This window comes from Ranitomeya imitator, chromosome 2 (assembly GCF_032444005.1).
Source record: "Ranitomeya imitator isolate aRanImi1 chromosome 2, aRanImi1.pri, whole genome shotgun sequence".
Classification (NCBI taxonomy): Eukaryota; Metazoa; Chordata; class Amphibia; order Anura; family Dendrobatidae; genus Ranitomeya; species Ranitomeya imitator.
In genome coordinates this window covers 647,028,615-647,100,703 of record NC_091283.1, presented here as the reverse complement: position 1 = coordinate 647,100,703, position 72,089 = coordinate 647,028,615, and the positions used below count along the sequence as shown (strand labels likewise).

Below are 72,089 nucleotides of genomic sequence, written 5' to 3'. Positions count from 1 at the left end.
AGCAAGGCAAGATCATGATAGCCAGCTGGACAAGGAAACAATGAACAAATAAATAACTAGCAGGAACTTAGCTTCTGCTGGAGTAGACAGGTCACCAGAAAGATCCAAGAGCGAACTGAACCAGTACAAGAACATTGCCAGCTGGCATGGAGTAACGATCTGAGTGGAGTTAAATAGAACAGCCAGCCAAAGAATAAACTACGTCACCTGTGGAAGGAACCTCAGAAGCAGCAGCTCCACTCACAGCCACCAGAGGGAGTCCATGGACAGAACTCGCCGAAGTACCATTCATGACCACAGGAGGGAGTTCGATAACAGAATTCACAACACGTAGTGCTGATATTCAGTACCTCCCCTTTGTATCATTGAAGGAAGTTCTGAGTGAGGGACCAGAGGCATATCTAGGGTTTCTGGCACCCGGGGCAAGAATTCATTTTGGTGCTTCCCCCCGGACATATGTGATTTGCACACTTAGCTCCTCTCCCTAATACTCTCAATGTTCAGTGAAAAACTGAGAGAAGCGGGAAGAGAAGCTCATTGTCACAGGACCATAAGTATGAAAATCACATATGAGTGAAGTGTCCATGTGACGACTACTGGAACCTGCAGCGCTGAATCCTGACATCGCAGCTACTGAATTCTCACATCTAATGCACTCTACACTTTTAGGGTTCTGCCTGGCTGGTGGACAGTCATGTCAGCGCAAGCATGTTATTTGTATACATATGACCACATTCTGACTAGACGTGCCCGGCCTCGCTCAATTCCTTTTTTATAGAGTGAGGCCACACATGTCTAGTCGGCACGTGAACACATGTACATAAATCAACAGCACCAGAAAATCCTGACAGTGTGCAGTGCGCACTGTGAGAAGTCAGAAGTCTGCAGTCACAAGGAATGACTGCAGCCTCATCACAAACACTGGACATTCCCTTTAATGCTCCTAACATAAATAAAAGCATGTAAGTTAGTCAGTATCACAAATAACATTTACATCCAGGTACCTTATAGATGGCATCGTCTCTCGAGCCGTTCTCCTTTTCTTCATCTTGTCCAGACCCCATTATGAGTTTTCTCATCCACAGCCGTCGCTGCAGATTTCCATCTTCTCCGCTCTTTTGCAGAAAATCTCCACATGATGCCCTTAAAGATACAAGTGTCATTATAATGCTCCTGAATGAAAAATTGCCCCTCACTATATTGTCTGCACAAAATATGACCTCCACACTGTCCCTCTTATGGTACATGCTCTTTACCCGGACCCCCCCTTTCCTTACCGGCCCCCATCTTCACACTGTCCTCTCACACTGTGTCCCCCCTATAGGGCCTAGTATTTATACTGTACTCTCTCATCACACTCCCCCTCCTTGGTATACTGTCCCCTCCTGGCTGTGCCCTTACACTGTCCCCCCATGCTTCGCATGCACACATCCCAACACCCTCACTCCCCGTACTCTGTCCACATACGTTTTTCACATCGCTACTCATACTGTGTCTGCATACATCCCCCCCGTTTGCTCCCCAAACTGTCTGCACCCATCTCCCATACTGTTTCCTCATATATGCCCCTCATTCCCCGGTATTGTTTCCTCATACATGCCCCCCATCTCCCCCTTTGCTCTTCATTTTGTGTCCTCAAATCTCCCCCACACATTAAATCCCCCATCCCCACTCCAAATATCACCCCACACATTAAACACCCCCATCCCCATGACAAATCTCCCCTACATATTAAATCCCCCCATCCCCATGACAAATCTCCCCCCACACACATTCAATCCCCATATCCACTCCAATTCTACCCACACAAAATAAATCCCCCCATCTCCACTCACATTAAATCCCTTCCCCACAATAAATCCCCCCATCTCCACTCATATTACATATCCCCCATCCAATAATAAATCCCACCATCCCCACTCACATTAAATCTCCCCCCACAATAAATCCCCCCATCTCCACTCACATTAAATCCCTTCCCCACCATAAATCCCCCCATCTCCACTCACATTAAATCTCTTCCCCACAATAAATCCCCCCATCTCCACTCATATTAAATATCCCCCATCCAATAATAAATCCCACCATTCCCACTCACATTAAATCCCCCCTGCACCTTCGGTGTCTTCAGCTCCACTGGAGCACTTACCACCGATCTGCGTCTCAGTGCCTCTGCTCTGCCTCTGCTCTGCAGTGCGGGCGAGTGATGTCAGCAGCGTGATCACATGACGTGATCATGCTGCTAGCGTCGCCCTGACCCGGCAGTCAGAGCTTCAATTGTACTCGCATCTCAGATGCAGTACAATTGAACACTGGGAGTCGGCGCGCTGCAGCTTCTCTGTGCCGGCTGTCAGCTTGACAGTCGGCACAGAAAACAGCTGACTCCCAGTGCGGGGGGTGGCAGAATGCAGCCGCAGGGGGAGACACTGCGGACCGCCGCATTAGGCGGCCCGACTGCGCCCCCCTGCCGGATGTGCCCGGGGCACATGCCCCGACTGCCCCCCCCTAGATACGCCACTGTGAGGGACCTCACTCCATGATGTCTATATGATCTAATAGGGCAAGTGAAATGGGTTTGTCCTAGTGAGATAGGTAATTTTAGAAATATGTTGCAAAATCCTTAAAATCTGGACTATTATCAACATTCATTTGAAGAACATAATTTTTCTAAAAGCAACCAACTATGTAGGAACATGTGATGGATTGACCAAGGAACCCTTAGATAATGATAGAAACAGGGTTCAGAAGATTCTGGCACTCACCAAAAAGATCATTCATCTGCTGACTTGAGACGTGGGCGCAGGCGATGCTTGGAATACTGGAACAATATACATGTACACTAAAGAGATAATGCGTATGATGATTGTATCTCTGTATGTGCCAGGTTCCTATAAGATCTAATTGTCTATTTTTCCTCAGATTTGAAAGAATACAAAGATCTGTACAAGGACATCTTGATGGAGAATCACCTGACCCTCACATTTCCAGTTAAGAGATATTTTCACTTGATAATAAACGTGTAGTTCACTGAAAATAATATTCTTTTTAATTTACAAATATACTTCAGTTACCAAATCTTCACCACTACTTCCCTGTCACCATTGGTCCCGGTAGCCGCACTTCCAGTCCTCGACCCAGGACAGCGTTTCCTTCATGTTGTGTGAAGGGGTCTGGCTGATACAGCGTCTATCGTTGTTGCAGCCAACTTGAAGGGAATCTAACTCAGCAGGCATAGTATAATTCAGCATGGTCTAGCCTTCTTTCCCCATTGCTATAATGTTCTCACATGGAGGTGAAACAAGGAGAGCACTTAGTAACTATCGTCTCTCTTGTGGTTTCTCTTTTTTTTATACTCAAGTGACCTGACCTGACCTGAACTTTACTGTACAATAGACTGATTGTACCAAAGAGCATGGTCCCTGACTGCTGGTGAATGTGCAGTCAAGAATGTGTCTGTATAAAGTATCTTTGAATTTTTAGTATTGCATACAGCAGGTGTAAAAAGTCTACACATCTGTTAAAATGCCAGGTTTTTGTTATGTAAAATAAAATCATGCAGAGCAGAATTATTTAAGAACTTTTTTCCACCTTCAGGGTAAGTTAACACTAGGCATTTTTCCAGGTTTTTTTATGCATTTTTTAATGCACATTTTCTGCTCTGTTTTACAGTACCAGCAAAGCCTATGAGATTTCAGAAATCTCATGCACACACCTTGTTTTTTTTCTCATCAGTATTTTGTGCTTTGCATGTTTTTTTTTTGCACAATAGAGAATGTCACTTCTTTCATCTTTTTATCAGAGGTTTTTCAGCGTGGTGAAAAAACACTGAAAATCTATAGCTAAAACGCAGGTATAAGGTTTGGGTGCTTTTTTGTGCCAAAACCTGATTCTGAAGTATAGGACTTTTTTGCACTAAACTTTATCAACCTGCACAAGAGACAAATCTAGCATGCAAAAACGCAGCAAAAAAGTAGCAAAATGCAGCAAGAAAACCCAAGCAAAACCTGCTTTTTTTCTGCAGCTTTCCTATCAAGAAATCAGGTTTTGCTGCAGAAAAATGAAATGCTGAAAAAACGCCTAGTGTGAACTTATCGTTAATGTCACCCATAATTTGTATAAATCCAATGAGGAAAAAAAACTGAATTCATTTTGAAGGTGAAAATTAAAATAACAAAACTAAAATAATGTGGTTGCATAAGTGTGGTAAATGGTAGGAGCCGGCTCCACAGGATATGTAGACACGTGTGTTGTGCCGTACACCAAAAACAGAGGAGACAAAATGAAAAGCAAAAAAAAGTTGTATTGTAGGCACCAACCACAGAAAATAACCAGATAAATTAGATAATGACAACAAAAAATGAAATGCACACAAATTTTATTGATACAACACATGAACACTGGTGAATGTATTAACACCATTTAAAAACAGTGAAAAAAGTTTTCCCCTTGATATAATAAGACATGATGTAAACGGATTATAGTAAATGTGGTGTAGAGCAAAAAAGCTAATCTCCTCAACGGTGGTATGGGCTAAAAAATGAAGGACATACTTGTATGGATCAGTACACAATAATTAAACCCATACCAATCCCAAAAGAAACTTTAGTTGGGTGTATTGGATGCAATCATATCATTATTAAAGCATACCATGCAAAAATAAGAAAGTATTGATTGCAAAATTGTAATAATTGTAATAGCACCATTAAGGCATGGCAAAAGATTGTGATAATATGTAAATACGAACCACCATTCAATGAAGAGAGTAGAAGACTCTACGTGAAACACCAGCCAGGGCTGTGGGGTAGTCAGTACCGGGTCCGGTGCTTAAAGGGATGTGTCATGGTGGCGACAACCCAGTCCGTGGCCCTGGGTGCACATGTTAAATGGACGGTCTTTAAAGGGGCTAGTTGAATAATAAAAGTTTGTGATGCCACCTGGGGTATTCGGTCAGGGGTGACCGACGCTGCTTAAAAAGGTCCACTGGGGTGATGTTATGGCAGCAGGGATGGTACGGCTTCCAACATGTGAAGCTGGGTCCCCAGGGCTCCCAGTGTAATAGATGAAGATGGTGATAGGTGGTGTAGTAAGAAACGGAGGACACAGGGTTGCAGTCTCTTTACCAACTTGTTTCAAGGCGGACACAGTCCAGGGTACTGGATCACGGATGCTGGTCTTCTGGCTACCGGTATCTGCACTCAGCATGGAGGAAGCCCAGTCGCAGCTTCTATCTCTCCAGCTCTTTACTCTCCTTCACTTCTTCTCCCTCTCAGTCTCGTCTCCACGGCCACAGCTTTCCTTTCTCTCTCTTCGCTCTCCTCTCACCAACTGTCTAACTCCAACTGCCTAGCAACTGACTCCTCCTCCCGACCAGAGAGAGCAGCTCCCCTGAAGTCGGGTGTAGAGCTCCCCCTTCTGACCTAGAGTCAGAACAGTGTTGTATATGCTGAATATCTGTCAAAGGGATCCTTCCTCGCTTCCAAGCGTGACATCACTCTCCTCGTGAGGAAAGCAATGCCACCGTAACAACTGGTTACCTGGGTTGTTACACTCCCCGTTAAATCCAGTACTCCCGGACTGGGAAAACAAAAACAACAATAAATTGGTTAGATAATGTAAACATTTTTGGGAAATGCATTTCAACAGATACATAAACTTTTCTTTCCTTTATGGGAGGCTGTTTTTCTTGAACGTTGCAAAACATATTTACAAAGGTACAGTCATTTTAGTACCAGGGTGTCCTTGTGCACCAACAACAGTAATGATGCGGGGAGCCCGTTCTAAACCCCCAACATAGGTCTTGGGTGGGCTGCAAGGCGTAACATCCAGACCTGGTCTTCGGCCGCGCCAAACAGTTTTTCTTCGCTCTTAAGGAAAAGCAAGGCCCTACCCATGCTGGCGAGGTGGGTAGAACCAATAGGTTGCACCTTAAGAGGTGCCAACTATTTACAGTAAAGCTTTTGGGCAATTCACCGTCCATTTAAGATTTTCAGTAAGCATAACCAAACATTTTTAAACAGGTAACAACAATTATTGACATCTTATATTTTAGTCTCTGTAACGGGCTGGGGTCTGACCTCTGGTACTACGGGTAGATCCACGCAGTACAGGGATTGATAGTGACCTGCCAAAATTCACTATTCTTGCTACCACTGGTGTAGTGCACTCTCTCATGGCTACACTTCAAGTGATTCTACGTAGCACAGGTATACTTGATCTCCTAGAAATACTTCTACTCACTGTGGGCATGACAGATTCATCAATAGCAGGGGGTGGATTCTCTTGTTTCACTGCTGGTGTGGTATCTGCTGCTTGAGCCCATTGGTTTTCAGGTTGGTCCTGAGTCACATTTCTTTCTGGCATGACTAATGGAGGAAAGGTCAAGACAGGCTCTACGATGGCTTGGTTCACTTGGGTTCATGTATGAGGAAAGTTTCCAAAAATGGTATGGATTTTCTTTTCTTCTTCCTTAGATTGAGAGATATCTTGATCCATTTCCTGTTTTTTTCAACTGATTAGGGCATATCTTCAGACGATCTCTTGACACCGCTGTTGAAGTTTCTCCTCCATCTTCACTTATTACATAGTTACATAGTTATTAAGGTTGAAGGAAGACCATAAGTCCATCTAGTTCAACCCATAGCCTAACCTAACATGCCCTAACATGTTGATCCAGAGGAAGGCAGAAAAAACCCATGTGGCAAAGAGTAAGCTCCACCTTGGGGAAAAAAATTCCTTCCCGACTCCACATACGGCAATCAGACTAGTTCCCTGGATCAACGCCCTATCAAGGAATCTAGTGTATATACCCTGTAACATTATACTTTTCCAGAAAGGTATCCAGTCCCCTCTTAAATTTAAGTAATGAATCACTCATTACAACATCATACGGCAGAGAGTTCCATAGTCTCACTGCTCTTACAGTAAAGAATCCGCGTCTGTTATTATGCTTAAACCTTTTTTCCTCCAAACGTAGAGGATGCCCCCTTGTCCCTGTTTCAGGTCTATGATTAACCCCTTTACCCCCAAGGGTGGTTTGCACGTTAATGACCGGGCCAATTTTTACAATTCTGACCACTGTCCCTTTATGAGGTTATAACTCTGGAACGCTTCAACGGATCCCGGTGATTCTGACACTGTTTTCTCATGACATATTGTACTTCATGATAGTGGTAAAATTTCTTTGATATTACCTGCGTTTATTTGTGAAAAAAACGGAAACATGGCGAAAATTTTGAAAATTTCGCAATTTTCCAACTTTGAATTTTTATGCAATTAAATCACAGAGATATGTCACACAAAATACTTAATAAGTAACATTTCCCACTTTACATCAGCACAATTTTGGAACCAAAATTTTTTTTGTTAGGGAGTTATAAGGGTTAAAAGTTGACCAGCAATTTCTCATTTTTACAACACCATTTTATTTTAGGGACCACATCTCATTTGAAGTCATTTTGAGGGGTCTATATGATAGAAAATACCCAAGTGTGACACCATTCTAAAAGCTGCACCCCTCAAGGTTCTCAAAACCACATTCCAGAAGTTTATTAACCCTTCAGGTATTTCAAAGGAATTTTTGGAATGTTTAAATAAAAATTAACATTTAACTTTTTTTCACAAAAAATTTACTTCAGCTCCAATTTGTTTTATTTTGCCAAGAGTTACAGGAGAAAATGGACCCCAAACCTTGTTGGACAATTTGTCCTGAGTACGCCGATACCCCATAAGTGGAGGTAAACCACTGTTTGGGCGCATGACAGAGCTTGGAAGCGAAGGAGCGCCATTTGACTTTTTAATGCAAAATTTACTGGAATTGAGATGGGACGCCATGTTGCGTTTGGAGAGCCACTGATGTGCCTAAACATTGAAACCCCCCACAAGTGACACCATTTTGGAAAGTAGACCCCCTAAGGAACTTATCTAGAGGTGTGGTGAACACTTTGACCCACCAAGGGCTTCACAGAAGTTTATAATGGAGAGCCGTAAAAATAAAAAATATTATTTTTTTCACAAAAATTATATTTTTGCCCCCAATTTTTTATTTTCCCAATGGTAAGAGAAGAAATTGGAACCAAAAAGTTGTTGCACAATTTGTCCTGAGTACTCTGATACCCCATATGTGGGGGTAAACCACTGTTTGGGCGCATGGGAGACCTCGGAAGGGAAGGAGCGCCGTTTGACCTTTCAATGCAAAATTGATAGGAATTGAAATGGGACGCCATGTTGCGTTTGAAGAGCCACTGATGTGCCTAAACATTGAAATTCCCCACAAGTGACACCATTTTGGAAAGTAGACCCCCTAAGGAACTTATCTAGAGGTGTGGTGAGCACTTTGACCCACCAAGAGCTTCACAGAAGTTTATAATGCAGAGCCGTAAAAATAAAACAAATTTTTTTTCCCACAAATATTATTTTTTAGCCCCCAGTTTTGTATTTTCCCGAGGGTAACAGGAGAAATTGGACCCCAAAATTTGTTGTGCAATTTGTCCTGAGTGCGCTGATACCCCATATGTGGGGGGGAACCACCGTTTGGGCGCATGGGAAGGCTCGGAAGGGAAGGAGCGCCATTTGAAATAGACTTAGATGGAATGGTCTGCAGGCATCACATTGCGTTTGCAAAGCCCCTAATGTACCTAAACAGTAGAAACCCCCCCACAAGTGACCCCATATTGGAAACTAGACCCCCCAAGGAACTTATCTAGATGTGTTGTGAGAACTTTGAGCCCCCAAGTGTTTCACTACAGTTTATAACGCAGAGCCGTGAAAATAAAATAAAAAATTCCCCCCAAAATTATTTTTTAGCCCCCAGTTTTGTATTTTCTCGAGGGTAACAGGAGAAATTGGACCCCAAAATTTGTTGTCCAATTTGTCCTGAGTGCGCTGATGCCCCATATGTGGGGGGAACCACCGTTTGGGCGCAAGGGAGGGCTCGGAAGGGAAGGAGCGCCATTTGGAATGCAGACTTAGATGGAATGGTCTGCAGGCATCACATTGCGTTTGCAGAGCCCCTAATGTACCTAAACAGTAGAAACCCCCCACAAGTGACCCCATATTGGAAACTAGACCCCCCCACGAACTTATCTAGATGTGTTGTGAGAACTTTGAGCCCCCAAGTGTTTCACTACAGTTTATAACGCAGAGCCGTGAAAATTAAAAAATCTTTTTTTTCCCACAAAACTTATTTTTTAGCCCCCAGTTTTGTATTTTCCCAAGGGTAACAGGAGAAATTGGACCCCAAAAGTTGTTGTCCAATTTGTCCTGAGTACGCTGATACCCCATATGTTGGGGTAAACTCCTGTTTGGGCACACGGGAGAGCTCGGAAGGGAAGGAGCACTGTTTTAGTTTTTCAACACAGAATTGGCTGGAATTGAGATCGGACGCCATGTCGCGTTTGGAGAGCCCCTGATGTGTCTAAACAGTGGAAACCCCCCAATTATAACTGAAACCCTAATCCAAACACACCCCTAACCCTAATTCCAACGGTAACCCTAACCACACCTCTAACCCAGACACACCCCTAACCCTAATCCCAACCCTATTCCCAACCGCAAATGTAATCCAAACCCTAACCCTAACTTTAGCCCCAACCCTAACTGTAGCCTTAACCCTAACTGTAGCCTTAACCCTAACTGTAGCCTTTACCCTAACTGTAGCCTTAACCCTAGCCCTAACCCTAACCCTAGCCCTAACCCTAGCCCTAACCCTAACCCAAGCCCTAACCCTAGCGCTAACCCTAATCCTAACCCTAGCCCTAACCCTAACCCTAGCCCTAACCCTAATGGGAAAATGGAAATAAATACATTTTTTAAATTTTTTTTATTTTTCCCTAACTAAGGGGGTAATGAAGGGGGTTTGATTTACTTTTATAGTGGGTTTTTTAGCGGATTTTTATGATTGGCAGCCGTCACTCACTGAAAGACGCTTTTTATTGCAAAAAATATTTTTTGCGTTGCCACATTTTGAGAGCTATAATTTTTCCATATTTGAGTCCACAGAGTCATGTGAGGTCTTGTTTTTTGCGGGACGAGTTGACGTTTTTATTGGTAACACTTTCGGGCACGTGACATTTTTTGATCGCTTTTTATTCCGATTTTTGTGAGGCAGAATTAGCAAAAACCAGCTATTTATGAATTTCTTTTGGGGGAGGCGTTTATACCGTTCTGTGTTTGGTAAAATTGATAAAGCAGTTTTATTCTTCGGGTCAGTACAATTACAGCGACACCTCATTTATATCATTTTTTTATGTTTTGGCGCTTTTATACGATAAAAACTATTTTATAGAAAAAATAATTATTTTTGCATCGCTTTATTCTGAGGACTATAACTTTTTTATTTTTTTGCTGATGTTGCTGTATGGCGGCTTGTTTTTTGCGGGACAAGATGACGCTTTCAGTGGTACCATGGTTATTTATATCTGTCTTTTTGATCGCGTGTTATTCCACTTTTTGTTCGGCGGTATGATAATAAAGCGTTGTTTTTTGCCTTTTTTTTTTCTTACGGTGTTTACTGAAGGGGTTAACTAGTGGGCCAGTTTTATAGGTCTGGTCGTTACGGACGCGGCGATACTAAATATGCGTACTTTTATTGTTTTGTTTTTTTTATTTGGATAAAGAAATGTATTTATGGGAATAATAATTTTTTTTTTTTCATTATTTAGGATTTTTTTTTTTTTTTACACACTTGTAAAAAATTTTTTTTACTTTTTTACTTTGTCCCAGGGGGGGACAATACAGATCGGGGATCTGCCAGTTTGCACAGCACTCTGGCAGATCACCGATCTGTCTGAGAGCAGTGCAGCGTTACCAAGTGCCTGAGCAGGCACTTGGTTAGCCACCTCCCTCCCTGCAGGACCCGGATCCGCGGCCATCTTGGATCCGGGATTTGCTGCAGGGAGAAAGGTAGGAGACCCCCGGAGCAACGCGATCACATCGCGTTGCTGCGGGGGTCTCAGGGAAGCACGCAGAGAGCCCCCTCCCTGCGCGATGCTTCCCTGCACCGCCGGCACATCGCGATCATGTTTGATCGCGGTGTGCCGGGGGTTAATGTGCCGGGGGCAGTCCGTGACCGCTCCTGGCACATAGTGCCGGATGTCAGCTGCGATAAGCAGCTGACACCCGGCCGCGATCGGCCGCGCTCCCCCCGTGAGCGCGGCCGATCGCCTATGACGTACTATTCCGTCCTTGGGAAGTAAAGCCCACCCCACATGGACGGAATAGTACGTCTAATGGCAGAAAGGGGTTAAAAAGATCATCAGAAAGGTCTTCGTACTGTCCCCTCATATATTTATACATTAACATAAGATCACCCCTTAGTCTTCGTTTTTCCAAACTAAATAGCCCCAAGTGTAATAACCTATCTTGGTATTTCAGACCCCCCCAGTCCTCTAATAACCTTGGTCGCTCTTCTCTGCACCCGCTCCAGTTCAGCTATGTCTTTCTTATACACCGGAGACCAGAACTGTGCACAGTATTCTAAGTGTGGTCGAACTAGTGACTTATATAGAGGTAAAATTATGTTCTCCTCATGAGCATCTATGCCTCTTTTAATGCATCCCATTATTTTATTTGCCTTTGTAGCAGCTGCCTGACACTGGCCACTGAATATGAGTTTGTCATCCACCCATACACCCAGGTCTTTTTCATTGACGGTTTTGCCCAGAGTTTTAGAATTAAGCACATAATTATACATCTTATTACTTCTACCCAAGTGCATGACCTTACATTTATCCCCATTAAAGCTCATTTGCCATTTATCAGCATAAGCTTCTAGTTTAATAATAGCCCCATTTTTTCGTTCCCCCGATGAATCTCCCCTATGGGAGAGGAAACGCGTAGGGAAATTGACTTGGTTGTGGTGGGTACAACAATTTAGCCTGACTTGGGGACTGCCCTTGTCAGGGCGGGAGCAATACAGGGGCACGACTGGGTAGCATAGTTTACTGCTTGTTTCCTCTCCCCCTAAAAAACATATGAGGAGGCTCCCGCGGAAAAGCGGAAAAACGACTGATTTGGTGAGATAAAACCAATTTTTTAATTGAGCACTGGTTATTTTGAGCACTATATGCACTTTATCACCATTCTGTCCATAAAAAATCGTTTTTAGAAGGTTGCCATTAAAGGTTATGTTTTAGATTTATTAGGTTTCTCCTGGCTTTATACACAAGCTTCTAGTTTACATAAATCATCCTGTAATATAAAATTGTCCTCCTCTGTATTGATTACCCTGCAGATTTAGTGTCATCTGCAAATATTGAAATTCTACTCTGAATGCCCCCTACAAGGTCATTAATAAATATGCTAAAAAGAAGAGGGCCCAATACTGACCCCTGTGGTACCCCACTGCCAACCGCTACCCAGTCCGAGTGTGCTCCATTAATAACCACCCTTTGTTTCCTATCCCTGAGCCAGCTCTCAACCCACTTACACATATTTTCCCCTATCCCCATTATTCTCATTTTATGTATCAACCTTTTGTGTGGCACCGTATCAAAAGCTTTTGAAAAGTCCATGTACACTACATTTACTGGGTTCCCTTGGTCCAGTCCGGAACTTACCTCTTCACAGAAACTGATCAAATTAGTCTGACATGAACGGTCCCTAGTAAACCCGTGCTGATACTGGGTCATGAGGTTATTCCTCTTCAGATACTACAGTATAGCATCCCTTAGAATGCCCTCCAGGATTTTACCCACAGTAGAGGTTAAGCTTACTGGCCTATAATTTCCGAGTTTAGTTTTTGTACACTTTTTGAATATTGGCCCCACATTTGCTATACGCCAGTCCTGTGGTACAGACCCTGTTATTATGGAGTCTTTAAAGATTAAAAATAATGGTCTATCAATGACTGTACTTAATTCCTGCAGTACTCGGGGGTGTATCCCATCCGGGCCCGAAGATTTGTCAATTTTAGTGATTTTTAGACGCCGCCGCACTTCCTGCTGGGTTAAGCAGTGACATTTAATGGGGAATTTTTATCACTGATCATTTTGTCTGCCATGGGATTTTCTTGTGTAAATACTGATGAAAAAAAGTCATTTAGCATATTGGCCTTTTCCTCATCCTCATCCACCATTTCACCCAGACTATTTTTAACCCCTTTACCCCCAAGGGTGGTTTGCACGTTAATGACCGGGCCAATTTTTACAATTCTGACCACTGTCCATTTATGAGGTTATAACTCTGGAAAGCTTCAACGGATCCCAGTGATTCTGACATTGTTTTCTCTAAACATATTGTACTTCATGATAGTGGTAAAAATTCTTTGATAGTACCTGCGTTTATTTGTGAAAAAAACGGAAATTTGGCGAAAATTATGAAAATTTCGCAATTTTCCAACTTTTGAATTTTTATGCAATTAAATCACAGAGATATGTCACACAAAATACTTAATAAGTAACATTTCTCACATGTCTACTTTACATCAGGACAATTTTGGAACCAAAATTTTTGTTTGTTAGGGAGTTATAAAGGTTAAAAGTTGACCAGCAATTTCTCATTTTTACAACACCATTTTTTTTTAGGGACCACATCTCATTTGAAGTCATTTTGAGGGGTCTATATGATAGAAAATACCCAAGTGTGACACCATTCTAAAAACTGCACCCCTCATGGTCCTCAAAACCATATTCAAGAAGTTTATTAACCCTTCTGGTGCTTCACAGGAATTTTTGGAATGTTTAAATAAAAATTAACATTTAACTTTTTTTCACAAAAAATTTACTTCAGCTCCAATTTGTTTTATTTTACCAAGGGTAACAGGAGAAAATGGACCCCAAAAGTTGTTGTACAATTTGTCCTGAGTACACCGATACCCCATATGTGGGGGTAAACCACTGTTTGGGCGCATGACAGAGCTCGGAAGTGAAGGAGCGCCGTTTGACTTTTCAATGCAAAATTGACTGGAATTGAGATGGGACACCATGTTGCGTTTGGAGAGCCCCTGATGTGCCTAAACATTGAAACCCCCCCACAAGTGACACCATTTTGGAAAGTAGACCCCCTAAGGAACTTATCTAGAGGTGTGGTGAGCACATTGACCCACCAAGTGCTTCACAGAAGTTTATAATGCAGAACCGTAAAAATAAAAAAATCATATTTTTTCACAAAAATTATCTTTTCGCCCCCAATTTTTTATTTTCCCAAGGGTAAGAGAAGAAACTGGACCCCAAAAGTTGTTGTACAATTTGTCCTGAGTACTCTGATACCCCATATGTGGAGGTAAACCACTGTTTGGGCGCATGGGAGAGCTCGGAAGGGAAGGAGCGCCGTTTGACTTTTCAATGCAAAATTGACAGGAATTGAGATGGGACGCCATGTTGCGTTTGGAGAGCCACTGATGTGCCTAAACATTGAAACCCCCCACAAGTGACACCATTTTGGAAAGTAGACCCTCTAAGGAACTTATCTAGCGGTGTGGTGAGCACTTTGACCCACCAAGTGCTTCACAGAAGTTTATAATGCAGAGCCGTAAAAATAAAACAATTTTTTTTCCACAATAATTATTTTTTAGCCCCCAGTTTTGTATTTTCCCGAGGGTAACAGGAGAAATTGGACCCCAAAATTTGTTGTCCAATTTGTCCTGAGTACGCTGATACCCCATAAGTGGGGGGGAACCACTGTTTAGGCGCATGGGAGGGCTCGGAAGGGAAGGAGTGCCATTTGGAATGCAGATTTAGATGGAATAGTCTGCAGGAGTCACATTGAGTTTGCAGAGCCCCTAATGTACCTAAACAGTAGAAACCCTCCACAAGTGACCCCATATTGGAAACTAGACCCCCCAGGGAACTCATCTAGATGTGTTGTGAGAACTTTGAACCCCCAAGTGTTTCACTACAGTTTATAACGCAGAGCCATGAAAATAAAAAATCTTTTTTTTTCCCACAAAAATTATTTTTTAGCCCCCAGTTTTGTATTTTCCCAAAGGTAACAGGAGAAATTGGACCCCAAAAGTTGTTGTCCTATTTGTCCTGAGTACGCTGATACCCCACATGTTGGGGTAAACCCCTGTTTGGGCACACGGGAGAGCTCGGAAGGGAAGGAGCACTGTTTTACTTTTTCAACGCAGAATTGGCTGGAATTGAGATCGGACGTCATGTCGCGTTTGGAGAGCCCCTGATGTGCCTAAACAGTGGAAACCCCCCAATTATAACTGAAACCCTAATCCAAACACACCCCTAACCCTAATCCCAACAGTAACCCTAACCACACCTCTAACCCTGACACACCCCTAACCCTAATCCCAACCCTATTCCTAACTGTAAATGTAATCTAAACCCTAACCCTAACTTTAGCCCCAACCCTAACCCTAGCCCTAACCCTAGCCCTAACCCTAACCCTAGCCCTAGCCCTAACCCTAGCCCTAACCCTAACCCTAGCCCTAATGGGAAAATGGAAATAAATACATTTTTTTTAAATTTTTCCCTAACTAAGGGGGTGATGAAGGGGGGTTTGATTTACTTTTATAGCGAGTTTTTTAGCGGATTTTTATGATTGGCAACCGTCACACACTGAAAGACGCTTTTTATTGCAAAAAATATTTTTTGCGTTACTACATTTTGAGAGCTATAATTTTTCCATATTTTGGTCCACAGAGTCATGTGAGGTCTTGTTTTTTGCGGGACGAGTTGACGTTTTTATTGGTAACATTTTCGGGCACGTGACATTTTTTGATCGCTTTTTATTCCGATTTTTGTGAGGAAGAATGACCAAAAACCAGCTATTCATGAATTTCTTTTGGGGGAGGCGTTTATACCGTTCCGTGTTTGGTAAAATTGATAAAGCCGTTTTATTCTTCGGGTCAGTACGTTTACAGCGATACCTCATTTATATCATTTTTTTATGTTTTGGCGCTTTTATACGATAAAAACTTTTACAGAAAAAATAATTATTTTTGCATCGTTTTATTCTCAGGACTATAAATTTTTTATTTTTTTGCTGATGCTGTATGGCAGCTCGTTTTTTTGCGGGACAAGATGACGTTTTCAGCGCTCTCATGGTTATTTATATCTGTCTTTTTGATCGTGTGCTATTCCACTTTTTGTTCGGCGGTATGATAATAAAGAGTTTTTTTTGCCTCGTTTTTTTTTTTTTTTTCTTACGGTGTTTACTGAAGGGGTTAACTAGTGGGCCAGTTTTATAGGTTGGGTCGTTACGGACGCGGCGATACTAAATATGTGTACTGTTATTGTTTTTTTATTATTATTTAGATTAAGAAATGTATTTATGGGAATAATATTTTTTTTTTTTTTTCATTATTTAGGAATATTTTTTTTTATTTTTTTTTTACACATTTGGAGATTTTTTTTTTAACTTTTTTATTTTGTCCCGGGGGGGGGGACATCACAGATCGGTGATCTGACAGTTTGCACAGCACTCTGTCAGATCACCGATCTGACATGCAGCACTGCAGGCTTCACAGTGCCTGCTCTGAGCAGGCTCTGTGAAGCCACCTCCCTCCCTGCAGGACCCGGATCCGCGGCCATCTTGGATCCGGGCCTGGAGCAAGCAGGGAGGGAGGTAAGACCCTCGCAGCAACGCGATCACATCGCGTTGCTGCGGGGGCTCAGGGAAGCCCGCAGGGAGCCCCCTCCCTGCAGGAAGCTTCCCTATACCGCCGGCACATCGCGATCATCTTTGATCGCGGTGTGCCAGGGGTTAATGTGCCGGGGGCGGTCCGTGACCGCTCCTGGCACATAGTGCCGGATGTCAGCTGCGATAGGCAGCTGACACCCGGCCGCGATCGGCGGCGCTCCCCCCGTGAGCGCTGCCGATCTCATATGACGTACTATCCCGTCGGTGGTCATAGGGGCCCACCCCACCTCGACGGGATATTATGTCTAATGTCAGAAAGGGGTTAAGGGGGCCAACGCTATCATTTTTTAGTTTCTTACTATTTATGTAGTTAAAGAATATTTGGGGATTATTTTTACTCTCTCTGGCAATGAGTCTCTCTGTCTCTTTGCTGCCTTGATTTGCTTTTTACAGAATTTATTTAATTTTTTGTATTTATTTAATGCCTCCTCACTACCTACTTCCTTTAATTCTCTAAATGCTTTCTTTTTTTCACTTATTGCGCCCCTTACAGCTCTATTTAGCCATATTGGTTTCCTCCTATTTCTAGTATGTTTGTTCCCATACGGTATATACTGTGCACAGGTCCTATCCAGAATGCTAATAAACGTCTCCCATTTTCTTTGTGTATTTTTGCGTCCCAGTTAAGTGCACCAAGATCCTCTCTCATCCATTGGAAATTTGCCCTCCTGAAGTTTAGTGTCCTTTTAACCCCTCTATTACACATCTTTTTAAAGGATACATGAAAACTTATTATTTTGTGATCGCTATTTCCCAAGTGACCCCCAACCCTTATATTTGCTATGGAGTCTGGCCTGTTGGTTAATATTAGGTCTAGCAGTGCCCCCCTTCTTGTTGGGTCCTGAACCAGTTGTGAAAGGTAATTGTCTCTCATAGTTGTCAAAAACCGATTACCTTTGCTGGAACTGCAGGTTTCTGTTCCCCAATCTATTTCAGGGTAGTTGAAGACCCCCATAATAATGACTTCTCCTTGAGTCGCAGCTTCATCTATTTGCTTTACGAGGATATTCTCCATTGCTTCCATTATTTTTGGAGATTTATAACTAACCCCTAATTTATTATTTTTCCCCCTCCCCTTATCTCCACCCACAGGGATTCTACATTTTCATTAAATTCACCTATATTATCACGCAGGATGGGTTTTAAGGACGATTTTACATATAGACACACCCCTCCCCCTCGCTTATCTGTACGGTCATTTCTGAACAGACTATAACCCTGCAAGTTAACAGCCCAGTCATGGCTCTCATCCAGCCACGTCTCAGTTATCCCCACCATGTCATAATTATGCTCCAACAACATTAGTTCTAATTCGTCCATTTTGTTGGCGAGGCTTCTGGCATTAGTATACATGCACTTGATGTTCCTCTCTGTACCTCTATTTCTTAAATTATTAACTGTTCTAACCCCACCCCCCCATGCCACCGCCACCCCCAACTTCCTTATTAGTGCCCAGGTCTCTGTCTGCACTATCTTCCCCTCGTGTAAATTGAATACCCTCCCCCCAATCCCTAGTTTAAACACTTCTCCAACCTTCTAGCCATTTTCTCCCCCAGCACAGCTGCACCTTCCCCATTGAGGTGCAGCCCGTCCCTAGCATAGAGCCTGTAGCCAACTGAGAAGTCGGCCCAGTTCTGCAGGAACCCAAACCCCTCCTTCCTACACCAATTCTTGAGCCACTTATTAACCTCCCTAATCTTCCGTTGCCTCTCTGGCGTGGCACGTGGTACAGGCTGCATTTTGGAAAATACCACGTTGGAGGTCCTTGCTTTCAGCTTGCAGCCGAATTCCCTGAAATCATCTTTAAGGACCTTCCACCTACCTCTAACTTTGTCATTTGTGCCAATGTGCACCATGACCACTGGGTCCTCACCAGCCCCTCCCAGTAATATGTCCACCCGATCAGCGATGTGTCGGACTCGAGCGCCAGGTAGGCAGCACACCGTTCGACGATCCCTGTCTTTGTGACAGATTGCCCTATCTGTTCCCCTAATAATTGAGTCCCCCACTACCAGCACCTGTGTGGCCTGCCCTGCTCTCTTATTTCCCTCCTTACTGGAGTAGTCACTCCCTCGGCTTTCAGAGGACATGCCTGGCTGCAGCAGTGCTACCCCTGTACTGGCACCCCCCTCATCTGCCAACTTAGCAAACTTATTGGGGTGTTCCAGATCAGGACTAGCCTCCCTGGCACTCTTCCCTCTACCCCGCTTCCTCCATCTTCACTTATGAGGCATACCTTGGTGTTATCAAAGTTTGAGGTGGTGTAGTAAGAAATGGAGGACACATGGTTGCAGTCTCTTTACCTCTTTACTTGGTTCAAGGCAGCTACAGTCCAGGGTACCGGATCACGGATGCTGGTGTGGTGTGGCCGGCTTGGAAGCGAATTGGGAATCCCTCTAACCAGGTGGGGTTGGAAGCCTTCCTTCTAGTGCTGTGGTCTTGTAGTCCCTTGCTGCTTTAGGCCTCACACAAGGTCCTCACGTTTCTCTCTCTGTTCCCCCTTTAGGTACGACACTACCCGTACGACAGGTAGCGCGAGCCTTTTTACAGGATCTCTATCACGACCCAGGCTCCATTTGCTACTGTGTCCTCGGGTGTTAATGGTGGACAGGTAACTTGCAATCAGCTGTCCGCCGGTTTCTGCCGTGGGACATGAAGTTACCCCCACAACCTTGGTCTTCTGGCTACTGGTATCTGCGCTCAGCATGGAGGAAGCCCAGTCGCAGCTTCTCTCTCCAGCTCTTTACTCTCCTTTGCTTCTTCTCCCTCTGTCTCCTACAGATTGCTCTGCTTTTTTTTCCCTTCCTAGGAGCCGCAGAATCACTCATCTCCACAGCCCCAGCTTTCCTTCCTCTCTCTTTGCTCTCCTCTCGCCAACTGTCTAACTCCAACTGCCTAGCAACTGACTCCTCCTCCCGACCAGAGAGAGCAGCTCCCCTGAAGTCTGGTGTAGAGCTCCCCCTTCTGGCCTGGAGTCAGAACAGTGTTGTATATGCTTAATACCTGTCAAAGGGATCCTTCCTCGCTTCCTAGTGTGACATCACTCTCCCCGTGAGGAAAGCAATGTAACCACCATTGTAACAACCGGTTACCTGGGGTGTTACACTCGCATTACTCCATATTCCTATGGCTTCTTCAGGGGTAAAGTGTGACCATCCACTTATAATGGGGGATGTGGTTGTGTTCAGAATTAGGTCACGTTCACACGTTCAGTATTTGGTCAGTTTACACGTTCAGTATTTGGTCAGTATTTTACATCAGTATTTATAAGCCAAAACCAGGAGTGCAACAATCAGAGGAAAAGTACGCACCATATTTTCTTTTGAAAAAGAAAAGGAAAATCCAGTCCTATTGAGCCGGACTCCAATTTTTTTTATTTGCCATATTATAAGACCTGGTATTGAAAAATATTAGGTGGAAGCTGGAACATAAAATATCTGTATTGCAGGAAATACGGAGGAACTTTAGAAAAATAATTGACTGAAAAACAAAATTGGAAATAACATGAGTCTTAGATCAAAATATATAAATAAAATCACAAATTATAAATGTATTGGTGTCTGTGCGAATAATGAGTATTGCCTGCATTCTTTAATTAAATAAAAACTGTTCATGAATAAATATGGAAAATTCAATAAAAATTAATAGATAAAAAAAGGTTGTTCCCATAACTTAAGCCCATAGGATGCTTAGTGTGCAGTGTGAGTATCCAGTAAGCCTCCCTGAGAGCTAGCTGTTTTTTTCCAGTTGCCCCCTCGGACAGACTTGATTAACCTTTTCAAGCCCAAAAATGGAAAGGCTAGAAATGTCTTTCTTGTGAACTATGACAAAATGCCTGGCCCCTCCAGAGTATCAACATTGCCATTGTCTATATTGGTAAGATGTTCAGTTATCCTTTTCTTTAATTTATGGGTGGTCTATCTTATATATTGCAGTTGGCATACATGACAAAAAAAAACAAAAAACTATATGTGTTGTGTCACAGTTAATAAACTGATGGGGAAATAAACATTAAGCGAAGAAGAGATAGAATGTTTATTGCGGTCTGCATATCACATATGTGCGCATCTGAAGAAACCTGTGATTGACAGTCATGTAGTAGGTGATTTGTGAGCTTGTACTACCCTGGGAGACAGCAAGTCTCCAAGTGAAGTGCCCCTTTCAGCTACAACCCTGAATCCACCATCAATGATATTGCGGAGATGATCATCCTGATTAATTACAGGTGAATACTTGAGAATTATTTTTTAAATTACATTAAATTGATTGCTATATGGGGTGGAAAAGGTTCTAAAGGCCCCTTCACATTAAGCGACACTGCAGCGATACCGACAACGATCCGGATCGCTGCAGCGTCGCTGTTTGGTCGCTGGAGAGCTGTCACACAGACAGCTCTCCAGCGACCAACGATGCCGGTAACCAGGGTAAACATCGGGTAACTAAGCGCAGGGCCGCGCTTAGTAACCCGATGTTTACCCTGGTTACCATCCTAAAAGTAAAAAAAAACAAACAGTACATACTTACCTACAGCCGTCTGTCCTCCAGCGCTGTGCTCTGCACTCCTCCTGCACTGACTGTGAGCACAGCGGCCGGAAAGCAGAGCGGTGACGTCACCGCTCTGCTTTCCGGCTGACCGACACTCACAGCCAGTACAGGAGGAGTGCAGAGCACAGCGCTGGAGGACAGACGGCTGTAGGTAAGTATGTACTGTTTGTTTGTTTTTACTTTTAGGATGGTAACCAGGGTAAACATCGGGTTACTAAGCGCGGCCCTGCGCTTAGTTACCCGATGTTTACCCTGGTTACCAGTGAAGACATCGCTGGATCGGTGTCACACACGCCGATCCAGCGATGTCAGCAGGAGTCCAGCGACGAAATAAAGTTCTGGACTTTATTCAGCGACCAACGATCTCCCAGCAGGGGCCTGATCGTTGGTCGCTGTCACACATAACGATTTCATTAACGATATCGTTGCTACGTCACAAATAGCAACGATATCGTTAACAATATCGTTATGTGTGAAGGTACCTTTAGAGTCAGAGAAGAAGTTTAGGTTTTGTTGTATCAGATAGAATTTTGGATCGGGGAGTGTTAAATAATTGTTTCTGGGCAAGGTTGATATCACAAAAAGTGTAGCCTCTGTCCAATAACCTGTCTTTGATGACTTCACTTTCCTTGATGTACAGTTCATTGGTAGAGCAGATCCTTCTGACCCTATCCCTATTGAATTCCCCTTTAGGGATAGCTTTGACTGTGTGCTTGCGATGAGAACTAGAGGAAAGCAATATAGTATTGCCAGCCTTATCTTTCCTGTACAGTGTACTGTAGTGTCAACCTTTGTGACGCTGTCACCTATAAGCATGATGTCTAAAATGGGGGCACTGGTGGCTAATGGATTACAAGTAATCTGATCAGTTACAGAAATTGGAATTAAGGTATGAAGTGAATTCAGAATAAGTGGAGGCATCCCCTTTCCAGACTAGAAGGACGTCATCCACATATCTGGCATACCATTCCAGCTGTGAAATTAAAGGGTTGTTATTGGTGAAGATATAAATTTCCTCCCACCAGGCCATTGCAGAGGCGCAGCTAGGGTTTCGAAGCTTCTGAGTGGCCCCTAATCAGGTAACCTTGATTACAACTCGGTGACGCACCCTAATAGTGGAGGAGAGCCTCAGCAGGTGACCGCACTGTTACTGAAGATAATCTAATATATAAAGCTGAATGTGTGTGTGTGTGTGTGTATGTATGTCCGGTATTGGCATCTGAACCGTCGCAGCTACAGCCACAAAATTTTGCACAGTCACACGTCTGGACCCTGAGAGCGTCATAGGCTATGTTGTGAGGGGAAATTTTAACCCTGTGCTTTCCAATTCAGCAAACAATTTTGCCCCTATCTACATAATGGGGAAAAAGTGAAAGGAAAAGTGTTGGAGGCGTCGCAGCTACAGCCACAAAATTTTGCACAGTCACACGTCTGGACCCCGAGAGCGTCATAGGCTATGTTGTGAGGTGAAATTTTAACCCCGTGCTTTCCAATTCACCAAATAATTTTGCCCCTATCTACATAATGGGAAAAAATGAAAGGAAAAGTGTAGGAGGCAAATTGACAGCTGCCAGATGTGAACAAGGGGGACTTAAAGAATGAGAGCGATGGCGCCAAAGAGTATATACCGTACAGTTGCTAAGGTGGGGCCCCGACATGGGATACTCACCACACACGGGGATATGAACACACACACAAAATGCGCCACACACTACCACGTGCTTGAACACATATTACCCTTAGCACACATTTCACCACAAATTCACCAACCTCGCCACATAAAAGTCGAAACACAAAAGTCGCCGCTCAAAACTCACCACGCGCAGAACTCGCTACATGCAAAAACGAGGCTCTTGCAAAACTCGCCACAAGTGCAAAACTCACCTCATGGAAAACTCGCCACACGCAAAACTTGCACACGCGGAAAAATTGCCACATGCACAAAAGTTGCAACATATGCAAAAGTTGCCTCACACAAAACTTGCACATACTCAAAAGGCACCAGACATAAAACTCACCACGCGCAAAACTCTCCATGCGCAAAACTTGCTGCACACAACTTGCTACACTAACCTGTCACATGCAACTCGACACACAAAAAGTTGCTACACGCATGTTGCCACACAAAACTCATCTCACAAAAGTCGCTACATGCATGTCGCCACACGCAACTCAACACACACAATTTGACAAACGAAACTCGCCCTAAAACACACAGAAGTCTGGTATTATCCTTCAAAAATAAAAATCTGATTAATAAGCAGACAAACTACAAGAGCAACAAATGTACCATATAGGCAATACGGCAGCTGTCAGTCACATGACCTGTCTATTATGTGTATGTGTGAGCTAATATTTACTGCCAGGGGGAGGGCTTCCTGTTGGCTGGGGATTTATCAGGCTGCCAATTTAGCTTACAAATACTGAGGTAAAAATACTGAGCAAATAACGTGTTAACGAGGTCTAATACAGGAGGAGATGACACAGAGGTATATACTATATACAGGGGAGATGACAAACAAGTATATACTATATAGAGGAGGAGATGACATACAGGTACATACTATATACAGGAGGAGATGACATACAGGTATATACTATATACAGGAGGAGATGACACACAGGTATATACTATATACAGGAGCAGATGACCTACAGGTATATACTATATACAGGAGGAGATGACATACAGGTATATGCTATATATAGAAGATGACATACAGGTATATACTATATACAGGAGGAGATTACACACAGATATATACTATATACAGGGGAGATGACACACAGGTATATACAATAAATACAGGAGGAGATGACATACAGGTATATACTATATATAGAAGGAGATGGCATACAGGTATATACTATACTAGCTATTGAACCCGTTCTACGCCCTGGTGGCGAGCACTTATATTGGTATATGGTCTCCATCCTGGTATGTGCTGCTCCATCCTGCGTCCCCATCCTGGTATGTGCTGCTCCATCCTGCGTCCCCATCCTGTCATGTGCTGCTCCATCCTGCGTCCCCATCCTGTCATGTGCTGCTCCATCCTGCGTCCTCATCCTGTCATGTGCTGCACCCATCCTGCGCCCCCATTCTGACATGTGCTGCTCCATCCTGCACCTCTATTCTGACATGTGCTGCTCTATCCTGTGCCCCCATTCTGACATGTGCTGCTCCATCCTGCACCTCTATTCTGACATGTGCTGCACCCATCCTGCGCCTCCATTCTGTCATTTGCTGCTCCCATCCTGCGCCCCATCCTGTCATGTACTGCTCCCATCCTGCGCCTCCATTCTGACATGTGCTACACCCATCCTGCACCTCTATTCTGACATGTGCTGCACCCATCCTGCGCCTCCATTCTGTCATTTGCTGCTCCCATCCTGCGCCCCCATCCTGTCGTGTGCTGCTCCCATCCTGCGTCCCCGTTCTGTCATGTGCTGCTTCCATCCTGCACCCCCAATCTGTCATGTGCTGCTCCCATCCTGCGCCCCCGTTCTTTCATGTGCTGCTTCCATCCTGCACCCCCGTTCTGTCATGTGCTGCTCCCATCCTGCACCCCCGTTCTGTTATGTGCTGCTGCCATCCTGCACCCCCGTTCTGTCATGTGCTGCTCCCATCCTGCACCCCCATTCTGTTATGTTTTGCTGCCATCTTGCACCCCCGTTCTGTCATGTGCTGCTCTCATCCTGCGCCCCCGTTCTGTCATGTGCTGCTGCCATCCTGCACCCCCGTTCTGTCATGTGCTGCCCTATTCTATCATGTGCTGCTCCCATCCTGCGCCCCCGTTCTGTAATTTGCTGCTCCCATCCATATGCCCCATACGCTGCTCCATAAAGGTTTATGGCCCCCATAAGATGCTCCATAGTATATGCCCCGTACACTGCTCCATAAAGGTTTATGGCCCCCATAAGATGCTCCATAGTATATGCCCCGTACACTGCTCCATAAAGGTTTATGGCCCCATAAGATGCTCCATAGTATATGCCCCGTACACTGCTCCATAAAGGTTTATGGCCCCCATAAGATGCTCCATAGTATATGCCCCATACACTGCTCCATTATGGTTGATGGCCCCCATAAAATGTTCCATAGTATATGCCCCGTACACTGCTCCATAAAGGTTTATGGCCCCCATAAGATGCTCCATAGTATATGCCCCATATACTGCTCCATTATGCTTGATGGCCCCATAAGATGCTCCATGGTATTATATGCCCCCTTACACTGCTCCATTATGGTTGATGGCCCCATAAGATGCTCCATAGTATATGCCCCCGTACACTGCTCCATTATGGTTGATGACCCCCATAAGATGCTCCATATTTTATGCCCCCGTACACTGCTCCATTATGGTTGATGGCCCCCATAAGATGCTCCATAGTATATGCCCCCGTACACTGCTCCATTATGGTTGATGGCCCCCATAAGATGCTCCATATTATATGCCCCCGTACACTGCTCCATTGTGGTTGATGGCCCCCATAAGATGCTCCATAGTGTATGCCCCCGTACACTGCTCCATTATGGTTGATGGCCCCCATAAGATGCTCCATATTATATGCCCCCGTACACTGCTCCATTATGGTTGATGGTCCCCATAAGATGCTCCATAGTATATGCCCCGTACACTGCTCCATAAAGGTTTATGGCCCCCATAAGATGCTCCATTGTATATGCACCCGTACACTGCTCCATTATGGTTTATGGCCCCCATAAGATGCTCCATAGTATATGCCCCGTACACTGCTCCATTATGGTTTATGGCCCCCATAAGATACTCCATAGTATATGCCCCCGTACACTGCTCCATTATGGTTGATGGCCCCCATAAGATGCTCCATTGTATATGCCCCTGTACACTGCTCCATTATGTTGATGGCCCCCATAAGATGCTCCATATTATATGCCCCCGTACACTGCTCCATTATGGCTGATGGCTGTTATGGACCTGGTGGTTAGGAGCACCAAGAATGACCTGATGGTTAAACTCACACAAGACAAGCTCTGGGAAGTGGGAACTCTGCTGACCGCAACCCCTAATCCTATCACACAACTAGAAATAGCCGTGGAGCGTACCTAACATGGCCTAGACGCCTCTTCACAGCCTAAGAGCTAACTAGCCCTAGAAATAGAAAATAAAGCCTACCTTGCCTCAGAGAAATTCCCCAAAGGAAAAGGCAGCCCCCCACATATATTGACTGTGAGTAAAGATGAAAGTCACAAACACAAAAATGAAACAGGTTTCAGCAAAGAGAGGCCCGACTTACTAAACAGACTGAGGATAGGAAAGGTAACTTTGCGGTCAGCACAAAAAACTAGAAAAAGACCACGCAGAGTGTGCAAAAAGACCTCCGCACCGACTCACGGTGCGGAGGTGCCACTCTGCATCCCAGAGCTTCCAGCTAGCAAAACAAAATCATGACAGCAAGCTGGACCAGAAAACAATGAACAAATAATAACTAGCAGGGACTTAGCTTCTGCTGGAGTAGACAGGTCACCAGAAAGATCCAAGAGCGAACTGAACCAGTACAAGAACATTGACAGCTGGCATGGCGTAACGATCTGAGTGGAGTTAAATAGGGCAGCCAGCCAACGAATAAACTCCGTCACCTGTGGAAGGAACCTCAGAAGCAGCAGCACCACTCACAGCCACCAGAGGGAGTCCATGGACAGAACTCGCCGAAGTACCATTCATGACCACAGGAGGGAGTTCGATAACAGAATTCACAACAGATGGCCCCATAAGATGCTCCATATTATATGCCCACGTACACTGCTCCATTATGGTTGATGGCCCCCATAAGATGCTCCATTGTATTATATGCCCCGTATGCTGCTGCGATATATAAAAAAAAAAATAACATACTCACCTATCGTCGCTGGGCGCCGAGTGCTGGGGGGCCTGAGCAGGCGGTGACACCGGCGCGCTGTGGGGGTCAGGTGCCAGAGTCGCCGCTAGCTCAGGCCCCCCAGCACTTGCTATATTCACCTGGCCCTGATCCAGCGCTGCGCTCCGCTCCGTGTTCCGGCTCCTCTGGCTTTGACTGTTCAGTCAGAGGGTAGCGCGCATTAAGCGCGTCATCGCGCCCTCTGAACTGTGAACGTCACAAGCAGAGGACCCGGAACACGGAGCCGCGCGCAGCGCTGGAACGGGGACAGGTGAATATAATACTTACCCTCCTGGCGCGTCCACGGTCCCTGCCTCTCCGTTGGAGATCGCGGTGTGCGTTCAGTGTTTACGCATACCGCGATCTCCTGGGAGCGTCACTCTGTGGGGTCCAGACTGCGCTGGCGTTTGTGCTTGTGCAGTCTATAAAGGCTTCGGACAGAGTGACGCTTCCAGCGTTATATTATAGATATAGGAGGAGATGACATACAGGTATATACTATATACAGGGGAGATGACACACAGCAGGTATATACTATATACAGGGGAGATTACATACAGGTATATACTATATACAGGAGATGACATACAGGTGTATACTATATATAAGGGAGATGACAAACATGTATATACTGAGGTGAAAATGAAAAGGTGTGAGTGCAAAATGAGAGGAGTGAGGGAAAATAGTGGAGTGATCGGAAAATGACAGATGTGAGGTCGAAATGACAAGTGTTAGGGGGGAATGAGAGGAGTGAGGGAGAAAATGAGAGGTGTGAGGGAGAAAATGAGAGATGTGAGGGGGAAAATGAAAGATGTGATTGGGAAAATGAGAGGTGTGATGGGAAAATAAGAGACGTGAGGTGCTATAACTAACCACAGATATTTACTATGCCCAGGCAACGCCGGGCTCTTCAGCTAGTCTAATATATAAAGCTGAATGTGTGTATGTGTGGGTGTATGTCCGGGATTGGCATCTGAACCGTCGCAGCTACAGCCACAAAATTTTGCACAGTCACACGTCTGTACCCCGAGAGCGTCATAGGCTATGTTGTGAGGTGAAATTTTAACCCTGCGTTTTCCAATTCACCAAATAATTTTGCCCCTATCTACATAATGGGGAAAAAGTGAAAGGAAAAGTGTTGGAGGCAAATTGACAGCTGCCAGATGTGAACAAGGGGGACTTAAAGACTGAGAGCGATGGTGCCATAGAGTATATACCGTACAGTTACTAAGGTGAGGCCCCGACATGGGATACTCACCACACACGGGGATATGAACACACACACACAAAATGCGCCACACACTACCACGTGCTTGAACACATATACCACCCTCAGCACACATTTCACCACACATACACCAACCTCGCCACATAAAAGTCGAAACACAAAAGTCGCCGCTCAAAACTCGCCACGCGCAAAACTCGCCACATGCAAAACTAGGCTCTCGCAAAACTTGCAACTCCGGAAAAATTGCCACATGCACAAAAGTTGCAACACATGCAAAAGTTGCCTCAGACAAAACTTGCACATACTCAAAAGGCACCACACATAAAACTCGCCACGCGCAAAACTCACCATGCACAAAACTTGCAGCACACAACTTGCTACACTAACCTGTCACATGCAACTCGACACACAAAAAGTTGCTACACGCATGTCGCCACACAAAACTCATCTCACAAAAGTCGCCACATGCATGTCGCCACACGCAACTCAACACACACAACTTAACAAACGAAACTCGCCCTAAAACACACAGAAGTCTGGTATTATCCTTCAAAAATAAAAATCTGATTAATAAGCAAACTACAAGAGCAACAAATGTACCATATAGGAAATACGCCAGCTGTCAGTCACATGACCTGTCTATTATGTGTATGTGTGAGCTAATATATACTGCCAGGGGGAGGGCTTCCTGTTGGCTGGGGATTTATCAGGCTGCCAATTTAGCTTACAAATACTGAGGTTAAAATACTGACCAAATAACGTGTGAACGAGGTCTAATACAGGAGGAGGAGGAGATGACATACAGATATATACTATGTACAGGGGAGATAACACACAGGTATATACTATATACAAGAGGAGATGACACACAGGTATATACTATATACAGGAGCAGACGGCCTACAGGTATATACTATATACTATACTGCTTCTCCCATCAGTGCGATCAGCTGTATCAGCTAAATGCCAGTACAGCTGATCTTCCAATGACGGCGGGGGGTCCACTACTAGCAGCGGTCCTCCCCCTGCTCAGGGGCCCCATAGCGTCAGAGCAGGGAAATCGATTCTCCCTGCTCTGCCACAGAATGTAACTGTATCGGCGTGCTGCGAGCGCCGCAGTTACAGTGGCGTAGCTCTGGGTGGGCCCCCTCAGAGCACCGGGCCCGGGGCGCCCGCACCCTCTGCTCCCCCGGTAGCTGCGCTACTGGGCCATTGGTATATTTTCACCAATAATAACCCTTTCATTTCACGGCTGGTATGGTATGCCAGCTATGTGGATGATGTCTTTCTAGTCTGGAAAGGTGATCACCAGTGGAAACAGCACCCTCAGGAGGATCTCGGGCCAAATTTCCAGCGACACATTCTCAGCGTGATAAGCTCCTTCATCCCTCTCCCTGCATCTCACCACAGTCTAATAAACATCTGTGTTTGCCACAACGTATTGCTGCGAGGTCTCTACAAAACTCATCATTGCAAAGAGTCACCTGCGATTCAGAGGCAAATCTTGAAAAGCAGTTACGAGTAGCAACATCATCCATACCATATATGACAGCCTCATCAAAAAGAAGCCACTCCACCCACCACATTAGTGTGAGATAACTAAATGTTTGACCAAATACAGTAGGGTAATTTTCAAGTTGAAAATTTTGTACAGCCCCCAAATGATGGTATAAATATCCAAATGGCTTTTAGCAGAAAAAAAGGTTTCCTACATCAGTGTGACGGCATCAGATTGTGTACATAATATAATACAATAGTACAAATACACAGTAAGACCATTTTCTTCTACAGAAGAGGTAATGCTCTAACATATCTTGTTGCCTGCTCCAACCTCCAGAAGGCATTTCTAATAACTGTCTACTAGGCTCTGGTATTGGCTGGGTAAATTTAATTTTTTGATAGTTTACATCAGTTCATGTAAAGAACATGCCTACAAATCTGAACCTTTAGTTTTCTTTTTATTGTGAAGCAAACAACAAATAGGACAAAATATCTGTAAACTTCAGTGTACATAACTATTCACCCCCTAAAATCAGTGCTTTGTAGAGCCTCCTTTTGCTGCCATTACAGCTGCAAATTGCTTTGAATAAGTCTCTGTGAGCTTTCCACATCTTGCCAATGGGATTTTTGCCAATTCCTCATGGCAAAACTGCTTCAGCTCCTTTAAGTTAGATGGTTTCCTCTACTGTACAGTAATATTCAAGTCTAGCCACAGATTCTCAATTGGATTAAGGTCTGGGCTTTGAATAGGCCACTTCAAAACATTTATATGTTTCCCCTTAAACCACTCGAGTGTTGCTTTACCAGTATGCTTTGGGTCATTGTCTTGTTTTAAGATGAACCTCCATTCCAGCCTCAAATCACTATAGGAAAGTACACAGTTGCACCCTGAATTGTGAAGAATGATGACTTTAGAATTTTGGAACTGCATTACTGTCACATAAAATGGCCTCTCCTGTAAGGGCATAAGGCTGGTGGTGGTATGAACTTTACGGAGGCAGTAGAATGTGGCAGTAACTGGATATTTTTGGAAGAAGGACTCAAATTCCTTATCAATGACAGCTGTATTAAGTCTTTTCTTTAAAAATGTTTCAAGTTTCCAGGCAAAACCATTTAAGGGATTTGTGGATAGTTTTTGATAGCTCCCGGCATCTCTCAATATGTTCAAACATATCTGGTGGTAATCTAGTGCGTTCAGTACCACAACTTTGCCCCCCTTGTCAGATGGCTTTATAGTGATTTGATTGGCTTTTTCAAGATTTTGTAAGCAAGTCATGTCTGGTTTAGTTAGATTGTATTCAGTTTTTATGGATGTGGTGTCTAATTCCTCTAGGTCCTTTGTTACAAAATGCAGAAAAATATCAATGGGTGATGGGTCACTCTGCACTGTTGGCATATTAGTATTCTTCTTTTTCAATTCAGTGAATGGTCCTTCGTCCATAGAATTAGGATTAATGTCCTATTAATACAAAGTCTAATGTCCTGTAGCATAGAATCTGAATAATTCCTTCTGACCCTTAATTATTGTATCCTTAAATACTTATTCACAAATCATTATGAGTGAATTCGCCTTCCTCTGGTCCTAATTCTCTCCATCCAATATGTGTCAGTTCAGTAGTTTTCTTCCATGTTGCTAAATTAAGAATTCCTGCTTCAAACCCAACTTCTATTACTTACGTTTACTTACCCATATTGTATAGATCTACCAGCTATGGAACAGGCTTGCGTTCCAAATCTATGCCTGACTGGTTACTTCTCTGAAGGCAAGGTAAAGAATAGTGACACTGAGCATTTCACCGTGCATTCCATGAAGCGGACATGACGTGCTGGTGTTTTGCTAGAGTTCCACCCTGCGTACCACAGACCAGAAATGACGTGCCACAATATCGGGAGTAGTAGTGCATGGTTAATCTCCTTACGCTCTACGTTGCGTGTCACAGACCGGAAATGATGCACCAGAATATCTGGAAATGAGGTGCTAATTTCAATTTGCTGGAATTTCTTGAATAATAATTTTTGGGACATTTTTAATAATTCGCATGATAGGATATTGTTTGCTTTTTTCAAACTCAAAACAAGCCGTACAATTTTATGTGTAAGTAAAGGCTTTTATTCTGCCCAATCTTCCATAAAGGTCACACCTATGGAGTGTACGGCTTCTGGTGGTCGTATGGACAGCATCACGGTTCACACCGTGCTGCCAACACTATGTCATGGATCCCAGCAGTATGTTAGGGATCCCAGGGAGGATATCTTTATCGTCCCCACTACTCACACCAATTTGTCCAGAACAGGGGTTGTTTCATTGCCCCTGGTTCCCTCTGAAGGGGATTTATCTATATCCCTCTTCCCAGTTCCGGGTTGGAACTTGCAACTCTCTGGCGCTCCCCTTACCCTCAGGTCAGATTAGGTACTGCACCTAGGGTAATTAGTCGCCAGCCAGGCTGCCTGCTATGTACTGGCTATTGGGCACGCTGCAGCCAGGGCGATATAAATACTCCCACACAGGAACAATAATTATCAACGCCGCCGGTCGCTGCAGAGATGCCTGATTGCACAGGACAAGGTATGTCGCCACCAGCTCCGATTGCACCAGAGGTTAACGGGTCTGGAGCCAACCCACATCAGTAGCGTAATTCACCTCAGAGGACACAGTTCATATCGAGCAGAAGAGACAAGCTTAGTAAAATTATATATTTTACTCCGTAAAAGATAGGCAGTATTTACAAAAATATTAAAATTAAGGATGGTTTCACATTTGCGTTTAAAAACGCAGCGTTTTAAACGCAAACGCATGTGGTGAAAAAACGCGTTTAAATGCTGCGTTTTTTAGACGCATGCGTTTTTGCATGTTTTAAAACAAACGCGGCGTTTTGACGCGTTTACATGTTTTTTCCTGCGTTTGCGTATTTGAAACGCATGATGAGAAATGTGGGACAGCTGCCAATCATCAAAATCAACTAGAAAACCCATTATAAACAGAAATAGCTAGGGTTAGGATCCCTAGTAACCCTAGGGATCCTAACCCTAACCCTAGGGATCCTAACCCTAACCCTAGGGATCCTAACCCTAGGGATCCTAACCCTAACCCTAGGGATCCTAAGCCTAACCCTAGGGATCCTAACCCTATCCCTAGGGATCCTGACCCTTAGGGTTAGGATCCCTTATGGTTAGGGTTGGGAGGTGGCTTATCAGTGTGTATTCTTGTGTTTTTCTATTAAAACGCATGCAAACGCATGTGCTTAAAAACGCATGCGTTTACATAGACAGCAATAAGTTTTTTGCCGCAAAAAAAGCATGCGTTTTTTTGCGGCAAAAAAACGCCGCTAGAAATTACTACATGTTGCATTTCTGCAACAAAACGCATGCATAGAAACTACGCATGCGTTGCCAAAACGCAGCAAAACGCATGCAAAAAACGCATGCGTTTTTAATGTTAAGTATAGGAAAAAACGCATGCTTTTTTTGCACTAAAATGCAGCGGCAAAAAACGCAAATGTGAAACCAGCCTAAAAGATATTATAAAGGAGATGAATCATGTGTATATACAATTACTTATGATTCTCTCATATCGTTCAATGGTACACAGTGTGCTGGCTGGGGAAGGGGACCTTCCCCACTTATTCTTAGGTCAGATTGCACAGCCTGTCCAAGCTTACCGAGTTATTCTAGCCCAAATCCCAGGCCCTCCCCCTGTAGTGACATCACTTAGAAGCTGAAACCTCCTCTTACTTACACTATGAAAACCATCTTTTACGCATATCTCACTATGTGAACCTCACATAAGTACGAAACATTGCTCATGATGTTCCCCACGTCAGGGGCATTATTTTAAGTGTAAATACGGAACCATTACATGAACTGCTTGAGGAGAAATCTGCACTTTGCCCTCACTGCGCCTAGCTGCTCGCGCTTTCAGTGGATTAGGTCTACCGATGGACATCTGAAATATAAAACTCGTGTATTTCTAGCCCAAATCTGTGACGCGATACATCAATATAATAGAACAAAGAAATAACTGCCGTTTGAGAGGGATTATACCGGTTTCAGCTGGTAGTAGATGGGAGAATCGTCTACTGCAGCTACAGGGGACATAAACATTCTTTTGGGAGGAGGAAATGAGGGGTTTAGGATTCACCCACATATCAGCAGGCAGAAGAGCTAGAGAGGGGGGTCGGAGCCCGCAGCGTGTGTCTTGTATAGCTATGCAGAAACTCAAACATGAAATATTCACATTATCGTGATTATATTATACTCCACTCTCTGCTTGGGAGCTCTGCAGCTCCTCCAGGGTTACCTTTGGTCTGCTGTGCTGCTTTTCTGATTAATGCCCTCCTTGCATAGGCTGAGAGTTTTGGTGGACTGACCTCTGTTGGCAGGTTTGTTGTGGTACCATGTTCTTTCCATTCCAGCTCGGGCAAAGAGTCAGCACAGAGACCAAAGGTAACCCTGAAGGAGCTGCAGAGTTCCCAAACAGATACTGGAGTATCTGTCCATATAAAGCTCATAGAAACTTATCCAAAGCGACTTGCGGTTGTAATTGCCGAAAAAGGAGGCTCTACAAAGTACAGACTTTGGAGAAAGGGGGGGTAGGGTGAATAGTTATGCACACTGAAGTTTTTAGTTTTTTAAAGTAATAGAACAAATTGGCAAATTGTAAAATATAATAACTATTATTTTTCTTAACATCTAAACAGTAATTAAATGTTATCCATTAAGAATGACCACCAATTTTACTTTATATTACTGTTAAAAGTGAATTATCAATTATAAGTATCAGGTTCTGCTAATTAATTTAGAAAAATTGAGGAAAAGGAAAAAACAAGAGGCACATGAAATATTTCTAAGACTTTCATCCACAGCATTACCTGGTGATCAGATGAGTCTAAGTCATAGGCTTTCACAAATCGAACATAAGCAGAAACAATATGAAGATCTCTGTAGCATCGGCATCTCTGCCTTCCCCAGCAGAGACGCCGACAGACTCACCACCGTGGTCCTGCACTTCTCCCTCATCCTCTTGCTACTGCTGTCCAGGGTCTGCACATGGCTCGCAGATCACTGGCCACTGTGCTTAGGGTATGCGTGCGCAGTCTCGCCTTCTTAAAGGGACAGGGCACCGTCCTAAAGCATCCCCAGCCAATAGCTGGGAGACACTTATTATTTAAGTCACCTCCACAAGGTGGGAGGTACTTGTGCAGAATTACATAGTTACATAGTTATTAAGGTTGAAGGAAGACTATATGTCCATCTAGTTCAACCCATAGCCTAACCTAACATGCCCTAACATGTTGATCCAGAGGAAGGCAAAAAAAAACCCATGTGGCAAAGAGTAAGCTCCACATTGGGGAAAAAAATTCCTTCCCGACTCCACATACGGCAATCAGACTAGTTCCCTGGATCAACGCCCTATCAAGGAATCTAGTGTATATACCCTGTAACATTATACTTTTCCAGAAAGGTATCCAGTCCCCTCTTAAATTTAAGTAATGAATCACTCATTACAACATCATACGGCAGAGAGTTCCATAGTCTCACTGCTCTTACAGTAAAGAATCCGCGTCTGTTATTATGCTTAAACCTTTTTTCCTCCAAACGCAGAGGATGCCCCCTTGTCCCTGTTTCAGGTCTATGATTAAAAAGATCATCAGAAAGGTCTTTGTACTGTCCCCTCATATATTTATACATTAAAATAAGATCACCCCTTAGTCTTCGTTTTTCCAAACTAAATAGCCCCAAGTGTAATAACCTATCTTGGTATTGCAGACCCCCCAGTCCTCTAATAACCTTGGTCGCTCTTCTCTGCACCCGCTCCAGTTCAGCTATGTCTTTCTTAAACACCGGAGACCAGAACTGTGCACAGTATTCTAAGTGTGGTCGAACTAGTGACTTGTATAAAGGTAAAATTATATTCTCCTCATGAGCATCTATGCCTCTTTTAATGCATCCCATTATTTTATTTGCCTTTGTAGCAGCTGCCTGACACTGGCCCCTGAATATGAGTTTGTCATCCACCCATACACCCAGGTCTTTTTCATTGGCGGTTTTGCCCAGAGTTTTAGAATTAAGCACATAATTATACATCTTATTACTTCTACCCAAGTGCATGACCTTACATTTATCCCCATTAAAGCTCATTTGCCATTTATCAGCCCAAGCTTCTAGTTTACATAAATCATCCTGTAATATAGAATTGTCCTCCTCTGTATTGATTACCCTGCAGAGTTTAGTGTCATCTGCAAATATTGAAATTCTACTCTGTATGCCCCCTACAAGGTCATTAATAAATATGTTAAAAAGAAGAGGGCCCAATACTGACCCCTGTGGTACCCCACTGCTAACCGCTACCCAGTCCGAGTGTGCTCCATTAACCCCTCTGTGACCTTAGACGTACTATCCCGTCGAGGTGCCCTGGGCTTATCTGACCCTGGACGGGATAGTACGTCATAGCCGATCGGCCGCGCTCACGGGGGGAGCGCGGCCGATCGCGGCCGGGTGTCAGCTGCTTATCGCAGCTGACATCCGACACTATGTGCCAGGAGCGGTCACGGACCGCCCCCGGCACATTAACCCCTGGCACACCGCGATCAAAGATGATCGCGATGTGCCGGCGGTGCAGGGAAGCACCGCGCAGGGAGGGGGCTCCCTGCGGGCTTCCCTGAGCCCCCCGCAGCAACGCGATGTGATCGCGTTGCTGCGAGGGTCTCCTCACCTCCCTCCCTGCTCGAGCCCCGGATCCAAGATGGCCGCGGATCCGGGTCCTGCAGGGAGGGAGGTGGCTTCACAGAGCCTGCTTAGAGCAGGCACTGTGAAGGCTGCAGCGCTGCATGTCAGATCAGTGATCTGACAGAGTGCTGTGCAAACTGTCAGATCACTGATCTGTGATGTCCCCCCTGGGACAAAGTAAAAAAGTAAAAAAAAAATTTTCCAAATGTGTAAAAAAAATAAAAAAAAATATTCCAAAATAATGAAAAAAAAAATAAAATATTATTCCCATAAATACATTTCTTCATCTAAATAAAAAAAAAAAACCAATAAAAGTACACATATTTAGTATCGCCGCGTCCGTAACGACCCGACCTATAAAACTGTCCCACTAGTTAACCCCTTCAGTAAACACCGTAAGAAAAAAAAAAAAAAACGAGGCAAAAAACAACGCTTTATTATCATACCGCCGAACAAAAAGTGGAATAACACGCGATCAAAAGGACAGATATAAATAACCATGGTACCGCTGAAAGCGTCATATTGTCCCGCAAAAAAAGAGCCGCCATACAGCATCATCAGCAAAAAAATAAAAAAGTTATAGTCCTGAGAATAAAGCGATGCAAAAATAATTATTTTTTCTGTAAAATAGTTTTTATCGTATAAAAGCACCAAACCATAAAAAAATGATATAAATGAGGTATCGCTGTAATCGTACTGACCCGAAGAATAAAACTGATTTATCAATTTTACCAAACGCGGAACGGTATAAACGCCTCCCCCAATAGAAATTCATGAATAGCTGGCTTTTGGTCATTCTTCCTCACAAAAATCGGAATAAAAAGCGATAAAAAAATGTCACGTGCCCAAAAATGTTTTCAATAAAAACGTCAACTCGTCCCGCAAAAAACAAGACCTCACATGACTCTGTGGACCAAAATATGGAAAAATTATAGCTCTCAAAATGTGGTATTGCAAAAAATATTTTTTGCAATAAAAAGGGTCTTTCAGTGTGTGACGGCTGCCAATCATAAAAATCCGCTAAAAAACTCGCTATAAAAGTAAATCAAACCCCCCTTCATCACCCCCTTAGTTAGGGAAAAATAAAAAAAAATGTATTTATTTCCATTTTCCCATTAGGGCTAGGGTTAGGGCTAGGGTTAGGGCTAGGGTTAGGGTTAGGGCTAGGGTTAGGGCTAGGGTTAGGGCTAGGGTTAGGGTTAGGGTTGGGGCTACAGTTAGGGTTGGGGCTAAAGTTAGGGTTTAGATTACATTTACAGTTGGGAATAGGGTTGGGATTAGGGTTAGGGGTGTGTCAGGGTTAGAGGTGTGGTTAGGGTTACCGTTGGAATTAGGGTTAGGGGTGTGTTTAGATTAGGGTTTCAGTTATAATTGGGGGGTTTCCACTGTTTCGGCACATCAGGGGCTCTCCAAACACGACATGGCGTCCGATCTCAATTCCAGCCAATTCTGCGTTGAAAAAGTAAAACAGTGCTCCTTCCCTTCCGAGCTCTCCTGTGTGCCCAAACAGGGGTTTACCCCAACATATGGGGTATCAGCGTACTCAGGACAAATTGGACAACAACTTTTGTGGACCAATTTCTCCTGTTACCCTTGGGAAAATACAAAACTGGGGGCTAAAAAATAATTTTTGTGGGAAAACAAAAAGATTTTTTATTTTCACGGCTCTGCGTTATAAACTGTAGTGAAACACTTGGGGGTTCAAAGTTCTCACAACACATCTAGATAAGTTCATTGAGGGGTCTAGTTTCCAATATGGGGTCACTTGTGGGGGGTTTCTACTGTTTAGGTACATTAGGGGCTCTGCAAACGCAATGTGACGCCTGCAGACCAATCCATCTAAGTCTGCATTCCAAATGATGCTCCTTCCCTTCCGAGCCCTCCCATGCGCCCAAACGGTGGTTCCCCCCCACATATCGGGTATCAGCGTACTCAGGACAAATTGGACAACAACATTTAGGGTCCAATTTCTCCTGCTAACCTTGGAAAAATACAAAACTGGGGGCTAAAATATAATTTTTGTGGAAAAAAAAATATTTTTTATTTGCATGGCTCTGCGTTATAAACTGTAGTGAAATACTTGGGGGTTCAAAGCTCTCACAACACATCAAGATGAGTTCCTTAGGGGGTCTACTTTCCAAAATGGTGTCACTTGTGGGGGGTTTCTACTGTTTAGGTACATTAGGGGCTCTGCAAACGCAATGTGACGCCTGCAGACCATTCCATCTAAGTCTGCATTCCAAATGGCGCTCCTTCCCTTCCGAACCCTCCCATGCGCCCAAACGGTGGTTCCCCCCCACATATGGGGTATCAGCGTACTCAGGACAAATTGGACAACAACTTTTGGGGTCCAATTTCTCCTGTTACCCTAGGGAAAATACAAAACTGGGGGCTAAAAAATAATTTTTGTGGGAAACAAATGTTGTTTTATTTTTATGGCTCTGCATTATAAACTTCTGTGAAGCCCTTGGTGGGTCAAAGTGCTCACCACACCTCTAGATAAGTTCCTTAGGGGGTCTACTTTCCAAAATGGTGTCACTTGTGGGGGGTTTCAATGTTTAGGCACATCAGTGGCTCTCCAAACGCAACATGGCGTCCCATCTCAATTCCTGTCAATTTTGCATTGAAAAGTCAAACGGCGCTCCTTCCCTTCCGAGCTCTCCCATGCGCCCAAACAGTGGTTTACTGCCACATATGGGGTATCAGCGTACTCGGGACAAATTGGACAACAACTTTTGAGGTCCAATTTCTTCTCTTACCCTTGGAAAAATAAAAAATTGGGGGCAAAAATATAATTTTTGTGAAAAAATATGATTTTTTATTTTTACGGTTCTGCATTATAAACTTCTGTGAAGCACTTGGTGGGTCAAAGTGCTCACCACACCTCTAGATAAGTTCCTTAGGGGGTCTACTTTCCAAAATGGTGTCACTTGTGGGGGGTTTCAATGTTTAGGCACATCAGTGGCTCTCCAAACGCAACATGGCGTCCCATCTCAATTTCTGTCAATTTTGCATTGAAAAGTCAAACTGCGCTCCTTCCCTTCCGAGCTCTCCCATGCGCCCAAACAGTGGTTTACTGCCACATATGGGGTATCAGCGTACTCAGGACAAATTGGACAACAACTTTTGAGGTCCAATTTCTTCTCTTACCCTTGGAAAAATAAAAAATTGGGGGCAAAAATATAATTTTTGTGAAAAAATATGATTTTTTATTTTTACGGTTCTGCATTATAAACTTCTGTGAAGCACTTGGTGGGTCAAAGTGCTCACCACACATCCAGATAAGTTCCTTAGGGGGTCTACTTTCCAAAATGGTGTCACTTGTGGGGGGTTTCAATGTTTAGGCACATCAGTGGCTCTCCAAACGCAACATGGCGTCCCATCTCAATTCCTGTCAATTTTGCATTGAAAAGTCAAATAGCGCTCCTTCCCTTCCGAGCTCTCCCATGCGCCCAAACAGTGGTTTACTGCCACATATGGGGTATCAGCGTACTCAGGACAAATTGGACAACAACTTTTTGGGTCCAATTTCTCCTGTTACCCTTGGTAAAATAAAACAAATTGGAGCTGAAGTAAATTTTTTGTGTAAAAAAGTTAAATGTTCATTTTTATTTAAACATTCCAAAAATTCCTATTAAACACCTGAAGGGTTAATAAACTTCTTGAATGTGGTTTTGAGCACCTTGAGGGGTGCAGTTTTTAGAATGGTGTCACACTTGGGCATTTTCTATCATATAGACCCCTCAAAATGACTTCAAATGAGACGTGGTCCCTAAAAAAAAATGGTGTTGTAAAAATGAGAAATTGCTGGTCAACTTTTAACCCTTATAACTCCCTAACAAAAAAAAAAATTGGTTCCAAAATTATGCTGATGTAAAGGAGACATGTGGGAAATGTTACTTATTAAGTATTTTGTGTGACATATCTCTGTGATTTAATTGCATAAAAATTCAAAGTTTGAAAATTGCGAAATTTTCAAAATTTTCGCCAAATTTCCGTTTTTTTCACAAATAAACGCAGGTACTATCAAAGAAATTTTACCACTATCATGAAGTACAATATGTCACGAGAAAACAATGTCAGAATCACCAGGATCCATTGAAGCGTTTCGGAGTTATAACCTCATAAAGGGACAGTGGTCAGAATTGTAAAACTTGGCCTGGTCATTAACGTGCAAACCACCCTTGGGGGTAAAGGGGTTAATAACCACCCTTTGTTTCCTATCCCTGAGCCAGCTCTCAACCCACTTGCACATATTTTCCCCTATCCCCATTATTCTCATTTTATGTATCAACCTTTTGTGTGGCACCGTATCAAAAGCTTTTGAAAAGTCCATATACACTACATCCACATTGTATACTGTGTCTAAGGCCGGAGTCACACATGCGAGAAACACATTCGTGTCTCGCATGTGAAATCCAAGCTCTGGCACTGTGGAGCGGAGCGTGCGGCCGCATAGCAACACATGGAGCCGCATACTCCGCTCTGGAGTGCCGGTGCCAGAGCTTGGATTGCACATGCGAGACACGGACGTGTTTCTCGCATGTGTGATCCCGGCCTAACACTCTTACTAGTTCTCAGGTCCCACTGATTGTATTCCTGCATGCCTGCCTGCTTTTCAACCATGCCCCTCACACCTGTCTATCAACCATGCACGCCTGTCTACCCTTCCAAGCCAATTCTGCCTCCTGTCCCTTTGGGGTCAGTTGCCATCTACCGGAGGTCAGTCCTGGTGTAGCACCTGGTTCTGCCTCCCTCATCTCTCCTTGGATTGCAAGATCGTCAACTGTCGTCTATCCGAGGTCGGACGTGGTAAGGCCCCTTCAGGCTCTCCTCAGATCACGGCACAGTGGTTCCACCACCCTGTCAATTACAATCTTACAGTCGGTGACAAACCCTCAATCAATGGTCGGCCATCTCACTGAGCCTTTGGCCAGATACCACCTATGACTTTTACTGAGCTTGTTGTACTTACTCTCCATGGAATTTTTTCTAAACTAGTGCACTCATTTAACTTGTGATCAGATAATCACCACCTAGGCTGTTAGATGATTTTTTAGTAATAAAGCAAAAGATCTACGAACCCAAGAATAAAATATGAGAACGCTTAAGGCCCCTCATAGAGTATACATTAGACAAACATCAGCCGAATCTGACAAAATTAACGGGTTTGGTTGACAGTCTAATATGTATGGGGGCTCTTGACAAATGATGTCGCAGGAGATAAGGATCTGGCATGTCCAATTTTGGACTACTGATCTTTTTCTTCTCTAAGAGAAGCCACCGCCAGAGATGTCTGGTAGCAGCTATTTGATAGTGAACACAGGAGCGAGTGAATCTATGTATGGGATAATCAGGTCAGATAGTTATTAGCTGAACTATAGGCTGAATCATGGTTCGACAAACAGCCATATAAAATGTATGCAAGGCTTTAAGTTGAGGCTATGTTTTTAATGCAGGTGTTTTTAATCTAAACAAATGGATTTTAAAAAGGAAGACTATACACCCTTGATGCATATCTGACTGCTAAAGTGAGCTCTAGAGGCACATCCAATCGAGGGAGGCACCCATCAAGTATGCCCATCCTCTTTATTTTGTCTAAAGAACCTTTGGCAATAGTTAGGCACTTGCAATGTTACAAGCCAACATGAACACATATGTAATAGAAGAGTGAAAAAATCCAGCAATCCCAAATAAAAAAAATTATATTTTTAAATTTCACATAAAGGATAACGGTGATTACAAACCAGTATGGTTCGAACAGCGCAAGCTATGTATATTTAATCTCTTTCATGATGGATTTTTTAAGATTTTCCATTAAATGTGATGTTTTAATATACAGTGCCTTGCGAAAGTATTTGGCCCCCAGGAACTTTTCAACCTTTTCCCACATATCATGCTTCAAACATAAAGATATCAAATGTAAATTTTTGGTGAAGAATCAACAACAAGTGGAGCACAATTGTGAAGTTGAATTAAATTTATTGGTTATTTTAAATTTTTGTGGAAAATCAAAAACCGATTACAGCTGCAAGTCGCTTGGGGTATGTCTCTATCAGTGTTGTACATTGAGAGACTGAAATTCTTGCCCATTCTTCCTTGGCAAACAGCTCGAGCTCAGTGAGGTTTGATGGAGATCGTTTGTGAACAGCAGTTTTCAGCTCTTTCCTATTAGGATTCAGGGAGAACCAGAGTGGACCCACTGGGTCATGGCTCTAGAGCCCGAGGGCGAGCAGACCAGATGGAACCACCCCCTATACAGGGAGTGTTAGGAGCAGGCCCAAGGTGGATGGAGACACAACTGCTAGAGCCAAAGGGGCGACTACAAGGAAGAGAGGAAAGGCTGGCAAGATATGCTAAGCGATACCCTAAGAAGCACAGGCGTCTTACCTAGGAAGACGCCGGGAAGAAATACCTGATGGGAGCCACCATATTGGGAAGGAGCCATCAGGTCGCGACCTCCCAGGGAACCCAGCGGCAGAGGAGGCGCGACTGCACATGCGACTGCACACATGACTGCGCACGCGCCGAGACCCGGAGAAGACAGAGGGGTGGCGAGGGACCGAGCCGGGAGCGCGCCGAGGGATGCGAGAAGGCAGGTAAGTATCCGAGGCCGTGACATTTCCACAGATTCTCAATTGGATTGAGGTCTGGACTTTGACTTGGCCATTCTAACACCTGGATACTTTTAATTGTGAACTATTCCATTGTAGATTTTGCTTTATGTTTCGGATCATTGTCTTGTTGGAAGAAAAATCTCCGTCCCAGTCTTGGGTCTTTTGCAGACTCCTTCAGGTTTTCTTCAAAAATGGTCCTGTATTTGGCTCCATCCATCTTCCCATCAATTTTAACCATCTTCCCTGTCCCTGCTGAAGAAAAGCAGGCCCAAACCATGATCCTGCCACCACGTTTGACAGTAGGGATGGTGTATTCAGGGTGATGAGCTGTGTTGCCTTTACGCCAAACATCGTTTGGCATTGTTGCCAAAAAGTTCAATTTTTGTTTCATCTGACCAGAGCACCTTCTTCCACATGTTTGGTGTGTCTCCCAGGTGGCTTGTTGCAAACTTTAAACAACACTTTTTATGGATATCTTTGAGAAATCGCTTTCTTCTTGACACTCTTCCATAAAGGCCAGATTTGTGCAGTGTATGACTGATTGTTGTCCTATGGACAGACTGTCCCACCTCAGCTGTAGATCTCTGCAGTTCATCCAGAGTGATCATGAGCCTCTTGGCTGCATCTCTGATCAGTCTTCTCCTTGTTTGAGATAAAAGTTTAGAGGGACAGCCGGGTCTTGGTAAATCCGGCTTTACACTTCTCCACAACAGTATCATGGACCTTCTTGTTGTGTTCCATGATGCTCTCTGTGCTTGAAACAGAACCCTGAGACTATCACAGAGCAGGTGCATTTATACAGAGACTTGATTGCACACAGGTGGATTATATTTATAATCATTAGGCATTTAGGACAACATTGGATCATTCAGAGATCCACAATGAACTTCTGGAGTGAGTTTGCTGCACTGAAAGTAAAGGGGCAGAATAATATTGCACGCCCCACTTTTCAGTTTTTTAATTTCCACAAAATTTAAAAAAAAAAAAAATTTCCTTCAACTTCGCAATTGTGTTCCACTTGTTGTTGATTCTTCAACAAAAATTTACATTTGGTACCTTTTATGTGTGAAGCGTGATATGTGGGAATAGGTTGAAAAGTTCCAGGGGACCGAATACTTTTGCAAGGCACTGTACATATTTTTCCTATTTGGATTTCTGAATATTTTCCCGCTTTTATTGCACTCGACCTTTCTTTTTTTTGCCCGTGAACACATATGTACTTTATCTGATTGTTAACTTCATCTCTAAATTCTTTTTCCAGTCTCTTCAATGTACTAGGTACATTTTCCAAATGATCAGGCCTGCATGTTAACCATGAAAAATCTGAAACTCTTAATCTTACCATACCAGCTTGTTAAGCTCTTGAAACTACAATTTTATTTTATTTAGTGCTCAAAGTTAATTCTAATATGGATGCCTTGTTTGCAGCAAACTATCACCCAAATATAAATTTTTGGAATTCCGTATATACTCGAGTATAAGCCGAGATTTTCTGCCCAAAAAAATGGGCTGAAAGTGCCCCTCACGGCTTATACTCGAGTCATGGTCGGCGGGTGAGGGGGAGTGACGACGGTCACATACTCACCTGCTCCTGGCACGGTCCCTGCACGTCCCATGGTCTCCGGTGCCGGCAGCTTCTTCCCCTGTTCAGCGGTCACGTGGTACCGCTCATAAAAGTAATGATTATGGACTCCACTCCCATAGGGGTGGAGCCACATATTCATTACTGTAATGAGCGGTACCACGTGACCTCTGAACAGTGGGAGAAGCTGCTGGCGCCGGAGACCATCTGTCCGGGAGAAGCTGCCAGGGACCACGCCAGGAGCAGGTATTTCATATCCTTATTCCAGGTCAGAGCGCGTGATGACGTATTAGTGTACATGCCGCCCTCTGCCTGAACAGTCAGTGCGGACAGATGGGACGCTGAGGAGCAGCGGGCAGCAACGAGAGGCGAGTATGTGATTTTTTTTTTTTATTGCAGCAGCAGCATTATATGTGGCACATTGTTATATGGAGCATCTACGGGGTCATAATGAACTGTATGGAGCATTACACGTGGCACATTGTTATATGGAGCATCTTATGGGGCTATAATGAACTGTATGGAGCATTACATGTGGCACATTTTTATATGGAGCATCTTATGGGGCCATAATCAGCATTTGTGCAGCATTATATAGGCCAAATATCCGTATGGAGCATCTTATGGGGCCATAATCAGCATTTGTGCAGCATTTTATGGGGCATATTTTAATATGGAGCATCTTATGGGGCCCATCATAAATTTTATGGAGCATTATATGGTGCGTATTTTGTATGGAGCATCTTATGGGGCCCATCATGAACTGTATGGAGCATTATATGGGGCTCATGATTCAATATGGATATTCAAAAACACTTAACCTACTGATGTCTCAATAAATTTTACTTTTATTGGTATCTATTTTTATTTTTGACATTTACCGGTAGCTGCTGCATTTTCCACCCTAGGCTTATACTCGAGTCAATTAAGTTTTTCCAGTTTTTTGTTGCAAAATTAGGGGGATCGGCTTATACTCGGGTCGGCTTATACTCAAGTATATACGGTACTTAAATCTTTTAACTAAATATTTTTATGTGGCTAAAATATACCAACTATTTTTTTTTTAGCAAATTTACACATTGAACGAAGATTGAGAGAAATGCAACCTCATGCTACTTCCTGATTTTCTTATGTAGGTGGCTCCATGTTGCAGACCTCCCATCCTAGCTTCTACATTATCTCAATCTACAGCCCTTTGGGACTACTTAAAATATAAATTTCCACTCTTCCTCTTATACTCTAGGTACTCCATTATTAGGCAGTAGTCTTTTTTTCAGAGCATCCACAATATGTCAACATCTGAAATCTTTCGATACAGTTTATTATGTTCTCCCTATACAGTATATTTATTCATCAACAAAATAAATCATCATGTATGACAACTTGGGAAAGAGACGGGTAAAATCCATTCTGTACAGGTCTGGCATAAGGCCTCTACCTTTTCCTTGAAGAGGAGTATTAATGTCAGGCTTACAGAAACCAACATTAAGTTTCTTATGAGATGGTACATGGTCCCCTCTCGACTATATTTTTTTCCCAGGTGTCCCCCAATAACTTCTGTGGATGCACCACTGAGAGCGCCATGTGTCCCATGTGATAGCAGTCTTCTTATTCAACCCTTGACTAATTTGAAGACCCCTTGTATGCTATCCATAATTATCAAATTCCTTAAATAGCATCTCATACCAATGCTCTTATTGCTGTCATTTTTCAGGAAACTAAAATCACATAAGCTGGTTCTTGCAAGTCCGCAATTTTATCCTTTGATTTAAAGAAAATTTAAGAAAATGAATGTGGATATTGGTCAATCAACCTTTATCTAGCATACTATATGATACATTTGAACTTATGTGGCAGCCCTGGTCCAATTCATCTTGGCTTTATTGTTCTTAGATAGATGGGCGTCCGATGGGCCTCGCGGTCCGGTCTGCGGCCTCCCATCTCATCTAACGATGACGTCCTCTTCTTGTCTTCACGCTGCGGCTCCGATGCAGGCGTACTTTGTCTGTCCTGTTGAGGGCAGAGCAAAGTACTGCAGGGCGCAGACGCCGGGAAAGGTCAGAGAGGCCCGGCGCCTGCAGTACTTTGCTCTGCCCTCAACAGGGCAAAGTATGCCTGTGCCGGAGCATGAAGACAAGAAGAGAACATCATAGTAAGAAGATGGGAGGCCCCGGACTGGACCGCGACGCCCATCAGACCAGAACCGGACCGGGACCGCCCCTGGGTGAGTATAATCTAACCTCTTTTTCTCATCATTCAGGATACATCGGGGGCTTATCTACAACATTCCAGAATGCTGTAGATAAGCCCCTGATACTGGTGGGCTTAGCTCACCTTCAATTTTGGGGGTGACAGGTTCCCTTTAAGAAAATAAAATCTTAAGAGTCCATGTCGGTTGCCCTTCAAATATTCTTCCTAAACTTCACACCTTCAATTTTTTTCCTAAATGTTTCATAACTTTTCTCACTTCTAGCGCCAATAAAACCAATCGTTTTAAAACATTTCCGAACAAAACCTATTCAAAAGAAAAATGACAGTTGGTGGGAAGCTATTCTGGTTATTGATCAAAGTAGAAGTGGTAAATGGGGAGCTGCTATGACTACTGGGGAAGTGGTTGAACTGTTTTTACAATTAGGGAAGTTTGCCATATGTGCTATGACAATTGTAAAGGTAGGGATAGTTGCTATAACTACTTTGAAAGTTGTGGTGACTATCAGTTGTGCGTACTAAAGAAATAGGGTAAGGGACACAATTATTACAGGAGGCACTGATAATACTGTAAGGGAAGCTCTGTTGAGGCTCCTAGGGGAGAAGAAATCTATGGTAAAGGTGTATTTACCGGATATAAAAAGGCTAAATTCACACAACCATGGTGGAGGCGTATTTACAGGATATATTTTTTGGGGGGATTTATATAATGTTTCTCCATGGGTACTGTAGCCTTAAAGCATGTTGCTTCTGGCACCGAGCCTTTAACCCCTTAGTGACAGAGCCAATTTGGTACTTAATGACCGAGCCAATTTTTGCAATTCTGACCACTGTCACTTTATGAGGTTATAACTCTGGAACGCTTCAACGGATCCCGCCGATTCTGAGATTGCTTTTTCGTGACATATTGTACTTCATGTTAGTGGTAACATTTCTTCGATATTACTTGCGATTATTTATGAAAAAAACGGAAATATGGCGAAAATTTTTAAAATTTTGCAATTTTCAAACTTTGTATTTTTATGCCCTTAAATCAGAGAGATATGTCATGAAAAATAGTTAATAAATAACATTTCCCACATGTCTACTTTACATCAGCACAATTTTGGAAACATTTTTTTTTGTTAGGGAGTTATAAGGGTTAAAAGTTGACCAGCAATTTCTCATTTTTACACCATTTTTTTTTTAGGGACCACATCACATTTGAAGTCATTTTGAGGGGTCTATATGATAGAAAATAATGAAGTGTGACACCATTCTAAAAACTACACCCCTCAAGGTTCTCAAAACCACATTCAAGAAGTTTATTAACCCTTTACGTGCTTCACAGGAACTGAAACAATGTGGAAGGAAAAAATGAACATTTAACTTTTTTTTGCAAACATCTTAATTCAGAACCATTTTTTTTATTTTCACAAGTGTAAAAACAGAAATGTAACCATAAATTTTGTTATGCAATTTCTCCTGAATACGCCAATACCCCATATGTGGGGGTAAACCACTTTTTGGGCGCACCGCAGAACTTAGAAGTGAAGGAGCGCCGTTTGACTTTTTCAATGCAGAATTGGCTGGAATTGAGATTGGACGCCATGTCGCGTTTGGAGAGCCCCTGATGTGCCTTAACAGTGGAAACCCCCCCACAAGTGACACCATTTTGGAAACTAGACCCCTTAAGGAACTTATCTAGATGTGTGGTGAGCACTTTGAACCCCCATGTGCTTCACAGAAGTTTACAACGTAGAGCCGTGAAAAAAAAAAAAAATCGCATTTTTTCTACAAAAATGATCTTTTTGCCCACAAATTTTTATTTTCACAAGGGTAACAGGAGAAATTAGACCACTAAAGTTGTTGTGCAATTTCTCCTGAGTACGTCGATACCCAATATGTGGGGGTAAACCACTGTTTGGGCGCACGGCAGAGCTCGGAAGGAAGGAGCACCGTTTTGGAATGCAGACTTTGATAGAATGGTCTGCGGGCATTATGTTGCGTTTGCAGAGCCCCTGATGTACCTAACCAGTAGAAACCCTCCACAAGTGACCCCATTTTGGAAACTAGACCCCCCAAGGAACTTATCTAGATGTGTGGTGAGAACTTTGAATGCCCAAGTGCTTCACAGAAGTTTAGAATGCAGAGTCGTGAAAATAAAAAATATTTTTTTTTCCACAAAAAAGATATTGTAGCCCCCAAGTTTTTATTTTCACAAGGGTAACAGGAGAAATTGGACTGCTATAGTTGTTGTCCAATTTATCCCGAGTACGCTGATGCCCCATATGTGGGGGTAAACCACTGTTTGGGCGCACGGCAGAGCTCGGAGGGGAAGGAGCGCCGTTTTGGAATGCAGACTTAGATAGAATCGTCTGTGGGCGTTATGTTGCGTTTGCAGAGACCCTGATGTACCTAAACAGTAGTAACCCCCCACAAGTGACCCCGTTTTGGAAACTAGACCCCCCAAGGAACTTATATAGATGTGTGGTGAGAACTTTGAATGCCCAAGTGCTTCACAGAAGCTTATAATGCAGAGTCATAAAAAAAATATATATATATATTTTTCCACAAAAAGGATTTTGTAGCCCCCAAGTTTTTATTTTCACAAGGGTAACAAGAGAAATTGGACCCCAGAAGTTGTTGTCCAATTTATCCCGAGTATGCTGATGCCCCATATGTGGGGGTAACCGACTGTTTGGGCGCACGGCAGAGCTCAGAAGGGAGGGAGCACCATTTGACTTTTTGAGCGCAAAATTGGCTATCGTGTTTGGAGACCCCCTGATGTACCTAAACAGTGGAAACCCCCCAATTCTAGCTCCAACCCTAACCCCAACACACCCCTAACCCTAATCCCAACCTGATCCATAATCCTAATCACTAACCCTAACCATAATCACAACCCTTACCCCAAAACAACCCTAATGTCAACCCTAACCATAACCCTAATCAAAACCCTAAATCCAACACACCCCTAATCCTAATCTCAACCCTAACCTCAAACCTAACCCTAATCCCAATACACCCCTAATCCCAACCCTAACCTTAACCCTAATCCCAAACCTAACCCTAATCCCAAGCGTAACCCTAATGCCAACCCTAACCCTAATACCAACCCTAATCCAAACCCTAACCCTAATCCCAACTCTAACCCTAACTTTAGCCCCAACCCTAACCATAGCCCTAAGGCTACTTTCACACTTGCGTGGTTTGGCATCCGTCGTTTTGGACAAGAAACGGATCCTGCAAATGTGCCCGCAGGATGCGTTTTTTGCCCATAGACTTGTATTGCCGACGGATCGTGACGGATGGCCACATGTCGCGTCCGTCGTGCACTGGATCAGTGTTTTGGCGGACCGTCAGCACAAAAAAAGTTCAATGTAACGTTTTTTTGTACGTCGCATCCGCCATTTCTGACCGCGCATGCGTGGCCGTAACTCCGCCCCCTCCTCCCCAGGACATAGATTGGGCAGCGGATGCATTGAAAAACTTCATCCGCTGCCCACGTTGTGCACAATTTTCACAACGTGCGTCGGTATGTTGGGCCGATGCATTGCGACGGCCCCGTACCGACGTGTGAAAGAAGCCTAACCCTAAATTTAGCGCCAACCCTAACTCTAAATTTAGCCCCAACCCTAACCCTAAATTTAGCCCTAACCCTAATCCTAGCCCTAACCCTACCCCTAACCCTAATTTTAGCCCCGACTGCTCTTCTCCTGCCGGCCGGCAGATGGAGACAGATGGCGGGCGCACTGCGCATGCGCCCATTTTCTTACCGGAGGAAGAAGCCGGCGGCCAGGAGGAGCAGCAGGAGGACCCAGGGACACAGGTGAGTATGGCAGGGTCCCCGAATCCCCCTATTTCTCTGTCCTCTGATGTGCGATCACATCAGAGGACAGAGAATTACACTTTGACTTTTTTTTTTTTTTTTTGCGGTCGCCGGTAAAGTTAATTACCGGCGATCGCAAAACAGGGGTCGCTAAAACCGACCCCGATCATGCTCTTTGATTCTCGCGGGGCCGGCGGGCGCACTGCGCCCGCCATTTTGAAGATGGCGGCGCCCACCGGGAGACACGAGGAGCATCGGGGGAGATAGGTGAGTATTGGGGGGCCACCTGGGACCCCTTTTCTCTGTCCTCCGATGTGCAATCACATCGGAGGACAGAGAAATTAAAAAGAGATCTCGTTTTTTTTTTTTTGCGATCGCCGGTAAACGGTTAATTACCGGCGATCGCAAATGCGGGGTGGGTTAAAAACCCCCCGAATCATGTTCTCTGGGGTCTCGGCTACCCTCGGCATCCGAGACCCCGGAAAAAATCCGACTCTGGGGGGGCGCTATTTACTTTTTCCACAGCGCCGTTAATTAACGGCGCTGTGGTTTAAGTACCCTTAGCGGCCGCTGTTAAAAGGCGTATTGGCGGTCGCTAAGGGGTTAAAGGGAATCTGTCACCTCATTTTGTCGCTATAAACTGCTAGATAAGCCCCCGATGTAACCTGAAAGATAAGAAAAACAAGTTAGATTATACTCACTCAGGGGCGGTCTGGTTCGGATCCGATGGGCATCGTGGTCCGGGTCTGGCACCTCCCATCTTCATACGATGTCGTCATCCTCCTTGCTTCTGTCGCGGCTCCTGCGTAGGCGTACTTTAGCTACCCTGTTGAGGGCAGCGTAAAGTACTGCAGTGAGCAGGCGCTGGGCCTCTCTGACCTGTGCACTGCAGTACTTTGCTCTGCCCTCAACAGGGGAGAGAATTACGCCTGTGCAGTAGTTGTGACAGAAGCAAGGAAGAGGACCTCATCGCATGAAGATGGGAGGCGCCGGACCCGGACCTGCGATGCCCATCGGACCTGAACCGGACCGCCCCTGAGTGAGTATAATCTAACTTGTTTTTCTTATCTTTCAGGTTACATCGGGGGCTTATCTACAGCATTACATACAGAATACTGTAAATAAGCCCCTAATCGTGGTGGCCGCAGTTTACAGCGGAAAAATGAGGTGATAGATTCCCTTTAAGTTCTAAATGTAATCTGAGTTTTACAGAAAAAATTAAACTACATTAGGCAATTCTAAGTTAATAGAGGATAATCTCCTTTTTGAGATTCTCATCTTCTGGTCACAGTGAAGAGCTGTTACAAAGAACATCTCTTTCTCTCGCTCTCTTGTGGATCTATTCTGTTTTGCACCGATTAGAACAAGACCTGTGTAATGTTTCCCTGTGATGTTGCTGCAGAATAAAAACAAACATCACCACTATATTACCCTAAATATTAAAGATGATTGCTGGAGTCCTAGTATGGGCAATCAGCTGATTGTCAAGGGACCCTTCTAGCATATCACTAGTAGAGAACACTTTTACTAAACTCTGCTTATGGTTTGGATTCTCTTCAAAGATAATTAGAAAGGTTTACTGTAAAGCTGGTAAAGCAAATTTACTCTTGTAGAAATATTTATATGACTTACTCTATGCAAGTTACATACTTGGTGTGCTCCATCTTCTTTTATTGATCACTGGTGCAGCTTGGTAATAATGTTCTTGACAAGAGAGGAAAAGTGCAACTCTGTCTAGCCTAGTGTGATGCGTTCCACTTTGCAATAAAACAATAAAATGTTGATAATAGTCAATGAACATTTATCTAATATACTTTCTGATAAAAGTTTCAAAATTTGAGTGCATGTGGCAGCCTTGGTCCAATTCATTTTGGTTTTGATGTTCCTGGATAGATGATTCTCCCCAAGGGCATCCATCTCTCCGATCTTGTCTGTTCCAAGTTTCTATGCAAAGGTCTGCACATGAGGATATCTGTTGACCATTATACACAAGTTCATTACTATTAGACCATATTTTCTTTTACTTCTTCTGAGCTTTGTGTACATTTACTTTAATTTGCAGCTTTCTAGAACTAAACATTCTCCCCCAAATTTGAAATGCAAAAATGCCGTAATTAAGTAACATTTACACATACTGTACACTCAGAAGTTCTATGCTAGTTTGGACCTACTTTTTTGTAGATACAGTGGGGCAAAAAAGTATTTAGTCAGTCAGCAATAGTGCAAGTTCCACCACTTAAAAAGATGAGAGGCGTCTGTAATTTACATCATAGGTAGACCTCAACTATGGGAGACAAACTGAGAAAAAAAAATCCAGAAAATCACATTGTCTGTTTTTTTAACATTTTATTTGCATATTATGGTGGAAAATAAGTATTTGGTCAGAAACAAAATTTCATCTCAATACTTTGTAATATATCCTTTGTTGGCAATGACAGAGGTCAGACGTTTTCTGTAAGTCTTCACAAGGTTGCCACACACTGTTGTTGGTATGTTGGCCCATTCCTCCATGCAGATCTCCTCTAGAGCAGTGATGTTTTTGGCTTTTCGCTTGGCAACACGGACTTTCAACTCCCTCCAAAGGTTTTCTATAGGGTTGAGATCTGGAGACTGGCTAGGCCACTCCAGGACCTTAAAATGCTTCTTACGAAGCCACTCCTTCGTTGCCCTGGCGGTGTGCTTTGGATCATTGTCATGTTGAAAGACCCAGTCACGTTTCATCTTCAATGCCCTTGCTGATGGAAGGAGGTTTGCACTCAAAATCTCACGATACATGGCCCCATTCATTCTTTCATGTACCCGGATCAGTCGTCCTGGCCCCTTTGCAGAGAAACAGCCCCAAAGCATGATGTTTCCACCACCATGCTTTACAGTAGGTATGGTGTTTGATGGATGCAACTCAGTATTCTTTTTCCTCCAAACACGACAAGTTGTGTTTCTACCAAACAGTTCCAGTTTGGTTTCATCAGACCATAGGACATTCTCCCAAAACTCCTCTGGATCATCCAAATGCTCTCTAGCAAACTTCGGACGGGCCCGGACATGTACTGGCTTAAGCAGTGGGACACGTCTGGCACTGCGGGATCTGAGTCCATGGTGGCGTAGTGTGTTACTTATGGTAGGCCTTGTTACATTGGTCCCAGCTCTCTGCAGTTCATTCACTAGGTCCCCCCGCGTGGTTCTGGGATTTTTGCTCACCGTTCTTGTGATCATTCTGACCCCACGGGGTGGGATTTTGCGTGGAGCCCCAGATGGAGGGAGATTATCAGTGGTCTTGTATGTCTTCCATTTTCTAATTATTGCTCCCACTGTTGATTTCTTCACTCCAAGCTGGTTGGCTATTGCAGATTCAGTCTTCCCAGCCTGGTGCAGGGCTACAATTTTGTTTCTGGTGTCCTTTGACAGCTCTTTGGTCTTCACGATAGTGGAGTTTGGAGTCAGACTGTTTGAGGGTGTGCACAGGTGTCTTTTTATACTGATAACAAGTTTAAACAGGTGCCATTACTACAGGTAATGAGTGGAGGAAAGAGGAGACTCTTAAAGAAGAAGTTACAGGTCTGTGAGAGCCAGAAATCTTGATTGTTTGTTTCTGACCAAATACTTATTTTCCACCATAATATGCAAATAAAATGTTAAAAAAACAGACAATGTGATTTTCTGGATTTTTTTTTCTCAGTTTGTCTCCCATAGTTGAGGTCTACCTATGATGTAAATTACAGACGCCTCTCATCTTTTTAAGTGGTGGAACTTGCACTATTGCTGACTGACTAAATACTTTTTTTGCCCCACTGTATATCACCAGTTTGGTAAATTAGACCTTATCAAAACACAGGATACAATTTATCTTCATCCTAACTCTGCCCTATTGGGTAACCTTATAAAAGTCTTTTAACAACATAAAATTAACGACAACTTAAGATACTTGAAAGGTTAACAGGTTTTATTTAAAATCAAAAAGCTCTACATATGTTGAAAAACAATTTGTCCTCTATGGATTTTCAAATGTCTATTCAGGTCATTTTTCTGAGCGAAGCTCTTGCCACATTCCCGACAGATGAACTTCTTCACTCCGGTGTGACCTCTCTGATGTGACAGAAGGTTTGAACTTTGAGCAAAAGCCTTCCCACAGATGGGGCAAACAAAAGGTTTCTCTCCGGTGTGTATTCTCCGATGAGTGATGAGAGCAGAGTTACAAGAGAAATGCTTGCCGCAATCTTGACAGATGAGAGGCTTTTCTCTTGTATGGGTTCTTAGATGTGTCACCAGGTGGGACTTGCAGAGGAAGTTTTCCCCACATTCTGGGCACACAAAGGCTCTTTCTCCTGTGTGAACACTCTGGTGTCTAACCAGATGTGACTTGTATGGGAAAAGCTTTCCACAATCGGAGCACGTCAGTTTCCTTCTCCTGTGGACCCTAAAATGCCTAGTCAGTTCGGCGTTGCTAGTGAAAGCCTTTGGACACTCAGTGCAGGTGAACAGCCTCCGGGTCATTTGTAATGTCTGCTGAGGTACAGTCTGCCGAAGAGGTGGAGGAGCTGGCTTAATGTTAAAATTCCTGTTCAATTCACCATATTTTATTAACATAGCATTCATTTTCTGGGTGTTGGTATTAGTTTTAGGAATTTGTTTAATAGGAGCTGGTCTGTAGGCTAAAGCTCTTGGGTTATAGACATGAAAGAGGTTTGCTCCAGCTCGTGGCCTCGATTCTTCCCTCCTAAATAAAGCAGGATGTTTTGTTTGATTTTGTTGTGTGGATATATAAATTACATCTTCATCACTGGAGTCGGACTCTGTGGCTTGGCCATCAGTAGCTGTGTATTGAGTGTGTATGTAAAGGTCACTTTCAGAGAAATAGTCTTCTCCACTGGAAGACGATTCCTCAAATTCGTCACTTACTGATTTCCACGGTCTCTCAATTGTTTTATATAATTTCAACAATTCAGGTCTCAGATTAGACTTACTGAAGTTCTTATTCTGTTCTATGTAGTAAGGGGGATGAAAAGTAGTGGGAAAATCTTCATGAGACATTTTGGTTTTAACGTTATCTGTTGGAGAAAGAAAATAGAGTAATAATTTAGCCTTTTAGATTAAATCTAAGAGGTGGGATAGGAGAGGTGAGGGGGACGTCTAACACCTATAACTCCCCGCAATGTGGTAACTCATAGGTTGTCATGGCAGCCAGTAGCCTACTGAAGGCCACCCTGTGTCTGCCATATTAGCACACTTATGAACCCAGAATGCTAGTGTGGAGCTACGTTTTTGTAGTTATATCAACATTTTTGTACATTAGATCTTAACATCAGAACACAGTAATCAGAATTATGGCCGGTAATTGTACAGTAGACTACATATTGAAAATTCAAGTACTTTAACTTCTTTCCTCAGCAGCCAATTTCAGTTTTTGTGATTTTTTTTTTTCCCTCCCCTTCTCCAAAAGAGCCATAGCTTTTTTTATTTTTCGTCCACATAGCTCTATGACTGCTTTTTTCTGTGGGACAAGTTGAAGTTGTCGATGACACCACTGATTTTACCTTTCAATGTAGTGAAAAACGGGGAAAAAAATTCCAAATGTAATAAAGTTGGGGGAAAAAAAAGCATTTTACCATGGTTTTTTACTTAATTTTTATGGCATAATTCAAAACTATAACTGTTCTTGCTGATAAAACTTATACGGCTGTGCCATATATGTCGGTGGAAAAAGAAGTTATAGCTCTTGGAAGGTGAGATAAAAGCAACAAAAAATGGCAACATTTCCAGGGGTTTAAATTTTGATATCCATGTTTTTTCCTAGAGACATTGTACTACGTGCCCCGCCTAATTAAAACTAGTTTTGCACCTTCCTCTCATGTTTGCTAAAACAATGTCAAAATGAACCATTTAGAAGGGGATAAACAAAAAGATTACACACTGTTTTTATTTTTTTTTGTCCTTTGTTAAACTTTAATTACAAAACCTCTCCCTTTGACATAAGCCTTCTGCCTTCTATTTTTTACCTGGAAAAGAAGATCTGGAAGAGGTCAGACTCCAATTTAAAAGATGGCATTACTAGCGTACTTGCACAAATCAAAACTCAACATCAATACGCAGCCATTTTACCAGGTGATGTGAGGGGCTTGTGGGTCTCAATCATAACATCCTTGTAGAGATCCTTGTGTCCTTCTATGTACTCCCACTCCTCCATGGAGAAATGGACAGTGATGTCCTGACACCTTATAGGAACCTGACACACAATGATAAATTATCCTCCAGACACGTTATCCTTTAGCATTACTATATAATATCTCAGTATTTTCAGCAGCGCTCACCTCTCCAGTCAGCACTTGAATAATCTTGTTGGTGAGGTCTAGGATCTTCTCATCATTGCTTTTCTCCTGCTTCCTTGAGTGAGTAGGAGACTGAGTGCTAGGGCTCTGGGTCCTGCTCAATCCCCCTGAGACATGGGAGTTGCTTGGTGTGACAGGCTCACTTAACTTCTTCGCAGGTACATAGTCCTAGAAAGTTACATGATACAGATCAGGACACAAATTAATAAAAGTAAACTTTGGTGATAGGAATATTATTTAAAGCAAACCTGCACTAAATTTCACAATTCAATCTGCAAAATACATTATTGTTAAAACTAAATCTCATAGACCTGATGGCACCGCTGTACTTTATTTGAAATTCTACATCTTAATTGTTGTACACTACTGATATTTGAAAAAGTATTTTATCTGTTCAGGAGAGTGAGAAATTGCTCACGAATCTATGTGTATTCGATCTCCACCCACATGGTCTAATTTACAGCTGTTTCTTGTAGAGTGAGATTACAGCAGGGAGAAGGGTCACTGAGAAAATATCAAACAGGCTCAGAGAGTGGGGATTGTGTTTTAACTTTTAAAAAGGATTACATAGGCATCCTCACTTGCGTTTTTAAAGTAAGTACACCCGTCTCATTAAGTCTGAAAGATCTATTTAATAATGTATGGTTTATATTGAGTCCAGTATGAAGCAGTATCAGAATCAGTATGTATAATTACATGTATTGCTCCCATCTGTTAAAAACTTAAAATAGTACATTTTCAATGTAAAGACTTGTATAGGGTTCCAAATATTTTTTGTGTCCAATTGTATTTTATTGACGACATTTAACAACTCCTAAAACATTTAGATTTTTTTTTATACAGACACATTGTGGCCATGTAACAGAATAACATAACACAAACACTGAAGATAATGTGAGTATTCTAGCTATAAATGTACATGGGACCTTTAATATATATATACAAAAGTACAATGCACCAACTTAACATCAGCTTTTAAGCTCATCATAGTGAACGGTTTCTGTATAAAATAAAATATTTGTTCGCAGTCATTGCAGTTTTCCCCTGGAATGTTAAGAATGAGAAAGTCTTACAATTTCACTTCTCATTCTTAACCAAATACTTGTTCAAATAAATGTGATGTCACACGATCCTATTCCTGAACTCCCTCACTTCTCCAGTCAGCAGGTAGATGATCTCCAGTGTGAGGTTTAATATCCTGTCCGTCATTTGACTTCTGTCTTTTTCCATCTTCACAAAGTAGAATATCTGTCGAAATTAAACAACAAAAAACTTAAACATGAATTTGATCAACACGTGGATCCTGTATGTTCTCTTTGTGCTTGAGTGGGTTTCTTCTGCATAAAATGGTTTCCTAACACACTCCAAAAGCATTAGCAAGTTAAAGGAGTATTCCCATCTCCAAGATCCTATCCCAATATGTAGAAGGTATAATAATAGCAAATACCTCGAATTAGAAATGTAATATAGTTGATTTGCAGTGTTGCTTACCCCATGTTCAGGGCATTGCAGTAGCGTAAGAATCCATGGTTACGACCACTATCAGGCTATGTGCACACGTTGCGGTTTTTACCGCGGAACCGCGGAGATTTTGATGCTGCGGGTCCACAGCAGTTTCCATTGCGTTTACAGTAAACATGTAAACCAATGGGAAACTGCAAACCGCTGTGCACATGCTGCAGGAAAAACTGCGCAGAAACGCAGCGGTTTACAACCCGCAGCATGTCACTTCTTTGTGCAGAATCGCAGCGATTCTGCACACATAGAAATGCATGGATCCACTTAGGCCATGTTCACACGTAGGGTCGGGTCCCTGTAGGTTCTCCCGCAGCGGATTTGATAAATCTACAGGGAAAAACCTCTGCGGTTATCCCTGCAGATTTATCACGTTTTGTTCTGCGGTTTCCGCTGCGGAATTTACTCCTACTATTGATGCTGCATATGCAGCAATATGCAGCATCAATAGTAATGTTAAAAATAAAAAAAAATGGCTATACTCACCCTCTGATGTCCCGATCTCCTCGGTGCTGCAGGCGGCGGTCCGGTTCCAAAGATGCTGTGCGAGAAGGACCTTCGTGACGTCACGGTCATGTGACCGCGACGTCACCGCAGGCCCTGCTCGCATAGCAACCTGAGATCGGACGGCCGCGTACAGCTCTGGGAGGTGAGTATATCATTATTTTTTATTTTAATTCTTTTTTTTTACCACAAATATGGAGTCTCCTCTCCTCCACCCCGGGTAGCAACCGCACATTATCCGCTTACTTCCCGCATGGTGTGCACAGCCCCATGCGGGAAGTAAGCGGATCAATGCATTTCTATGTGTGCAGTATCGCTGTGATTCTGCACAAAGAAGTGACATGCTTTGGGTTGTAAACCGCTGCGTTTCTGCGCTGTTTTTCCCGCAGCATGTGCACAGCGGTTTGCGGTTTCCCATTCGTTTACATGTTTACTGTAAATGCAATGGAAACTGCTGTGGACCCGCAGCATCAAAATCGCCGCGGTTCCGCGGTAACAACCGCAACGTGTGCACATAGCCTTACTTCCCGCATGGGGCTGTGCCTACCATGCGGGAAGTAAGTGGATAATGTGCGGTTGCTACCCGGGGTGGAGGAGAGGAGACTCCTCCAGGCCCCGGGAACCATATTTGTGGTAAAAAAAGAATTAAAATAAAAAATAATGATATACTCACCTCCCAGCGCTGCACGCGGCCGTCCGGTCTCAGGTTTGCTATGCGAACAGGGAATGCGGTGACGTCGCGGTCACATGACCGTGACGTCACGAAGGTCCTTCTCGCACAGCATCTTTGGAACCGGAACGCCGCCTGCAGCACCGAGGAGATCGGGACGTCAGAGGGTGAGTATAACCATTTTTTTTTTTAAACATTACTATTGATGCTGCATATTGCTGCATATGCAGCATCAATAGTAGGAGTAAATCAAGCAGCACAAAACGTGACAAATCTGCAGGGATAACCGCAGCATTTTTTCCCTGCAGATTTATCAAATCCGCTGTGGGAGAACCCTCAGGGACCCGACCCTACGTGTGAACATGGCCTCAGTATTCAAAACCATGCATTCCTAACCTACTGTAATGCCCTGTACATGGGGTAAGCGATATATCGAATCAGAAGAGCTATGCTATATTTGTAATTGGAGGTATTTGCCAATAATATTATTATTATTACACCTACTACATATGCGGATATGATCTTGGAGATGGGAATACCTCCAACTATGAAATTGGCCCAGACTTGTATGCGTAAAAGGGTATTTACACTGCAAGATCACTGTTTATTATCTTGCAATGTAAACAGGCTGCCGATCACCCAACGTACAAGCAAAACATTTGTTCATTGGGTAAAGTGATCTTTTATACAGCATAAAAGAATCATTGTCGATGGTGCCTTTAAACGATTACTGACAGGCAAAAGTTTACTGAGTGACAGTCCTATAGTCCCCTTAATGACCACCAATACATCTTTTACTGACCTGTGATATAAGAGAATAGAATCCTCCAACATGTGACAATCCAGCAGCTGTGGGCTGTACACTACAGCTGACAACTTACTGCATCAGCCACCATCAGTGTTGGCACCGTCCATATTTGTTTAACCCTTTAGATGCTGCTGTCAATTGTGACTACATCATCTAAATGGTTAGCAGAGCCTGATGTTTGTCATAATAATAATAATAATAATTGTATTTATATAGCGCCAACATATTCCGCAGCGCTTTACAAATTATAGAGGGGACTTGTACAGACAATAGACATTACAGCATAACAGAAATCACAGTTCAAAATAGATACCAAGAGGAATGAGGGCCCTGCTCGCAAGCTTACAAACTATGAGGAAAAGGGGAGGTACGAGAGGTGGATGGTAACAATTGCTTTAGTTATTCGGACCGGCCATAGTGTAAGGCTCGGGTGTTCATGTAAAGCTGCATGAACCTGTTAACTGCCTAAGTATGTAGCAGTACACACAGAGGGCTAATAACTGCATAAAGTGTATGAGAACATGATGCGAGGAACCCAATTATGCTTTTTTTTTTTTTTTTTGAATGGGCCGCACAGGGATAGTTAGGTTAATGCGTTGATGTGGTAGGCCAATCTGAACAAATGAGCTTTTAGGGCATGCTTAAAACTGTGGGGATTGGGGATTAATCGTATTAACCTAGGTAGTGCATTCCAAAGAATCGGCGCAGCACGTGTAAAGTCTTGGAGACGGGAATGGGAGGTTCTGATTATTGAGGATGCTAACCTGAGGTCATTAGCGGAGCGGAGGGCATGGGTAGGGTGGTAGACTGAGACCAGGGAGGAGATGTAGGGTGGTGCTGAGCCATGGAGTGCTTTGTGGATGAGGGTAGTAGTTTTGTACTGGATTCTGGAGTGGATGGGTAGCCAGTGTAATGACTGGCACAAGGTAGAGGCATCGGTGTAACGGTTGGTGAGGAATATGATCCTGGCTGCAGCATTCAGGACAGATTGGAGCGGGGAAAGTTTTGTAAGAGGGAGGCCAATCATGGCATGGCATTGTCATGGCAATTCATGGCCAAACAGCGGCCTTAGAGTCTACTGGCTATAGTGACCTGTTCAGAAGTCAGCAATATTTAGGTAGTAAAAATCAACTTTTTCATTCCTGTCATGCTATTTTGCATTAATTCCAGAAAATCACCTGAAAGGTTAATAAACTACCTGAAAGCAATTTTGAATACATTGAAGGGTGCGATTTTTAAAATTGTATCTCAATTTGGGGGTTTCTAATATATAGAACATCCAAAGTGACTTCAAAACTGAACAGGTGCCTAAAAAAATACGTTTTGTAAATTTCCTTGAAAAAAAATGAAAAATTGCTGCTACATTTTTAAACCTTCTCAAATGCTAACAATAACATTTTACAAATGGTGCTGATGTAAAGCAGACATGAGGGAAATGTTATTTATTAATGTTTTTGTGTGATATGACTGTCTGGATTAAAGGGATAATCATTCAAGGTTTGAAAATTGCAAATTTTTTTTTTTTTCAAATTTCTGATATTTTTATAACAAAATATAAAACATATCAAGTTAAATATACCATTATCATAAAGTATAATATGTCACAAAAATACAATCTCAAAAATAATGGGATATGTTGAAGCATTCCATAAAGTGACATATCACTTTTGTGACCCTGGTCATTAAGGGTACCGTCACACTAAAACGACGCTGCAGCGATACGACAACGATGTCGATCGCTGCAGCGTCGCTGGAGAGCTGTCACACAGACAGCTCTCCAGCGACCAAAGATCCCGGTCCCCTGGTAACCAGGGTAAACATCGGGTTACTAAGCGCAGGGCCGCGCTTAGTAACCCGATGTTTACCCTGGTTACCAGCGTAAATGTAAAAAAAACAAACACTACATACTTACATTCCGTGTCTGTCCTCTGGCGCTCTGCTTTCCTCTGCACTGTCAGCGCCGGTCAGCCGTAAAGCAGAGCGGTGACGTCACCTCTGTGCTTTCCGGCTGGCCGGCGCGCACAGCCAGTGCAGAGAAGCACAGCGCCGGAGGACAGACACGGAATGTAAGTATGTAGTGTTTGTTTTTTTTACGTTTACGCTGATAACCAGGGTAAACATCGGGTTACTAAGCGCGGCCCTGCGCTTAGTAACCCGATATTTACCCTGGTTACCAGTGAAGACATCGCTGAATCGGCGTCACACACGCCGATTCAGCGATGTCAGTGGGAGATCCAACAACGAAAGAAAGTTTCAAACGATCTGCTACGACGTACGATTCTCAGCGGGGTCCCTGATCGCAGTAGCGTGTCAGACACAGCGATATCGTAAGGATATCGCTGGAACGTCACGGATCGTGCCGTCCTAGCGATCAAAGTGCCACTGTGTGACGGTACCCTAAGGGGTTAAGCTGCTTGTCGGTCTGTGTACAGAGGCCTTAAGAATTAGATTAGATTTTAAGTCTCAAAAAGGGCAGGGATTGGTGCCTGAGACAATAAATGCAGAATAGTAGCTGCGGATTAGGCATGGTGTGATTTAAAATACAATGAATAAAAGATCAGGGGTGTCAGAGTTCAACAAGGACAATGTGGACTGTCCTAAAGCCCCCATAGATATAGACTTAAGCAAAATGATGCTTCAGCTCATTGTTTGGCCAACAGCTATCGAAAAAAGCCACTCCCATACACAGGCGCACTCGCTTGGCCGAGTGCTCCTGTTATCTCTATAAGAAAACCGCTGACTGACACAATAGCTGGTGGCTTATCTCTGGAAGAACAATGAGATTGGCAGTTCGAAATTGGACATGCGCAAGAGACATCTTTCCCGACCATGAGTAGGTCGGTGTCCTCATATGCATAAGACTGTCACCTGAACCCGTCAATATTGAAGGGTTCACAGGTCTAATGTGTGTGGGGGCCCTTACATTGGCCGAACCCACCAAAATTATTTGTTATCAACAAGTAATCAAGAAGCCAAATATATATCACAGTTTTGTGCAACTGCTAAATATTTAGCACAAAAAGTGTGGATTGGATTCTGTCATAGAAAAGAAGAAAAACAGTATTGTAGAAAAAAAAAGCTTCCACAAATGAGCCACATATCCATCTAAGATATGTTAGGTTCACATTGATTCTGTTCTCTACTTTTAGCACGGCATCAGGGTTTTTATCTAAAAAACAGGATTCCGACAGAAGCCCTGATGGAGCCAGCCATTTTGTACACTGCCTTACTCCCATTCTGGCTGTCCTTTGTAGTACGCAAAAACATTGTCTACCGCACTTTTGTAATCACCTATGAATACGAATACTGCCTGAATGAAGGTCAGACTACTAGTGATGAGCGAGTATACTCTTGCTCGGGTTTTCCAGAGCATGCTTGGGTGGTCTCCGAGTATTTGTTAGTGCTCGGAGATTTAGTTTTTGCTGACGTAGCTGCATGATTTACAGCTGCTAGACAGGCTGAGTACATGTGGGGGTTGCCTGTTTTTTAGAGAATCCCCACATATATTCAGGCTGTCTAGCAGCCATAAATCATGAAGCTGAGGCGACGAAAAAACGAAATCTCCGAGCACTAACAAATACTCGGAGATCACCCGAGTGTGCTTGGGGAGACATGAGCAACAGTGCTATTCGCTCATCACTATGGATTACATCCAAATAACTCCGTCACTGTCTCTCTGAATCTGGTTGTCAGTATAGAGCACAGTATGAGTGTGAACCAGGCAGTCTCCTGTATTTCACAGTAAATATGCAGCAATCTTGGAGCCATATCACGATCTCTAGATACAGTGGGGCAAAAAAGTATTTAGTCAGTCAGCAATAGTGCAAGTTCCACCACTTAAAAAGATGAGAGGCGTCTGTAATTTACATCATAGGTAGACCTCAACTATGGGAGACAAACTGAGAAAAAAAATCCAGAAAATCACATTGTCTGTTTTTTTATCATTTTTTTTGCATATTATGGTGGAAAATAAGTATTTGGTCAGAAACAAACAATCAAGATTTCTGGCTCTCACAGACCTGTAACTTCTTCTTTAAGAGTCTCCTCTTTCCTCCACTCATTACCTGTAGTAATGGCACCTGTTTAAACTTGTTATCAGTATAAAAAGGCACCTGTGCACACCCTCAAACAGTCTGACTCCAAACTCCACTATGGTGAAGACCAAAGAGGTGTCAACGGACACCAGAAACAAAATTGTAGCCCTGCACCAGGCTGGGAAAACTGAATCTGCAATAGCCAACCAGCTTGGAGTGAAGAAATCAACAGTGGGAGCAATAATTAGAAAATGGAAGACATACAAGACCACTGATAATCTCCCTCGATCTGGGGCTCCACGCAAAATCCCACCCCGTGGGGTGAGAATGATCACAAGAACGGTGAGCAAAAATCCCAGAACCATGCGGGGGGACCTAGTGAATGAACTGCAGAGAGCTGGGACCAATGTAACAAGGCCTACCATAAGTAACACACTACGCCACCATGGACTCAGATCCTGCAGTGCCAGACGTGTCCCACTGCTTAAGCCAGTACATGTCCGGGCCCGTCTGAAGTTTGCTAGAGAGCATTTGGATGATCCAGAGGAGTTTTGGGAGAATGTCCTATGGTCTGATGAAACCAAACTGGAACTGTTTGGTAAAAACACAACTTGTCGTGTTTGGAGGAAAAAGAATACTGAGTGGCATCCATCAAACACCATACCTACTGTAAAGCATGGTGGTGGAAACATCATGCTTTGGGGCTGTTTCTCTGCAAAGGGGCCAGGACGACTGATCCGGGTACATGAAAGAATGAATGGGGCCATGTATCGTGAGATTTTGAGTGCAAACCTCCTTCCATCAGCAAGGGCATTGAAGATGAAACGTGGCTGGGTCTTTCAACATGACAATGATCCAAAGCACACCGCCAGGGCAACGAAGGAGTGGCTTCGTAAGAAGCATTTCAAGGTCCTGGAGTGGCCTAGCCAGTCTCCAGATCTCAACCCTATAGAAAACCTTTGGAGGGAGTTGAAAGTCCGTGTTGCCAAGCGAAAAGCCAAAAACATCACTGCTCTAGAGGAGATCTGCATGGAGGAATGGGCCAACATACCAACAACATTGTGTGGCAACTTTGTGAAGACTTACAGAAAACGTTTGACCTCTGTCATTGCCAACAAAGGATATATTACAAAGTATTGAGATGAAATTTTGTTTCTGACCAAATACTTATTTTCCACCATAATATGCAAATAAAATGTTAAAAAAACAGACAATGTGATTTTCTGGATTTTTTTTTCTCAGTTTGTCTCCCATAGTTGAGGTCTACCTATGATGTAAATTATAGACGCCTCTCATCTTTTTACGTGGTGGAACTTGCACTATTGCTGACTGACTAAATACTTTTTTGCCCCACTGTATGTAGTCGGAAAACACATGATTTTGTAGACTGTTCCTCAAATTTGGTCTACATGTCCACACACACACATCCAGATTATTAATGTCATAAATCTTTGCATATTTTGCACAATGAGAGCATCAATCATTACTTGATTAGTGCATGCATGGTGTAAAACTATAGTAATGACCTATATGTATGATAGGACAATGGGGTGTAAGGACTGCATTGATTACTCGGTTTGTGTGTTTTATTCATTTTATACTAGTGGGTGGACTATTGTAAAAGGACCAAGTTTGAAAAGTAAGCAACGCCAAGTTACTCATACCAACTTTTTATGTTATTACTATTATTTCTTTCTTTAAAGGCATTGCCTGCTTTGCACAATTAATTTGTTAGGCTCCAGTTGTCATCACCTTTGAAATATATCCAGTATAGAAAAAAGCAATAAATAAAAAAATACACTGGATTCATTAGAATGGAAGTAAAAATGGATGTTTTAGTTTTTCATCTGTTTTGTATCGGATCCATTTTTTTACTAGAGATGTCTTGACCACCTCTATTGTTCTGGACATGTGCAGTGCTAAAAAAACACGGATCTGTTAACAAATCACACCATTGTGATACGTTTCCAATGCACTTGAATGTTAAAAGAAACAGTTCGAGTTGTTGTTGTTTTTTTGGCCAGATTAAAAACAGAAAAAATTGTGCAGACTGTTTTTTGATCCAGCTAAAAATACAGATTGTAGCTGGACAGGAGGCAAATGGAAGACATTTTAGGACATTCCTGTTACTGTTCAAATGAATAGATCTTGTACTAGATCATATTTCCATTTTCATGACCCAGAACAGATCTAAAAATGGAAATAACTATTGGACATGTGAAGGTGGCCTTAGAAGAGATCTGACATAAGAAACTGATGACTGGGTGTCCCCTTCTGAAATTAAGATAGGACTGGTAAGAGCCCATAGTCTGAATCCCGCAAGTTTGCTTAAAGAATGGAGATATATAATTCTACCATATTTAAAATGTACATATCAATAAGCTACAGAAGATCAGGAATATTTAAGACACTCACAGCTTTCGCACATCTCTAAAACAATACAAAGTAAATCAAACAAATATTTCTATTGCCCCTCCTGTTAAATATTTGTAAAAAAGTTGACATCCAGTAAAACTAATGCTGTGACATCTGGTGGCTGGAATGGGTGGTGAGGTGCCCTGGCTAGCAACTCTGACCAAAATTATTAGGGGGGTCTAAAACATTAAAAAGCTACAATAAGAAACTCTTATTTTGTTAGACCTCCTTTAATTTTAGCAAATTATCTGGAATGTGAGATACTAGTATCTCCAGCTTTAACCAGGACAGTGTTGATATTACAAAGCATGCCATTGCCTAATCAGGAATATCTTCACCTGAAGACAAAAAAAGTGCCTTGCAACTAGGAACACCTTCATTAATGTTGTTACCCAGCTAAAACTTAGACTAAGTGATAACTTGCTGATCCATGGGTGTCCCACCACCAGGAGCCGCACCAATTGGCAGATCGGATAATTTTTATTTCCGATGGATAAACTTTATCCCAGTTTCAAAACAGCGTGGGCAGATCAGATTCCTGACGGCTGCTCCATTCATTCTCTATGGAGCTGCCGGAAAAGCTGAGGGCAGCACTCAGCGGTCCCATATGGAATGAATGGAGTTGCGGTAGACCATGCGCATTGCTGCTCCAGTCTAACGGAATAAAAGTGACCTTTTCTGCCGATTGGTGCTGATTCCAGTCGTCGGCCCTCCACCATTCAACAAGTTTTCACCTTGGATAATAGATAACTTGGTGTCACTGGACAACCCTATTAGTTATTCCTTTACGGAACACCTTCTTCGACAAAACCACCATCACTTATCGGAAAATGCCGCCTTGCAACTATGTAAGACCTGCGTGCTAACTAGGCATGTGTTACGAATGCCCTTGTCTAACAAGGCACATCATCTTGCACCCAAAAATATGTTCTCTTTATTAGGAACCCACTCGCCTAATTTTCTTCTCCCCAGGAAAGTCTTTGGCTAACCAGGAACACCTTCACCTAAGGATAGCGTTGTTCCAACCAGGGGTGTCCTTGGCTGACCAAACATAACTTCTTACCACCAGGAATGCCTTGTGGTTATTGTTCAGAATGCCTTCCCCTGACCAAGATGATTATCGGAAAATTTTGGTTCTGATTTAACGCGTTCATTTACCTCAGAACAGATTCCTACTCCCAAAATCCTTCTTTCATGAGAAATGATTTGTTCTAATGAAGAGAAGCCTCATCCTAACGGAGAATACTTCAGGCAGCTTACCAGGAACGTCATGTTATATGTGACCGCCACAAAGAAATCCGCCATCTAGGAAGCATCTTCCTCCCCCTGGAAAGCCCCCATTACAGTCCCCAAATGTCTCTCCTTTGTCTGAAATCATATTATGAATCTGCCCTTCTATAGGTTCCCTACGCCTGGCGCACAGTGACAACGGGGTACCTCAGTCAGTATGTGCTGTGCCACAGTGAGGAGGCATGGAAGCCATAGCCAAGCATGTGCTAACACTATACACAAGGAGTGCCTCAGCCTCCAGGTGGCAATCCCCAATGGTGGCAGCACAGCCTCCATGAGAAAACTTCTGGCTGTTCTTGTCTAGTGAGAGAGTGGCGCCAGTGCTAAACATCTCCTGAGCTCAGGTACCAGTCATCCCCATGTGCCCTACATTTACTATTCATTGTGTACTTCGTGTCCCCTCCAGCTACATAACAGGCATGCACAGTATTGGTCTGCATGGCATCCGGTACAGCCCTAGAGGCCGCGTCTCACCTGTCAGGCGCAGGCAACTCTGGGGTTACATGCACAACGAGCTCGGGCTCATTCCACCCTCACTAAATGTAAACTCCCAACAACATGTCGGCTCTTTATTATGTCATCGGCTCTGAACAGTCGGCGCTAGAGGGAGCGAGCAATAAGCCAGACAGGTCTTCGGCGCGGCAGCCATGTTTCTGTAGCCTGCTGGAGATCTGGAGAGATGTATTGTGGCCGCTGTGAAAATGGCCGCTGCTCAGAAGTTGTGCCGACATGAAGAGGTGGAGCTTCCTGCGAAACACATCATGGCCGCACTGTGAACCAAGGGGGCTAACTACTATGCTCAGTACAGAGTTATTCTGAATACTCCTCATATGTTTTCTGGATATGATGTAATACAGACTAGAATAGAATAGAAAAAGGGATAAACTAAGCAGATTTTAACAACACTCCCAAGTCCGTACTTCACAAATTTTGAAGAAGCGAAAGAAGGACAGAATATGGGGCTCACTACACGCCCCACAGCAAATTTTGGCTAGCTCTTTTAACCATGGCCACACCAATTTACCATTTCATTATCACCTGGTCAGATTAAGAAAAAATGATAGATAACCCTATGAAGGCTGTATTCACACCACTGCCTGCTAAACCTTTTTGTTTTCCTGTCCATTATAGGAGCAGAATAATGGAAAGCAGTCGGGGACAGATATGTCATCAAATGCACAGCAAGGCCTGACCGTCCCCACTGTGCATAACGAAGTCCGTCAACTTTTTGTCCTGGGATCCATCTCCTCTCTGCCCTTAAGGGTGCCTCATCAGCATCCCTCTCTGCTTTCAGGCTGTCTCCTCAGTGTCCTCTGCCCAGGGGATGTCTCCTCAGTGTCCTCTCCACTTTACCCCTAGAGTGTCTCTTCAGCATCCCCTCTGCCCTTTGGCTGTCTGCTTTGTCTCCTCATCGTCCCTCTGCGCTCATGCTGTCTCCTCAGTGTCCCCCCTCTGCCCTCGGGCTGTCTCCTCAGTCTCTTCAGCATCCCTCTCTGCTCGCAGGATGTCTCCTCAGCATCCCTCTCTACCCACAGGCTGTATCAGTCTCATCAGCATTCCTCTCTGCTTTCAGGCTGTATCCTCAGTGTCCTTCTCTGCCCTCAGCTGTCTCCTCAGTGTCCTCTCCACTTGGCTTTTAGAGTGTCTCCTCAGCATCCCCTCTGCCCTTTGGCTGTCTGCTTTGTCTCTTCAGCGTCCCTCTGCTCTCATGCTGTCTCCTCAGTGTCCCCCCTCTGCCCTCGGGCTGTCTCCTCAGTCTCGTCAGTGTCCCTCTCTGCTCACAGGCTGTCTCCTCAGCATCCCTCTCTACCCTCGGGCTGCCTCAGTCTTGTCAGCATTCCTCTCTGCTTTCAGGCTGTATCCTCAGTGTCCTCTGCCCTCGGTCTGTCTCCTCAGCGTCCTCTCCACTTTGCTCTTAGTGTCTCCTCAGTGTCCCTCGGACTGTGTCCTTAGACTCCTCAGCGTCCTTTTGCTCTCAGGCTGTCTTCTCAGGGTCCCTCTCTGCCCTTTGGCTGTCTCCTCAGCGTCCTCTCCACTTTGCTCTTAGAGTGTCTCCTCAGTGTCCCTCGGACTGTGTCCTTAGACTCGTCAGCGTCCTTTTGCTCTCAGGCTGTCTTCTCAGTGTCCCTCTCTGCCCTTTGGCTGTCTCCTCAGCGTCCTCTCCACTTTGCCCTTAGAGTGTCTTCAGCGTCCCACTCTGCCATTGGGCTGTCTGCTCAGTCTCATCAGCATTCCTCTCTGCTCTCTCTCGGGCTGTCTCATTAGTCTTGTCAGCATCCCTCTTTGCCTTGGGATGTCTCATCAATCTCTTCACTGTTCCTCTCTGCCATCAGACCAAGGCATGTCGGAACTTTTTCACAATGTGCCCTGGGCTAAGGGCAGAGAGTAGAGTCTTAATATGGATACCTTCAGATCATTGTGGTTGTGTGGATATATATTCATATGTATGTTTTTATTTTAACGAAACCTGTGATGTCCGATAATAGTATTAATCTGCAAATATAGGTCTAATCTGCAGGTTAATAGCATTATGAAGATGCCCTATTAAAAGTGCAACTCTTGGAGGAAAATTAAATTTATTGCTTCCAGGTACTGCCGGCTTTCACTCATAAAGGCGTGCCAGCATAGCCACAGTAATCACGCCTCGGCACTTTGACTGACAGCCAGATGTGCATTGATGCACTGCAGGGTTGGCTCTCAGTTAAAGTGCCAATATGTGATTACTGTAGCTATGCTGGCACACCTTTATGACTGAAATCCAGCGGCTCCCAGTATGGTGGCCGGGCACCTGCATAACAATATTAATTTACAAATCAACTCTATGTGCAAGTATATAGCATTATCCGACCTGACCGGGTTCCCTTTTAGCATGTAATGAAATGGTGTTGTATTAGTATGTTATATTATTTGGGAGCTGTGGAATTTTTATTTTATTTTATTATACAGATAGATAGATCAATAGGATAATGGAGCAGCACAAAAAAAATTATAAATATGCAGCAAAAGGTGCTAAATAGTAATGAGCGAGCGTGCTCAGATAAGGTGTTATCCGAGCACACTCGTGTCTTAATCGCATATTTTTAGTGTTCTCGAAAAAATGCTCAAATCGCCAGCGCTGCATGTGTGACGCCTCAGGGTCCTGGTTGTCACAGTGGCATTGCTTTCCTCACGGGGAAAGTGATGTCACGCTTGGAAGCGATGGAGGATTCCTTTTTGACAGGTAATCAGCACATACAACACCATTCTGACTCCAGGCCAGAAGGAGGAGCTCTACACCCGACTTCAGGGGAGCTGCTCTCTCTGGTTGGGAGGAGGAGTTATTTGCTAGGCAGTTGGGAAGATTTAGACAGTTGGTGCTGGACAGCAGACTGGAGCAGTCTGAGGCAGAAGGACGGGTGAGGGGCCGTACAACCTGAAGTGCTGTAGCTCCTAGATGGCGAGATACAGAAGGAAGAAAAGCTTTTAGCGAACGTGCCAGAGAGCGAAGCAAAGCAGAGTGACAGCAGGGGAGAATAGCTGCGACTGGGCTACATCCCAGATTGAGCGCAGACACATAGCAAAAACTGGCAGGACAGCTGGATTATACATCACCTGTTCGCCCTAACACCCAGGAGACACAGTGACACATAGAGCCTGGGTCGTGACAGAGACCCTGTAAAAAGGCTCGAGTCATCTGTCATACGGGTTTGTGTCCCAGTTCAACAAAGGACAGAGAGAACTGAGAGGACCTTGCTACAAAACTATAGGCAGTAAGGGACTATAATAACACAGCACTAGAAGGAAGGCTTTTAACTCCACCTGAAAAAGCTGGACTCTGAACTCGCT

General features: G+C 43.6%; 1 protein-coding gene and 1 long non-coding RNA gene across 2 annotated transcripts in view; both read right to left on the bottom strand.

Annotated features, from left to right (window-relative positions):
* The window catches only part of LOC138665430 (uncharacterized), a 24,157-nt gene extending 21,969 nt beyond the window's left edge, over nt 1-2,188 (bottom strand). The window contains exons 1-2 of the long non-coding RNA XR_011318462.1: nt 2,150-2,188; nt 1,005-1,143 (exon numbers count right to left, since the gene is read on the bottom strand). This is a non-coding gene — a long non-coding RNA (uncharacterized lncRNA). The remainder of the gene's footprint in view (nt 1-1,004; nt 1,144-2,149) is intronic.
* Nucleotides 2,189-54,624: 52,436 nt separating this feature from the next.
* Nucleotides 54,625-68,852, bottom strand: LOC138665421 (oocyte zinc finger protein XlCOF8.4-like). Its single transcript, XM_069752894.1, has 5 exons — nt 68,739-68,852; nt 58,181-58,276; nt 57,011-57,196; nt 56,802-56,925; nt 54,625-55,750 (listed from the first exon to the last, which is right to left on the bottom strand). The coding sequence occupies exons 2-5, from the start codon at nt 58,256-58,258 to the stop codon at nt 54,666-54,668; spliced, it is 1,473 nt and encodes a 490-aa protein (XP_069608995.1). The 5' UTR covers nt 58,259-58,276; nt 68,739-68,852; the 3' UTR covers nt 54,625-54,665.
* Between the last annotated feature and the right edge of the window lie 3,237 nt (nt 68,853-72,089).

Bases quoted from the DNA above. Each gene is read 5' to 3' on its own strand.
- LOC138665421 (XM_069752894.1), bottom strand. From the start codon at position 58,258: ATGGAAAAAGACAGAAGTCAAATGACGGACAGGATATTAAACCTCACA. The intron at 56,926-57,010 runs GTGAGCGCTGCT...ATTGTGTGTCAG, and splicing joins TTCAAGTGCTGACTGGAGAG to GTTCCTATAAGGTGTCAGGA. The intron at 55,751-56,801 runs GTAAAATGGCTG...TTTCTCCAACAG, and splicing joins CAAGCCCCTCACATCACCTG to ATAACGTTAAAACCAAAATG.